At 38.1% G+C, this 64346-nt stretch overlaps 4 protein-coding genes, 1 non-coding gene and 2 pseudogenes across 12 annotated transcripts; 4 read left to right on the top strand and 3 right to left on the bottom strand.

The window, feature by feature from the left end:
• Positions 1-5622: 5622 nt before the first annotated feature.
• LOC149018214 (vacuolar iron transporter homolog 4 pseudogene) lies at positions 5623-6576 on the bottom strand (annotated as a pseudogene).
• A 3685-nt stretch (positions 6577-10261) lies between these two features.
• Positions 10262-10945, top strand: LOC149018215 (vacuolar iron transporter homolog 4 pseudogene; annotated as a pseudogene).
• Positions 10946-11880: 935 nt separating this feature from the next.
• On the top strand, positions 11881-12834 carry LOC149018216 (STOREKEEPER protein-like). The gene is given in 4 exon segments (XM_089153860.1): positions 11881-11954; positions 12079-12566; positions 12612-12719; positions 12722-12834. Coding segments are annotated over 4 exon segments (783 nt in total).
• Positions 12835-13208: 374 nt separating this feature from the next.
• TRNAS-UGA (transfer RNA serine (anticodon UGA)) lies at positions 13209-13290 on the bottom strand. Its single transcript has one exon. It is a non-coding gene; the product is annotated as a tRNA-Ser (tRNA).
• Positions 13291-14107: 817 nt separating this feature from the next.
• On the bottom strand, positions 14108-33043 carry LOC149018218 (uncharacterized). The gene is made up of 11 exons (XM_089154311.1): positions 32839-33043; positions 31878-32058; positions 31510-31682; positions 21588-22009; positions 21393-21474; positions 20681-21024; positions 20052-20494; positions 19776-19947; positions 19536-19694; positions 19355-19443; positions 14108-14703 (listed from the first exon to the last, which is right to left on the bottom strand). Exons 2-11 carry the CDS (start codon positions 31988-31990, stop codon positions 14553-14555), a joined length of 2148 nt encoding a protein of 715 aa, XP_089010437.1. The 5' UTR covers positions 31991-32058; positions 32839-33043; the 3' UTR covers positions 14108-14552.
• Positions 33044-33906: 863 nt separating this feature from the next.
• On the top strand, positions 33907-40938 carry LOC149018219 (F-box protein At5g03970-like). Of its 8 annotated transcripts, XR_016172901.1 has the most exons (5): positions 33907-34165; positions 34648-34771; positions 38360-38436; positions 38809-39005; positions 39368-40938. XR_016172901.1 is itself a non-coding variant. In XM_089152527.1 (4 exons), the coding sequence occupies exon 3, from the start codon at positions 35526-35528 to the stop codon at positions 36948-36950; it is 1425 nt and encodes a 474-aa protein (XP_089008653.1). In that variant the 5' UTR covers positions 33907-34165; positions 34648-34771; positions 35469-35525; the 3' UTR covers positions 36951-36997; positions 39368-40934. The 8 variants fall into 8 exon arrangements, 4 of the variants coding, with proteins under 4 accessions (XP_089008653.1, XP_089008656.1, XP_089008655.1 ...); XR_016172904.1 differs by lacking the exon at positions 38809-39005; XR_016172902.1 differs by lacking the exon at positions 38360-38436.
• A 3586-nt stretch (positions 40939-44524) lies between these two features.
• Positions 44525-62268, top strand: LOC149018220 (F-box protein At5g07610-like). The gene is made up of 4 exons (XM_089152531.1): positions 44525-45368; positions 46146-47630; positions 61121-61196; positions 62098-62268. Exons 2-3 carry the CDS (start codon positions 46299-46301, stop codon positions 61136-61138), a joined length of 1350 nt encoding a protein of 449 aa, XP_089008657.1. The 5' UTR covers positions 44525-45368; positions 46146-46298; the 3' UTR covers positions 61139-61196; positions 62098-62268.
• Positions 62269-64346: the final 2078 nt, after the last annotated feature.

A 64346-nucleotide genomic window follows, 5' to 3' on the forward strand; every position in this document is an offset into this window, starting at 1 on the left:
AATTAACTATGTTAAATCACTCCACTATTTGGCCTACTAAATGATATATCGATGAAAGTTCATTATAATTTTATTTTATTGCTATATAATAATTAAGTAATATATAAAAAATGAATTATGTTATTGTGCACTAGAGATGAATCTCACAAAAAAAAAAAAAGGTAAAACAATGTAATTTTTCCACTCATGTATATAGTTTACAATCTAAAACTAAAAAGGGGGATGTGCGATATGTGCTTCTTTTATGTTAATAGAACATAATAATTCAATTTCCCCTAATATGATGAGATTGCTTTCATTGTTTTGAAATCTTACCCCCTAATTAATGGTTGAGGTTTGTTCCATTCTATAGTTATTGTAACACAATTGCAGTTATCAACAATCTTACTATAATCAAAATGATAAATTAAAAAATTATAATTTTACGTTGTTACTTTTTTAAAATAAGGAAGTAATTTTTTATCTAAAAGCATGATTTATATTAGCAATTTTATGAGTTTATTTATCTATACTTAGCATTTTGAGAAATGAGAGAGATAGACTCATGAGAGTGTAGGTGTATAAGCCATATCCTGAAACAAAGTTATTCTCTTTTTTGTTTTCTTTTTTTTAATAGAAAAAAGTGTATCATATCTTTTAACATAAAAAAAAATGCATGAAATATATATTATTATTATTATTTAAAAAAAAAAACTAGTCATGTGCAATTTATGATAGATATAAGCTCCTAAATGACCACTCACCCTTTTACAAAATAAAAATTCCACTATTGATTTCATTACGCATATTCTCACTAGAGGGGTAGAGTTAGGATTTAACATTGGTTTTTTTTTTTTGGAGGGGCATAATGACATTGTCATTATCTTTATCATAATTTTTTTTTTCAATAGTAGAGAGGGCCAAGTGCTAATATTACACACTGGAGAGTGATTAAAAGAAAAAAAAATAGCAAACACAAATAAAATTTAATGAGTTTATTTTTAAAAAATTTTAAAAAGGCCCCCCCAACCCAAGAATAACTCCGCCTATGCCTATTGGACTCATACAAGACCAACAACCTTAAACCTACTTTCATTCTTTATTTTTTTTAAAATATATTATTATTATAACATATAATAATTAACTAACTGTTGAAAATATAATAAGGGAAACTAAAGGGAGTATTACTTGGATGTGCTTCTAGCACAGTAGTGGCAGCCATGGAACTATTTTTCACCAAATCTCGGTGATTTCGCCCCCTGGCCAACCGAAACCAGGGGGCGAAACGATATGGTTTAAAAATCGTTGAAAAATCGTTGATTTTCTGGTGAATCAGCGAAAATCGCCGGAAAAAGTCGATTTTCCGGTGAATAAGCGAAAATCGCAGGAAAATCGAGGCGAATCAGTGAAAATCTGGGTTGAAGGAGAAGAAGAAGAAAGAGAGAAAGAGAAAAAAACAGAAGAGAGAAACGAGTAGTAAGAAGAACTGCGGTCCTGCTCTGGCGAGTTGGCGGAAAAGCATGAACCTGCACAATAATGAAGAGAATAAGATGAAGTTTCAAAATTTAAAAAATCACGTTTTCAGGCAGGGGGCCATGGGATTAATAAAAAATATAGATAAAGGTGAACTGATTGGTGACTGGTGTGATGTTTTGAAGGCATTTTTAAATTTTATATTAATTATTAAACTGAGTGTGATGTATTAATTTAGTTGAGTGAGTGTGATGTTTTGCATTAATTTATTTAAAGTGGTTGACAGCTGGGTGGTTTAAACTTCAAACTTCACATTTTTTAAAATTTATAAAGCAACTTGGGGCGAAATATCGTCGAAATCATCGCGATATTTCGCCCTTTCGCCCAGTTCGCCAGGAGGCGAACCGAGCGAAACGAACGAATGTTCGTTTTTTGGTGCAGCCTTCTATATAGAGGCAATAAGTCCAAAGAGGTCATGGGTTCGAACCTTTGCCCCTATCACACATTTCCCTTCAAAGGCTTTCAAATGCATAGTAGCAATTGAAAATGAGTCCGGATCCTCTCCCCGTCGGGGGAGTGCTCCCCCATGCCTTCCTAACCACAAAAACCAGTGGGGCCTACGGTGAAAAACACTTTTTGGAAAAAAGTTAAAAAAAAAATTTCACCAGTGGGCCCCACTGGTTTTTGTGGTCAGGAAGACATGGGGGAGCACTCTATGCTCCCCCCGACGGGGAGATGATCCGGATTCGTTGAAAATACGCATGGAAGCACCATTTGTGGTTTGAGACATGTATATCTATATACAAGACAGTAATTTAAACACAGAAACTACTATTTTAAGTTTTTTTTTTTCCAATTTAAAATATCCCCTATAATTACAATTATAAAACTCTTTGTTGGGTTTCAAGTTTTCTTTTGTATGGAGAATGATCCATTATTGAAAAATGATCAATTTGGTCCAATCCATATGAAATGACAATTCTTCTATTTCTACAACTCTTAAAGATAGCTTATTTTTGCTTAGTTTTGAAGAAAAAAAGAAAATTTTAAATTGAAGAAGAAAAAATGAATAATTTTTATTTTTAAAGGGTTATGTTTGTTCTTGATGAAGTGCTTCATTTTTATTTTATTTTATTTTTTTGGTAAAAGTGCTTCACTGGATAATCATTGGTGCCTAATTAAGCTACTTCAGGAGAGCAAGTCCATGGCTTCTTGTTCCTCAATTTTCACAGTTTGATTGTGCATTTGAGGTATGTAACTCAATGTAATAAAACACCACTATTGTCTCTATTTTGGCAAGATATAAAAAAGAAATATTAGTTATTATTAATGATTGTTGGTGTTTTGCCTTTAGTTTTATTAAGAGAAGATTATTGTATTTCTATTAATTTGATGATAGTGGTTTTTTGTTGAACAATAGTTCTGTGATTTTTCTTTTAAGATTTAAAAGGTTTTCCACATAAAAAAAATCATTATAGTACATTTGATAGAAAATGTTTATGATGTGTTTTACAACAAAGTTGTGAACATAAACTTTGTCCACCTTATATTCGATATATTATATACGACAAAGAAAAATCTATTTATGTTTCTTTCCTAGTATGCTCGCTCAAGAGAAAAATATTTATTTTGTTTTCATTATTATTGTTAACCAAGTGTAATTTGACTTGTCATCATCCCCATTACTCTCACATAAAAAAAAAAAAAAAAAAAAAAAAAAAGCAAAAATGTTTTTGAGTTAATGGTAGTGTTGTGGATCCTCCTCATAAGAGGACACCACGAATTCACATGGGAGGTGTCTTCCCTCTCATGGGAGATGACTCCTTCGCATTTGAGGGATGGAGTTCACACATGGGAGGCACCACTAAAGAGACATTGATGCTCCTTTCCAGTTAGGTGCTCCATTAGGTTTAATGCACCACTTAGTAGTGCTCCACCATGTGTGGGTTGGTGCTCCACTTAGAATGTTAGTGGAGCACTTTGAAATAACTTAATACTTTGTTGCTCTCCCACTCACCCTTCTCTTGTGCTATAAATAGGTGCATCATTGAAGTGAAGAGAATCAAGAGATGCAAGCAAGCCAAGGGCAATCCAAGTGCAAGGCCAAGTGAAGGTAAGCCAAGTGAAGGCAAGCTAAGGTAAGGTGAGTGTGTGTATGTGCAAGTGTGAGTGCAAGTGAGTGTGAGGCAGGACTATAGGAATATCTGTGTAAGCAAGTCTGGGGAACACTCTTCTAGAGTTGAGAGGTCCATGTGATTATATTTTTTAGTGCAACAATAAGACCTTCATTCGGCGGTTAAAGCGGTTAAAGGCCGAACCTCCCTCCTAGGGGAGTTCTTGGGTTTGCACCCATTTGGCGTCATTAATTATATAAAAGCTCCATTGAGGATGTAATCGTGATGCGCTCAAGTTGGCCTGGATAAACCTCCTATCCACAAAAATCATTGTCGTTTTGTTCTTTTACGTAAATTCCAAGAATTATAACACACTCACACATTCATTTCTTTTTCTTTTTTTTTTTTTTGGTTACAACACACATTCATTTCTATTTTACCAAATCATTGCTCCTACTGTTTGAACTTAAATTCATACTGTGAAGTAGTTCGTCTTCACCACACTACACATTTTGATGGAACTAGGGATAATAACCAAAATCTCAAGAGGTAATTCATTCACAAATTTTCTTAATCTAAGTCTTCATCAAATTTTAAATGGAGACATTACTCTTTCAAATCCAAAATTAATTATAAAATATAAGATTTTAAAAATATAATTGACATTCAATATAGTTTCTATAAATGAAGGTAATGTCATCTTTTTTACTTCTTAATTTTAATGAAGGATAAGATAGACATTACATATTTAATGTTAACAACCACTTAATGCCGTTAGAGGCGAGGGGGCAATAGTAATTTCATAAAAAAATGAGGTTTGATTAGTAATAAAACCAAAGTATAGGGAGGCTATAGTAATTATCCCTTTTATTAATTGTTCTACATGTCCTTATTTATGATTTTTCATAATCCATTTTTGGTATGCTATATAAAGTAATTTTTATTGATGTAATAAATCCAAGCCCCAAAGGTATATATCTTTACACTATAATATAAATTAATAAAATTGCTTTGCCTCTAACAAGTTTCTCTCATGGTAATTTTAATTTACTGATTGGAATAAAAAGAAAGGAGAATTAAAGGATGTCCTTCATCCAATTATCTAGTTGGTCATGTTGAATCTCCGCGTAAATTTTCAACGAATTTTGTTAAGTTTTAAAAAATGACAATCTTTTGGCCCTGATGCTTTCATTGATATCCCTACCACTTTTCTAAATTTAAGGCCTGTTAGGCACAAGGATAAAAAATATTCATTAAGAAACAATTATAACGATACATGATGCATCAAAATTGGTCAAGATGGATTAGAAAGCCGAAAGAAAAATTGATCAACACGAATTAAAAAATATTAATTGTTGAATGCGAACCCTTGAAATAAAATATTCAGAAAAGGAAAAGAAATGAAAGAAAATCAATATCAACTTAGAAGGGGTTGAACTAAATTGTTCTAACTTGAGTTTGGTTGACCTAGGCTGACTAGACATTTGGGTGCCAAGCATGCACAATGGCTATCCTAATATCACCTGAGTAGAGTGTATACTTGGAAAAAAATATAGTTTTTTCTATTTAAAATTTATGAAAAATCAATATATCATATATCTCGAATTCCAGTGTCAATACTTATCCCTTCTGTTTTCAAAAAAAATTGTTTTAACTTTTAAAATAGAGTCTAGATCACATTCCCGTTAGGGGATAACAATGTGCTCTCCTTATCTTTCCCAACCACACATAGTGGTGGGACTACCCTTAAATATTGAAAAAAATTAGAAGTCAAATTTCAGTGGGTCTCACCCCTATTGTATGGTTCAAAAGCATCAAGGAAGCGCATTGATCCCCCTAACGAGAAGCTGATCCAAACTCTTAACATTATTGTTTTCTTAAATTTATATAATAGCAAGTATAAAAAGAGATACCTATAAACATGCACAAATAAATAGAGATGAGAGTGAGAAGCTGAAGTGGAAAACCCAACACACCCATATATTTTCAATTTTAAGAGTTAAAATAAAATAAAAATAAAAACCCAAACAAAGGGGAAAGGCACAGATAGGTGAGTAAGTACAATCCTCTATCTTGGCGGGTAGAGGATCCTAATCCAGAGAGTTCATTACATTTATAAAGGAAACACATAAAAAGAAATAGAAAGGGAAAAACAACATAGGAAATATGAGCAACTAGGGATATAGTCCTCCTAAACTCCAGTGAACCAAAACCTCAGACTTTGCTTATGTGGAAGCTTTTGGCATAGGGTTCATTTTAAACTCCGGCTAACCCAATCAACTTGGTCAAACCATAAGTTATGGCCATAGCCAGCCAACCCCCCACCAACACCCTCAAAGAAGATTTCATCAGAGGTGATTTCCCTAACACTGCACCTATACCTCCAAACACCAACAAAGCCAAGCTTGACAGTGCAATAACCACCCCTAACCTCACCTTATAATCATTTATAAAAGAAGCTGATAGCAGTGGCACCGCAGCTCCAACAACAAATGCAAGAGCTGATGCTCCAGCTGCTTTGAATGGGTTTGGCAAGTCTTCTTTCTCTTTCTCATCTAAACTTTCTTTCTCATCACCATCACCTGATGAAGCTTTATTTTGTCTCTTCATCTCAGAGACCTCTATGTCATACTGTGAGTAGACTGAGACAAACTCTCCAATAGCCATGCTACAAGCTCCAGCAACCATACCTGCAAAACCAGTAATTATCATTGATTTTACATCTTGTCTAACAGCACCTACTCCCGTCATCAAGGATGCTGTGGAAACCAAGCCATCGCTTGCTCCAAGGACAGCAGCTCTAAGCCACTGTGCCCTTTGGGAGTAGTTAACTTTGATTTCTTGGCCCATCTCTATCTGTTGCTCAACATCATCATTTGGGATTTCAAGTTTGGCTTCGTTTGAGCCTGCAGGGACATGGATTCCAGCTTCTAGTTCAAGAGGTGCCATGGAGAACATGAAGATGAAAGCAAACCAAGAAAGCTAGTAATTAGAAGAAAATTAAAAGCTGAAGTGGAGAAGATGAGGATGGATTGTGGAAGCCACACGCCTTGAAAGGGTATTTATGGAGGAGAGGATCAGGCTGTGGGGTCATGGAGATGACACCATTAAAGAGGTAGGCAATGTCTGGTACAGCCCATTATGCTAGTGCTCGTACAAGAAAAACCTGACAAATCAAGGTTTATTTTATAAAATTCTTAACTTCTTGTTATTATTAATCAGTTAATTTGAGAATACAGATGACAAGTTCAAACCTGTAACACGAGTCATGATCCATCAACTGCCATTTTGATTTGTAATGTTGTTATTCTATTTCTACCTGAGTGTGAAGGTAGATCTGCATTCATATATTTTGGTGGGTCGAATGACCCAATTTAAGAGATCTATGATGAAAGCAGAGGACATAACATGACCTAATAGATCCACCCATTTACGGGATTAAAACTATATATGTATGCTACATTATCGTATAAGGCCATATTGTCGGGTTTGGAATTTTTTGCCTCAGAGTTTTAGGTGAGAGTTTTGTAATGCCGGCAATTGATTGAGAGATTTACATTTCTTTCTTCTCCTACATAATCAAAAATAATTTTTTTTCGCATGTTAACCTAATTAACTATAATGATGTGTGAACCACATTAAATCTTTATTTTCTTTTCATTTTGATTTTTTTTTTCCATTTGTGATTTCTTGTTTCGTTTCTAAACATTAACATGGAATTATCATTTCGATCTAGGAGACGTTGCATGCATGTTTAGTGATGGTGTAGAAGCGAGGTTCTTCTAAAGCTCCCTGATATACAGATGAATCTAAGTAAGGTATAATATGTATGTGTAAGCAATTAACAGCTTTCAGCTTCTCTTTCTTGGTGCTCATGAGAATAAAATTTCTCTTACATCATAGTTGTTGAAAAAGTGGAATTAAAACATAATTAACAAACCAGCTAGCTAACAACAAGTATCCATGAACTGGTAGATGAACGTGTGGTGAACACAAGTGTATATAAATAATAGCATGGTGCAATCTAGCCAAAATCTCGCGAGATATCTCGTTTTTTTAAATACGTGAGACGAGATGGAGATCAAGAGTAGAAAGTTGGAATATCTCGCCATATCTCGTTATATCTTGCTTGGATCTCGCCATATTTCATTGGAACTCTCAATTTTTGCTCCCCTTTTTTATCGATTCAACTGAATTTTTACTTACAACTACTCTTAGTACATCTATAATATCGAAAAAAGATCAATCATTCTTTGTTTGTTTTATGAACTTATGATTTAATGACTTATATAGAATTTCTAATGGTTATATAATTTTATTATTCTATTATTAAATATTGAAATTGTTATATTCATGTGGATAGAATTTTGATTTCAATTAGATTATTTGATGCATTTGATACACTTGCTTTTCATTTATATGCCTTAAAAGTTCTATATTACATGTTGTTATAACCTTGCATTCCTTAATCTTACAACCTTTCGGTTTTACACTATAGATAGACTTAGAAACCATACTTAAGATTAATTTTTGACAAATCCAATACTACCAATATGTTTAAAAAACCTTAAATATGCTAAATATTAAGTTTCATCCCAATTGGGACCCTAAAACCCTGGACCACGAGTTGATGCAAAAAAATTACTTATCTTGATCGAGATCTCAATTTTTCAAGGTGACGAGCAAAAGCAAGATCTTCTACCATGACTAATAGTATTCTTGTGTTAAACACAACAAACCAGATAAAAACAATAATCATGTATCTTATTGGAAAAATTAAATAGATGAGCATATGATGAGGATGGATCTGAATAAAAATTCAATATCTCTTTAGGGTTTCAAGAAAAATTATCTGTGGAAGAGTAAACGTTCTGTCTACCCTCAATCCCCAATAAAAGTGGAAATCTTGTCCACCACCAAGTCTGTGTTCTCATTGACCTCTTGCTTGCAGAAGCCACGTTCACCCATAAAGAATAATACCTTAGCCTACGAAGAATGTTTATGTAATCTCATGCTTCTAACACAAAATCATATGAAATAATTATTTATGTAAATATATATAATAAATGATTTGGTTAAAAGTTATGAAAAATTTTGTTTAGGTCATCTTCAATGACAACCTTGTCTTAGATCTATTTACTTAGATCCCAAGGGGTACTCGAGTTGGCAACGATTCATCGCCAAAAACACTTAAACATAAAATCTTGATTCAACTCTTCATATTTTTAGATTCATTTAATCCGAATATTAAGTGTTTTTCATTCTTTCTAGTGAAAGTTGAATGATTTTCATTTAACTTTAGTATAAGTAATCCGATGTATATAAGTGTTGGATCGTATAGACTCACGATACTAGCCAAACTAAAAGATTAATAAATATCCATTATCAGAAGGAAAAAAAAATTCTTTAATTGTTGATATTTCAATCTATTCTCTAAGTCTTGAATATGATGTATTTAAAACTTTTTTGAGATTCAAATGTGTGAGATTATTGAAGAGACATTATTGCACATATTTTCTTTGATTTGATGCGTAAACCAATAATGTTATAGAAACTTTTGCCAGTTGATGGTTCACATTACTGGCCTGCCATTTGTTAGTTCCTACCTAAAAAAGTTTTCATGATATGATGTCTTCTTCAATGGGTTTCATTATCAAGAGAACTTAGAAAGATCATTTTACCCTTAGGGCAAAAAGTGAGGCACATCTCTTTCCTGTGTGAATTCTCCAAGGCTTTCTAAAGAAATTAAACAACCAATGACATCGTCTGTTACTGTACTTTTTTGATTGTTTAATGTTAAACATTTAATATGTTATCCTTTTTGCTTTGGAAGAGAAAGTCAAGAATCATACTACAAAAATTCCATATCATTGTAAGTGAATACAAATTGAAAGAGGACAACTCAACACCATAGAAATCTAAAAAACAAAAGAGAAGCAACGGGTATGATGAAGGTATGAAGAGTAGAGGAACTTTGTACTGGTTTTTCTTTCATTTGTTTTGTTATGTATTTGATGAGATAAATTCCGTGCTTACCACAGGCTCATTATCTTAATACAAAGAATTCGTGCTCGGCACACGCTCATTACTAATTCTATTAATAAGATATATGAATTTCGTTATCTAATTTGTTGTGTTTTGATTGTTTTACTCACTGCCCAGTTGCCTTATCATTTAGTTAATTGATTGCCAAGTGTTCTATAAGATATTGTTCCAAGTATCAGAATCCAAGAACCTTCTTGTAAATTTTGTATAAATGAATCTCCAATTCTTATTAAAAAAGTTATAAAAATAAAAATCTAACAATTCTGCTCCATCCAAATTAAATTTTAGGTTTAAGTGATGATCAATGCCAGAAATGTACACGACACTACTTAATATATCATGTTGCAGAAATGATCTTGTCATGTTATTGTCTGTTATTCCTGATTTCTACTCAAAATTTGGAATTAAAGCAACCCTCTAGTTGTCTGGGTTTAATTGTATGATATGAACGGTACTATTCTATGTGTGTTAGGCTTCCAATGGTCTGTGTCACCATGCATGGCATGATCCTCTCCACCATAAATACCCTTCCAAGGGCGTGTGGCTTCCACAGGTGTTCTTCGTCATCTTCACTTCACCTACTTTAGTGATACAGCCTTCTTAATCATCTCCCCTTAATTTCATCCATTTTCATCTACTCCTCTCATTCCATGGCATCACTTGTACTAGAAGCTAGCAACCAACCTGCAGGCTCCAATGAAGCCAGATTTGATATCCCAAACAATGATGTTGAGCAGCAGATGGAACTAGAAATCGAAGTTAATTACTCTCAGAGGGCACAGTGGCTTAGAGCTGCTGTTCTTGGAGCAAGTGATGGCTTGGTCTCCACAGCATCCTTAATATTGGGAGTAGGAGCTGTTAGGCAAGATGTAAAATCAATGATAGTTACTGGTTTTGCTGGTATGGTTGCAGGAGCATGTAGCATGGCGATTGGAGAGTTCGTGTCGGTCTATTCACAGTATGACATAGAGGTCTCTGAGATGAAGAGACAGAATAAAGCTTCATTAGGTGATGGTGATGAGAAAGAAAGTCTGGGTAAAAGCCAGAAAGAAGACTTGCCAAACCCATTCAAGGCAGCTGGAGCATCAGCTCTTGCATTTGTTGTTGGAGCTCTGGTGCCACTGCTATCAGCTTCTTTTATAAATGATTATAAGGTGAGGTTAGGGGTGGTTATTGCACTGTCAAGCTTAGCTTTGTTGGTGTTTGGAGGTGTGGGTGCAGTTTTGGGGAAGTCACCTTTGAAAAGGTCATCTTTGAGGGTGTTGGTTGGGGGTTGGCTGGCCATGGCTATCACTTATGGTTTGACCAAGTTGATAGGGCTTGCTGGACTTTAAAAAATACACCCATGCACGATAATTTCTCTTTTCTCCCAAAACAATGTAAGCATATGAAAAATAATGGTTCTCCGGTTAATTAAGGTTTTCTGTAAGCAATTAGGTTTCCTGTAGATCCATCAATCTTGATAAGAAGCAGGCAAGCATTGAATAATGGTATAGCCAACCTTGTAATAGCTCTTCTACATGTACTAGAGAAATTTAAATAGAAACGAAGCTTGGATTTTTATTTTTATCTTTATTTTTGATGAAAATGAAGGCTATATATAGATTTATTAAATCAAAGAATTACACCACCACGAACATGATCACATGCTGGAAGTGTACGTACACCAGCATTTCAATAAAAAAAAAATTAAAAAACGGTTGTAGAGTCTAGATTAATTCATTTATATCCTAAAGTCTTGTGTTTCTTGTGCTTTTGGTTATTGGACGAAGGCCATGTAGATTGTTTATATCTAGGTTTCATATATACATAAAGTCACAACTTAAAATCCAACAACTTAAGATTTAAAGAATTTAAAATTGTCGTTTTGTGTATGTTTGAAAATCCAATCATGTGGATTTAACATTCTATATATTCTTCAACCATTGAACAGCAAAGTCACTATTACAAAGAATGTCAAAGATCACAACCAAAGTCTCTCTTGAGTGTGTTTTTTTTTTTTTTTTTGCCTACTCAACTGATATAATACGTGATAGCTACCAAGCAAGTCGAATGCACAAAATGAGCACTAGTAATAACCAAGGCTGATAATTGGTACTGATTTCTAACCAATTTTGGGCCAAAGTGTCAATATTTTATTACTATGGATTGCAAACGATAAGAAGAAATAATATGCAGTCGTGTTTTTATAGAAATGTGAATCAATGAGTATCTAATTATAATGAAGTATTTGTTGTTGGAGCAAACTTGGTCGAGCCAAACCTTATAAATGACGGATTTTTATTTGTGGCAGCAGCAGCCGACGGCTGTGATTTGGCCACGTCCTCGCAATTTGAATGGACGGTTAAGATTTAACTAATCAGGGTTCTTGTTGTAATATTACTCTCTTTCTTTCACCTTTAAGGGATTAAATTTTATTAATTCACATTAGTAAGTCCCTCATTCACCCGACCTCTCCTCTGTTCAGCTCTGCGGATGACGAGGATGACGCCGGGATCTCTGAGGATATTGAGAAGAAACCTGGCGACGATAAGAAAAATCAGCTTTTTCAGAGGCTTTGGACAGATGATGATGAACTTGCCATTTTGAAGGGCATGCTCGATTACTACTCCAAGAAAGGGATGGACCCAGTTGCGGATATGAATATGTTTCATGATTTCGTTAAGAAATCCCTCCATTTCGATGTCTCCTGGAATCAATTGTATGATAAAATCAGAAGGCTAAAGAAGAAGTATATGAATAACATTGCTAGGGCTAGGGAAGGGGAGGACCCTCATTTCTCAAAACCTCATGAACATAACTCTTTCGAGTTGTTGAAGAAAATATGGGGTTCCGACGATGCGATCAACGATCATAGTGCTAGCAATGGAAATTTGGGTGTGTCTTGTTCAGCTAAAATTGCTGCTGGTTCGCCCCAATCAAAAGCTATTCAACTTTTGTCAGATGTTCCAAAGGGTTTTGCAAAGTTAAAGGTTTCAAAGGGTTCTGCAAAATCTGAAGTTTCAAAGGGTGCAATGAAGGAAGACGAGGAAATCGATTGGTCTATGCATCCACATTTCGTCGAGTCATTCCAGGCTCCCAAAGAGGCTTCGATTATGAGCATGCCAAGATAGGAGACAGTTTTGTGAAAGAAGGTTTCCGTCTGCTCAGCAGTTCACAGTTGAACGAACTGGAAAATAAATGGCGTGAGCTCCAAAAGGAAGAAATTGATCTTTTTCTTTAAGCGTATGGAGCTAATGGGGGGAGCAGACTAAGCTCTTTCATAAAACGTACATAAAACCCATAAAACCCATCACCTCTTTAACGCACAAATCGGAGTAGGTATCCACACTTTTAGAGATGGAGAACTGAACAGAGGAGAGGTTGGCTGAATGAGGGACTTACTAATGTAAATTAATCAAATTTAATCGCTTAAGGTGTGAAATTTTTTTTAACATTTACACAAAAATCCTGATTAGTTAAATTTCAACATTTCATTTAAATTGGGATGACGTGGCCAAATCAGGGCCGTCCGCAGCAGCTGCATAAAAATCCATAAATGACATGATCATGATGAGTTTGAAGAAAAAACGAAAAATAAGTAAAAATGAAAATTTTCGTCGACAGCAGGGTTCGAACCTGCGCGGGCGAAGCCCAACAGATTTCAAGTCTGTCTCCTTAACCACTCGGACATATCGACGTTATTATTGGTATTCGAACTTATATAATTTTCATATGTAGCACTGCTCATATTGACACACCTTCTACTCTCTAAGGTTTATAATTTAATTTATTATTTTTATTTTAAGGTACAAAGCTGTTTTTTACATATACGGGATGTGCATGTGCCAACAAAATTATTAACTTAAACGAGTGAACATGATTTTTTTTTTGAGAATTGGTGTTTTTTTAATATTGAAAATGTCCGTTGGTGTCGAACCCACAACTTCTCCACTGAGAAATATGAATCTTACCAACTCAATTAACCCTGCATTGGCATGAACATAGTTTTCATCCACCTTCAACCGTGGTTACTCCATCATGACATCAAAAGCATTTGGAAGTGGGTGCAAATAATGATTGAAGAATCCAATCGTCACTTTAGATGTGCATTGGGATTTCTTCCTTCTAACAGGTGAGGGAACTTTACATATATTCCACTTTAACACTAAGCTGCACAAAGTGGATCAGGATAGGTTTTAGATTCACCTATTCATAATAGAATTACTGGGTTCATCTCCAGAATCTAATTGAATTTGAAGATTTACCTGAAACTTTGGAGCTCTAAGCTAATTGGCAAACCAACCAATAATGTGGACTGTGGAAGAAGGGATTGCGGTCCTCAAGTTTTCATCACAGAGATTATCAGATCCGTTTCCCCAGACTAATTTGAGCAGGCCCATAGGCTTCCACTCTTTGGTTTCAGCCTTTTTCGATTTAGCAGAACTTCAGAGAGTCAAATTGAAATTTATTCTAAATCATTAACCATCACACACACATACAACACTAACTGGGAAAAGGAGCAGTTCCAAGATATGATAATAGGAATTTGTATATACATAATGATAATGCAAGTTTCTATACATAGTTCATGTATAATCTATTGTATTAACTGGATTAACAGTTCTGCACCAGTTTAACCTACAAATGGGATATCATCAGAACAAAAGTTGACTAGTATAACCTGCAAAATACTAGAAAGCAAGAGCTTTCACCAACTCCATTCTATCTGGGTCCTGGGATGAAGTATGGCAGACCAGATGCCCTTGGCTGTATGCTGTAACAAATATTCTTCCATACAGATGCCAATCAAATGCAGTTCATCATGATGGTGCTGGAACATGAAACCCCACAGAAAATAGCACTGCCCAAGAAGATAATGAGGATGTAAGTTAAAAGCATCCAATGCCTTGCTTCCACTTAATCTAGCAGAAACAACCCAGTTTCCAAATGCACCAGTCGTCAGTCCTTCCATTTATTGACATACTGGAGGAATGCCAAAGCTGGACCATCCCTCCTCGCCGGGGCACGGATGCGCATTGACCTTCGAAGCACAGCCTCGTCCAATGCAATCTTTTGAGCAAGATCCCTTGATCTCTTCTGCAATGCAGGGCTGTGAAATTGCAAATGCATGAATTAACAGTCAGTATGATCATGGAAATTGTAGAGGGAACAAAAATATCTTGACATACAAATGTGCACAGACACACACAAAAGGAGCTGGGAACAAAGGCAAGGACGATGGTCTCATTCTGTACCCCACTTCTTCCTCACCGGACATGTTGTAAAGAAACTTGTAAGTGTGAATGGAGTACTCAGATAGTGATGATATTTGAATAGGCATTCGAGTAACCAATATTAATACGATCTAATGTAAGAAACTTACATTGTCAAATTGAAAATTCTGAACTTTTGGACACCTACAAATGGCTTACAGGAGATTCTGAACAGAAATCCTCTACCGACGTCAAACTGTTATACTGACTAAATTGAAAATTCTGAACTTTTGGACACCTATAAATGGCTTACAGGAGCTTCTGAAACAGAAATCCTGTACCAATGTCAAACCATTATACTGACCCGAATCCTTCCTACATGCCCAATTCAGTGGACATGCATGTTGTGTTGTCCACATTATCAGTGTCAAATTCTAGAGCAATAACTTTTTAATGTGTCAAATCGCAGAGCAATCTAGCCTTTCAATGTGTCATAAAATGATCTGAGAGACATCCAATAGTGGAACTGTTTTGAAAAAAAATCAGGATAAGTGCCACATACAGGTGGGAGAAATGAATCATAACATTAACATGCCACCTTTATAGGAGATCCCTCTATATCAAGCAGTCAAAATGCCAAGTAATATTGTCCACATAACAAAAAGTAACAATGTAGGAAATAGAAATACATATGCTCTAGAACAGGTGTAGGAAACCATTCCCCAAAAATTTAGGGTGCAGGGTGGACTGCGGTTTAAAAATAACAAAATCCCTGAGTGCTGCCAAAATATTCTACCCTCCATATGTTGTTTTCTATCAACATTATCTTCGTCCTTTTTCCTCAAATAATGACAAGAAGAATGGACATTCACATTATAATGATATTCAACTAGGAAAATCAAGTGTCTCCAATGTAGAAAAATACATAACCTCTTGAAGACTATATATGGCTAACTGATGTTGATAATAACTTCTTGTGTCTTTCACCCTCCAAAATAAGGGATCACATAAAAAAAGACGCAGTAGAATAGCAGCCATCACTTTCACTTCACAGTCAGAACTAAAATAAAATACTTGTCTTAACATAGCAAACTATGCAGTGGCCACAGCAATGGCACAATGAGGTTGAAGATTGCATGTTCTAATTAGAGGACAACCATCTCAAATATAGCTAACACCTCATCCAGAGATGTCAAGGCACCCCCTCCTAGGCATCAAAGTAGATTTTTTCAGGGTCTGGGCAATAGTCACCATAGAGGTATTGATCGCCAGGGCTATTGGGAATGGTTTTCGTACATGGCAATGTATTTACACAACCATACTTTCAACCATTGGATGTATATGACCATGTACAGTACATCGCTTTCCATTACCATCCAACAATCCTAAACATGATAATGTACCAAACACGACTCTGTTCAAAACCTTCTGCCTATTCATTTCATCTGCTTTAGATCATGGTTTAAAGTATCAGTCAGTATTGTATTGGTTGACACAATACACCTAGGTATTTGTCGTTCTATATGAAATGGTATGTACTATTACATCAAAGGGTTCGGAAAGAGTATTAGTACTTACAGGTATGTAAGCTCATACACTAGATAAAGTCCAATACATGGATATCATCTTACTTATCTATATGTAGACTCATATGGATGCCCATGTGATTATCAAACTGATTTTGTTTTCATATCACAGATAGAAGGAGATATGACAAAAAACTTGATCTTCATGCAATATGCTATCTCTGATACAAAATATCTATTAAAATCAACCTTTGATACAATACCTGATTTTGATACTTTAAACCTTAATAACATTAATAAGCAACCCCCTATTTGAATCCAATAAAAAAAGAAGTTTAAGAAAAAGAAATCAAAAGATACAAGTCAATATCCCCACCTCCAGTTCAAGAACAAAAGCTAGATCGGCAATAGATCAAATTTTCAACTTTCTAATGCTGGGTTTGTCAACCCCCTCAAATCTAAAAATTCCATATATCTTAATACAGAAGAACACTGCTAGAAACTAAAAAGTGGAACATAAATCATTCAAACTGATTTTCAACAAGATTTGCACATACCAAAGAAGGTTTGAACAGAATATAACTCATTCAATAAAAATCAGATTTAAGAAACTTTGGATTCCTTAAGAGGGATGTTTTTGTGTTCTACCAAATACAAAATGTCTACGTAAAAAATAAAAACATTTGAGAAGTTAAATTTCTTAGAAAAGAAGAGTGTTTGTCTTAATCAACAGCAATTTAGTTACATATATATAAGATCAAATTTCCTAAAAACCATATTAATCAAATATGAGACTAGGCATACCATGCATGGTTCTAAATCACATATCAGATTGGCTAATTTTGGCAGAAATTGGATCCAAAGACCAATCCCACCCTCACATATGGGGAAGGAATATACACAAAGAGAGGAAAGACAAGAGGGAGAGAGGAGGGGGGAGATTACTATCTACTAAAAGGCACTAAAGTGGCGCCAAGATCCCAAGAGACCACAACACCCCAGTTCCTTGGGTGTCCAAGACTAAGGGATGGGAAGAGATTGCAATCTAGCGGACACATCAAAGGAGATGGCTCTCCAAACCGAGTCAATAGTCCTGAATTTGGTGGTCCATCTTCTAAGGTTCTTCTCCCACCAAATGTGAGAAATCAAAGCATTGGACACCAATTTTCCAGCCGTGTCACAAATAAGGAGCCTATGAAGTGTCTCAAGAACCAAGACCAATCACTAGGAAAGCCATAGGACCATTTGGAGCTAGGCAAAATAGTGATGATGGTTTTTGCCCATAGGAGCAAGAGGAGAAGAGTTGGTCCACATCTTAGGGGCAGTTCCAACAAAGGGTGCAATTGGGGTTGATGTTAAGATGCCAAAGGTCGAGGAAGGCTTGGGTGGGAAGGCAAAGGTTACAAAGCTAGCTCCCCAAGATGTAAAGGAGTGGCGGGCGATGTAACCTCTAAATCAAACCAAGGGGTGCCAGGTAACCTGGTGGGAGGGAGAACGAACCAAATTCCACGCAGTGGAGGTGGAGAAGGATCCCTAAGGAGAGGGCAGCCATGGTCTAGAGGGTAGGGGGGAGGTTAGGTAGAACTTGAGTGAGACTTGAAATAAAGGGGAAGCGGGGAGACCAAGAGTTAGAGATGAAGACCAAAGGGGGGCAAGCTTAGGGTTATAGGAAGCGTAGACATGACAGGGGCCAAGGAGATTGTAGAGGATACCCTAGACTTAGGTTTTTGTCTCCTTAGAACTCAATGATACAGAAGGGAAAAATCTCTTGGTTGGCCCAAGTATGGGTGATCCTGATCTGATCCCAATACCAAGATTATGAACCTGCATACCACAACAATGACCAATTATGAGAACATGATAAATCAACTGTACAGTTTTAAATGTTCCAGACTTCCAATAGCTTGGTTCTTCAAGTATGCTGCTTTTAGTTCTTGATGATTTGAAGTGGCTTCTTTTCCTCTTTCTTTCTTCTTCTTCTCTCTTTTTTTTTTTTTTTTTTTTTGGGGGGGGGGGGGGGGTTTAAAGAAGTGGCATCATTTTTTATTTTTATGACTTGATGTGTCTTAATGTTGACTTTGATTACACATGATGATCCTTGATGTTAATTTTTTATTATATGAAGTATATATTACATAACATACTAAATAATGTTAGGAAAGAGGGAGAGAGAGAAAACTTGGGCACATTAGTCACCTCGGTGAGCATCACATTGGTGGCTGGGTGTCCAACACCTAAGACACTTCAACATGGCCTTGGACAGCTTGGCCCCCCCTCATGACCTGGGCTGGCAGCTTATTACAATTCTTCAAAATTATAGGAAATATTGGTTTATGTATGGATTATGAAGGATCCCAATACACAAGAAAATGCTTAATGCACAGTGCATTCTTCTTAATATTGTAATTGAGTAACATGCTCTACCCTACTGTATATTAGTTATACGCTACGATTTAATTTGTCGTTTAATTTTTGATGAATATGTACCAACTTATATCTTATAGTTTGCTTATTATAGGTTCATCATATTATACCTTATGCTCTGCTTATTATAAGTTGGTTTTATCATACTGATTCATTGCTAGCATAATTATATCATATTGCACTGATCAGGCTTCTTCTATGTTGATTCTTGATGTGGCTCAAATGTTGATCATTTATTGGTGCATGCCATGGGTCACCTGGTCACCCTAACAACTTAAACTGCTTTAAATCGATCTTCCATTCGAAATGTGAAAATTATTATGTAAATTACAAGCCATGGGACTGGTTTGTCACAGAAGGTCGCAGAAGGCTAACTTGTATCTAGCAATAAGTTAAGTTGATTTGAATAATGTAAAAAAGCATTGTTCAGCAATTAAAACAAGACTTCAGCAGAACTGTGAGAAGAAGAAGCCATTCCAGCAACTATTTCCCTTTTAGTTTCAAATGTATTAAACCATAAAAAGACAATGATCAACAGAAACTTTCATCAGTGGATGACAGAAATCTCTACCCTACGGATTCAGGGCCAGTAACTCACCATATCCTGTTATAGTACTTCTCAAGCTGGTTTTTAAGAGCCCTCTCCCGCTCTCCTTTACAATTCAGTGAACCCATCAATGCATCAAGCTGCTTAATAAAGAGAGTTTGTAATCATCAAAATTTTGAAAATGTACATTAACTGGCTTTGTCATGTTTGCATAAGTGAATGATATGATTACCTCTTCCTTTGCACTGTAATATCCCCACAGCTTGGAGTCAGAACTCTCAACAAAGACCCTTCCATCATGCTGGAAAAACCAATACCTGTTATAATTTCTATCTTTCCCCAAAGGACTGGTACGAACAAAACATTTCTCCACCTCTCGTATAAGATGCTCCTGTGGAGTCTACAAAGTCAATGGAGAAAGAGAGAGAGAAGAGAGAATAGGAGAAAAGAATGACAAAAAAGTTGAACTCACCCTTTTCTCTCTACTTTGCTTCTGCTGAGGTTCCTTATTTTGATCTTTCTTCCTTTGCAGTTTTTTTATGTAATCTTCCATGTTAGATGACACCAGCATATCCTCTGGAGCGACCTTCAAATTCTTCTGTTGCTTGACTTTCCTTGAGGCCATGTTCACATGATGGCTTTCACTGCAAAGTCCAAAGCCATGACATAAATAAAAATTTTGTCAAGTACATCAGATCATTTGCAACTCAAATCATCATAGTATTCGCTAAAATAGAGGAACTTATGCCTGTTTTCTGATGTATGGTTCCCATCCTTCTGATCCTCTCTGTCTGGAATGTCTCCAATGTTCCCATTGCTATCGCGATTCTCATATATGTTAAGAATGTGTCTCCCATTTTCCAGGGTATGATCCTGTAGTACTCCTTTGGTGTCAGAGTTCAATTTGAAAAGTTCCTTCTCCTCTCTCCGCTGTCTAGCTTCCTCCAAGGCCTCTCCCCGCCTGGTGGCTGCAAGTGCCTGATGTTGTTCAACATATTTAGCCAACTGCTCCCTGAAAGCATTGGTTGCAAGGGCCTGATCTACCAGTTCCCGCAAGATGCCCAATTTAGCTTGAGGGTCAAGAAGGCCATAATGACCCCGTTTTATTGTTCCTATATGAGTGGATAATTCTGACCTCTTTACCATCTCTAAGAAGTCACACAAATAATCTGTCCAATTCACTAGAGAAATCTTCAACCCAAAAATTTTAAAAAAAGAGAAAGGAATTTCATTAGAAATATCCGAAACAAGAAGGAAAAGCATTGTGGAAATAATCAAATATCAGGAAAGGAAAAAAATGAGTCAAACTATTACAGAACAAGGTTATGCATGAGATTTGAATACCCATGCACTTCCATAACTAACTGGGTTTTATACCTTTTGTTTCCGCTTTTTTCCCTGTATGACCATGAAGTAGCCACCTTGGTCTTTCATTAGCAAATTAAGAACTACCAAATGTGATTCCACTATGAGAGGATTCCTATCCTTGTGGCAGATCGCATTTTCAAAATCTTCAAGGGAGAATGGCCAGAGTTTCAACAACCTGGCGAATGAAGTGAAGAAGTTCCAAACCATTAAAAGGTCGCCAACACAGTCCATCGGAATAACAAAATCCCTTGATGGAGAAGGTCGACCAGTAAAAACCGGATCATCAGCTCCAGGTTGGACTAGACAATCATCTATAGGGTATCTTACTGGTTCATCCTTTGGTTCCTCACTTTCTGCATATTGAGATGTCAAAAGGTAAAGACAGTCAACTGAAGATATATTTAGGCAAATTAATCAAGAAGGAAAACATATACTAGGTTGTTTGTGTGTGCGCACATGTGTGTGTGGGTGGGTGTGTGTGTGTGTGTGTGTGTGTGTTTGTGTGTTTTTTTGGGGTGGGGGGAGGGCATGGGGTAGAGGGGAGAGAAAAGACATCTTGTCCATTGAGCACAATGAATACTGTACACAATCTCCAACAGAGGTTAATAAATAAATCAAAGGCAATGCTGTTAGTTATGCCATTTGAGCTGGTATCGGTATTGTATACAAGTCATTCAAGATTAAGATACAGTTCACAAGGACTATATAACCATAAAATTACCTTTCCTTGCCTTCTTTCTCATGGTAAAGCCTTCAGATTTCTCAGCTCCCAGCTTTTTCCCTTTATTGGTACCCTCATTTTTCTGAATAACAGAACATGAGAAATTTAGAGCAAACAAGATATTATAATTTCCACCAAAATTATAGCAGAAAAAAATAAGTCCAACTAGAAAACTAATGGGAAGGGTTTACTAGCCTCTTTGCTTTTTCTTCTGTGTCCATTGTTTCCCATAAATCCATCCTGAGTGCTAAGCTTCTCTAGCAGTTCTTCTGGAGGTTCAGTGGAAATTCCATGCTTCTTTGCCAGTTTATCATGAACCACCCATGGAAAGCTTCTTGAAGAGGATTCTCTAATAAATGATTTAAGTACATCTCTAGTGAAAGGCAACTTCTTCCATATCAGGTCACTTGCATTTACTACTGAACTACCAGTCATTTTCTTATCATTGTCAAGCCATCCTACTTCATACTGAACTTTTTCATCATCCTCCAGAACCCTAAGAATTTTGCATGGGTAAACACAATTATCTTTCTTCCCATTTACCTCCAAGCCTTCCATAAAGCGTTCTTGCAACTTTGTGCAGATTGATTTTACAAGATCGCTCAACTTGAGCATACCTGCAATTTTTTTTGAAATATATGAAGCAGAACAAAAGCATAAAACTGTGTCTCTACATTATCAAATACGTTAATTCGTGGCACCATATCATATAACCATGATAACGAGTCCCTATCATGGACTCTAATTTTCCTTCTTTCTTTCTTTCCATTCCCCTAGTTGTATTGGGAGTTTTATTCAGCCTGTCCTAGATTAGCCCTTTTTCTCTCTTTTTTTTTCCTAGTCAATATATTATGGCTTCCAGCTACAAATGAGATTGGAAGAAGAGGAGAAAGGAAGAAGAAAAAAAAAGGGGGGGGGGGGTGCTGTTAGACTCTCTGGCAGCCTCCCCACTCAGTTTTCTTCTTCAGCTGGTTTTATTATCTGACCTTGTTACATAGTATGAGAGCTATACACTAACACTTCCTGATGTTAAGACCAGCACCAAATCAGACTATTTTCCTTTAAAACCAACCTATGGCTGATAGATATGGGTGCTGGGTATCCTGTAGGTTTATGTGGTCATGGGCCTGCTTTATGGACGTTAAAGCATGACTGCATGAGTATTGGACTTGAGTACAGAAAATAGATTAGTACTAATAAAAATGGTTCAATTGGTTTAGTTATTATAAACCTGGTCCAATAACTCATTAAGACAGATGGGTAATGTTCCTAGTGACATTTAGGGTTTCCAACAGGCCTTGAGATTAGCTTGAGGAAACCATCGGAGTTGTAAGTAGATTAGTCATTCTAGGAGTTGGTTGGGCTGATAAGCCTTTGCTTGTCAATATACACTCCGATGCATGAGTGGTCACTGGTCAAGTATAGTATGACGTATTTTTGTGGGTGGGTGCCGGGCAGAATGCATAAAAATATATATAATGACCCCAATAGAGGAGAAAAAAGAGGGAAGGGAAGATATGGGGGCCAGGAGCACATGAGGGGGTGGGGGGAGAAAGAAGGGCCCCAATGATGTAGAATCTGGGCAGAACCAAACCAACTACAATTGGACCAACTAGAACAGGTCAAATCAGCCAAACTGGTAATCTTGAAGGGCCATAAAGAGGTTAAACCGTTAAAGGCTGTTCACAAGAACAGTAACATGAACAGTCTCTGTCTCACAGACTTTATTTTTCTATTGTATGAATGATAATTGAAGATCTTGCGGGGCCCAAGACCAGATCATATGAAGATTTTTAGAAGGGTCAATTTTGTCTGTGTAAGGGAGTAGAGAATTTATTTGCTCCAATTTTTTACTGAGCCCTAGTTGCTATAAAGTTGTATCCACTTTAGAGCTGAGAATTAATTTGATTCTCAGCAGAGTCAGTTTCTCTTTTAGTATTCAGGTATGTGGCTGAATTATAATGCCTGGTAGTTTATAAAAGTTAATTTTAGGACAGGAGTTTCTATATTCTATGCAACTTGGAGAGTAAGTATTACAGCTCTATAAATATGTAAGGCTGTACTCAGCCCCGACACCTTATGAATTATTGACTAATGAACAATACTTAGAAAATAGAACACCAACAGCAGTGCTATATTTGGAGGACAAAACCATGAAAGGAAACAAAGACAAAAAAGAAGGGTAACAGCATCTGTATTCAAACAGGAGTCCTAACCCATATCATCCAGGGCCAGAATCTGCCTAGATTAAGCAGCCAACAGGGCCCACAACTGCTAACCATTTCTTCCTTTGTCTTGCTCTTAAAATGGAATTAAATCTCAGATCGCTACCAAATCTGGCACTTCCACTAAGAGGGTTCATGTTTTACCTTGTGATTATTTTAACTAACAGGTGGTGTTCCAAAACTCTCTCTTCTCCTGCTAACGCTTCCAGTGATAGAAGTAATTCTTTTTTTTCTTGGTAGAACCAACAGAAGTAATTCAAGGAAAGAGAAACTACTCATCTTAACCAAAATAAGAAGACCTAGTTGCTGAGGTCAATTATGGCTGCAAATTCCTATTAACAAGAGCAAAACCAAGCAGAAAACTTCTCATCTGTTGCGATTCTTTCTCGGAATTACTATTTGAGTAAATCGAGAGGTAAAGAAGAATCATCAGAAGCAATAATGACAAGAAATTACTCGGAATTACTATTTGAGTAAATCGAGAGGCAAAGAAGAATCATCGGAAGCAATAATGAAGCATTGTTGGCCTCCATGTTGACGATTCTTTCAACCTAAACCCGTTTTTTAATAAAAAGTTCTAATGTTCAACCAAATCATAAATTAGTACCATAATCTTGAACAATGGACTCATAACCAATGATCATGACCATCTAACGATCAATGACTCAATCAATTTAATAATCATGTAAAATATTGATTATGATCTTGTATGGAAATGGCTCTGATGCCAATTGTTGAGAAAAACCTTGGGTTAATCAAGCTGTAGACCAATCCCATACAAGAATAGAATACAACATAAAATTGATTGGAATGATAAACATCTCATACCTCAACCTTCCATTTGTATTCAGTCCATATACTACCCTCTACCTTCACACTAGTCTCTGTCTCTTGAATCTTCCATAACCTCTTACTCTCTTAAAGAAATCAAACCCAAGTAGGCGTAATGGCTACGGGAACCCAAGATGTTATTTATAACATAAAACCCTAACCCTAATCACTTCCACAATGGGTAAAGTCAGTATTACCCCTAGCCTAGAAACCCTAAGGGCCTGTTTGGTTACATGAATCCAGAGATTTCAAATCTCTGGATTCATGAATCTGAGAATTATACCCGTTTGGTTGTAAAAATCTCCAGATTCATGAAATCTAGAGATTCACCTTTTTACACTAAAAACGTGAATCTGTAGATTTATGGGTAAGGGGTGAAATCCAGAGATTTCAAAAAAGCTATACATTTGCACATTCACAAAAATCACGTCGATCAAATAGTTGTTTAGGATAAATCCACACATTTCATTCCACAACCAAACATCTAATTTTATAAATTATAACTCCATAGATTTGAAATCTCTAGATATTTGAAATCTCTAGACTCATGTAACCAAACAGGCCCTAAGTGAATATGGACTAAGTAATAGGCCGGTGTTAGTCAAGCCCAAAACCCATAAGAGGTCAAGGGTAACCAAACACCCAAGCATCACTTTGTTTTTGGAATAATTAATCAAATAAAGCGACTAAAGTAATCCAAAGGACAGGATCAAGGGAGAATGGTTTGGGAGTTGATGCCCAAGCAACAACAATAAGAAGGTCAACAACCGGGGGGTTGTGATAGCTAGCTAAGGACACCTCAATTGCATTCCAATTTGTTTTTCGGGATCCGAATAATTAATCAAATAAAGACGAAAAACAAATACAAAGGAGGATCCAAAGGACAAGGATCAAGGAGGAGAATGGATTTGGGAGTTGATGCCCCCCCGGATTTTTCAAAATTTTGATTAATTCCCTTAATTTGGATTTTTTATATTAATCTTCTTCATTTTCCACTTTTTTCTCTTGTCAACATGTGAAATGTCACTATTTGCCCCCCCCCCAAGATATTGAGAATAACTTTAAATGTAAAATAATGGGTATAAAAGTCATCTCTAGTTAAAAACTAACTCCTCAATTCCTATTTATTCTCCCCACTTCTCTCTCACATATTTTCTTCCTATTTATTCTCATCTCTTTCTATAAATGTGGACTAAAAGAAATTTTTGAAAAAAAATTCTTATTAGATATTCAAAATATCATTTATAATTAGAAATTAACTCCTCAATTCCTATATTCTCTCATATCTCCTCTCTCCTCTTTTTTTCCTATTTATTTTCTTATGTTTCTTTCTTCCTATTTATTCTTCCTATTTATTCTTCCCTTTTTATAAGAGTGGGTTAAAGAAAATTTGGGGAAAAAATCTTACCCACAATTAGGTTCTCCTTTTATTTATCAATTTATTTATTGTTTTTTTTTTATTTTATATTCTTTGTTACTTTATTTTGTCTACAATTTTTGCTATTTGATTTTATATTATAAATAAAATGTCTATAGTTAGTAAGGTAACTAAGTACCATTGGTTGCATTTCTTACCTTCAAATTTTTTTTTTGTTTACATCTGACATTTTAGGGTTGAAGACAGGTTTTGTGCTTTTGTCCGATGTTAATTTATCTACATCTTGTTGAAAAAAACTATCATTATCAATAATTTACCTATTTTTATCAAATATGTGTAGGCCCCACAAAATATATGTGAGTTTATTCTTTAATATAATAAAATAATTCATACGTGGGACCCTCAATAGGTCTTAAGGACCCATAAAAAAATGGCGAAAAACCATTGGAATGCCCCCCCCCCCCCCCCAATATTCCCCGATATCCTCGGTGCCCCACCCTCCCTCGGTGCCATTCCAGCAAAGAATGCAATTTAGGTTCACAGGGATGTGGTGGGAAACAAGGAATGATTGGGTTGGTAGGGCTGTGTTTAGGGCTCTCCAAAGGGTAAGAGAATGACGAGGGATATGACCCTTGAACCAAACCAAGGGGGGGAGGGGAGGGGGTACGGAACAGGTTCCAAGCAAAATGAGTGGTGAATATTTTGGAAGTGGAGGGGAGCCAAATAACTCTATCATGGGGTAGGGAAAGGATAGGGAGGAGAGAGTTCCAAAATTGCGTGAGACTATGGTGAGGAGGAGGGACCCACGAACCACTGGAGATAAAATGTGAGAGGCAGGTATATTTGGGGAATGCGGGTCTCATAAACAATGCGGGAAGTGAAATGATTGAGAAGAATACCCATCGAATGCCGTGGATCTAGCCAAAAGGAAGTAGAGGAACCAAAGGAGATCTGGATGGTAATGACAGGGAGAGCATGGGGTCTCAGGAGAAGTAGTTTCCTCCAGGTCCAGGAAGGATTAGGAGGGATAGGGGCAGTCCAGAAAGAGTCAGATTTGAGAAGGTAAGAGTGAACCCATTTAACCCAGATGGAGTCATGATTGGAGACAATTTTTCAAATGAGTTTGAGTAAAGCAGCGGAATTGACTTCTTGGATTCTGTGGATTCCAAGGCCCCCTTCAGATTTGGGCCGACAAATGTTGGCCCAATTGATGGGGCGGAGGAATCACATTGATTCCTGACCCTTCAAAAGAAAAGCACAGAAGAGAGATTCCATTGCGGACGAGATGGCCTTAGGGATCGGGAAGATGCCACACCAATAAAGGTAGGAAGATTGTAGCACAGACCAAATGATCTAACATGGGGGAACAATGATGGCTGGAGAGTCTACCCGGGATAAGAGGGAGACCAAGGTAGACCACAGGGAAGGAGCCAGACTTGAAACCCGAAAGATTTAGGAGATTTGAACACAAAGGCTCAGACAAACCTAAGCATCACTTGTTTGTGAATTTGAAGTGGGATAGGAAAAAGTAATCTTTTCCATAAAATCCCAAAGCATGATTTGTTTGGTTCAATCGGGTGGGAATATGGACAATAAAAAATCTTGGTTGTTGATGTGGCATGCCACTTTTCCCACCCCATCTTTTTTAAAAAGTCTCACATATTTAGTGGGACTTTATGGGAAAGTGAGGGATATAATAAAGGTGGGACTCACAGTTGCAACGTTTCCACAAAATCCTTTGCTTTCCAATTCCCCCGCCCCACTGCAAGTGGGTCCCACATGTGTATTTTACCACCCCGTTTTATCTGGCAAACAAATGATGCCATAGAACCTTGCTATTGACTGCTGAGCCTTAGGGGCTTGGGCTGAAGGACCTTAATATTGAGAGCCAAATCAACCTATCCTAGCTTTTTTTTTTAAATCTTGTCCTAATCTGCTATTACTGCCCGCGTTGCTGCTGCTGCTTGAATAAAATCAACAATTATTTTGATCATCTAAACACCGTCTGCTGTGTTAAACTGCTGCAGGGACATTGTCTCTGAACAGGAGTGTGACAGAATAAGTTGGTTGATTGGATACTTTTCTTCCCACTCTATCTAACAAACCCCGCTGGATTCATTGCTCAATTCATTCAACCCATCATCATCAATTCCATAACCTTATTCCAGTATTAAATTATAACATTCTATTTCCAGTCGATCTCCACATCTCTCAATCCAACTGTCGGAATCAAGTAAAACATCCAGCAGTTTATCACCACCATACCAGGTTCATTCTAGACCAGGTTGATCATACTTTAATTGACTGGTTTGTTTCAAACACTTCCTTACTAATTTCTATCGCTGACCCTAGCTTACACTTCTCAGCTTAAGTTAAGAGAGGCAGAGACAAAACAGAAACATGAAGACCCAACAAATGCCTGTTCCTTGGGCTATCCACAGGAGGTTTAGGAAAAAACAGGGATGACTCAGAACTGACATCCTCGTGGATGAGCTATAGAAGGGATTTGGTAGTCCATCTGGGAGAGAGAGTAGCCAAATACCAGCATGTTAATAACATGACTTTCTCAGTTCACTCCTCCTCCATTAAGTCTCTCTAGCATTAACATTTGAAGTTTGAGGAATGTAAGTATTGTTCCCTTTAGGCTGGGTAGGGCACCAGCCATTACATGACTCTAACTAAATGACACTTTTTTGTTTGCCATAAAAGAGAGAAACAAAAAAAAGAGGGGGGGGGGGAAAGACACAAACAAACAAACAAAAGCAATATCTCAATGCTGGAACTAGGAAGTGACCTCTGACCTCTACTCCATAGACCTCATCCATTATAAAATTTTCATTTGCCTTTAGAATTTCAAACTCAGTATCATTGAGAATGAAAAATCAACAAGTTCCTCTAACCCTTCATTAAATTTTCTTCCTCTTTTATACAAACACCCCTCCCCCAAAAAAAAATAATAAATAAAATAACAAAGATAAATTCAAGGTGATGGCTGTTCTCTGCCGCCTGTATCCCTTCCTCTCCATAGGAGGAAGAGAGAATGTACAAGGGTGGGGTGGGGGGGGGGGGAAGGAGACTACAACCTACTAGTCGACAAAAAAAAAGAATCAAGACCCCAAGAGACAAGAAAGGTCCTATTCCTTGGGGTGTCCAAAACTGGGGGGGGGTGAGGAAGAGACTACAATCTATTAGAAACATCAAAAAGATGGCTCGCCAAATCAAGTCAATAGATCTAGAGTTGGAGGTCCATCTTCTCAAATTCCGCTCCCACCACAAGAGAGAGATGAAGGCATTGAACACCAATTTGTCCACCGTATCACAAATAGAAGTGCCAAAATGCCTCAAGAACCAGACCTAGTCTAGAGAGAAACCAAAGGAGCGTCTAGAGTGAGGCCAAATGACAATAATGGCTTTCGCCCACAAGGAGCAAGAGAAGGTATTAAGGAAGAAGAGGTTGTCAACATCTTTAGTGCCATTCCAACAAAGGATACAGTTGGGGTTGACATTTAAGTGCCGAAGGGAGAGGAAGACCTGGGAGGGAAGGCAAAGGTTAAAGGTTCTCCACGCAGAGAAGGCATCGCAGGGGATGTAGCCTCTAAACCAAACCAGGAGATGCCAGGCAACTACACGAGAGGACGATTGGACAAGGTTCCACATAGAGGAGGCGGAAAGGAATGTGCTAAAACATTTATCATCATACTGTCAGAAGCAAAATGTACACTTTTGTGTTGAACAAAGTTAGGGACTTTCTTGTCAATGAGAGTTGGAAACATGGATAAATATAATTAGATTTCAGAAGCATTAGGCTTTCACATGTGACAATCTTTGAAGCTTTAGCCGTCTTAGCATATAAAATACCATCTCTAGGGCTCCCGCTTTCTAGTGTGACTAAATCAATGAAATAAACAAGAAATCTTCAGACATTCATCCTTCTTTCCACAATCACGCTCTTCCTAACCCAAGGACAAAGGCAAGTAGTTGAGATGAATCCTCGATTAAGATTGACATGTTAATCTACAACTAGTTGTTTCATATTACCAAGCACCAAGAACATGGCTCAAGAACTCACTCTCAACACCCATCTCGCCCACTCAGAAAAGGGAAATATCGAGCGAGATCTTGCATTTTTGGATGGGCCAACTCAACAAAACTCAAGGGCCCATCTGAGGGGATTTTAAGGCCCAAGTCGGGCTCAAACTTGGTAGTTAGCCTAATTTAGGCCTTTTGAACTCACTGATGGCCCTAGATTTGTGAGAAGACAACCTCAAGTATGAGTTCTAACTCGAGCCTAAGTTTGAACTGAAATGCTACAGGAATGAATATGCAAGGTTATAAAACATGAAATATAGAATAATTAAGACATATAAATGAAAAGCAAGTGATAAGATATAACGAATAACTTAAATAGCACTAGAATTCCATCCATATAAGTATGATACAACATTACATTCTCGACGTTCGAAGTACAATAATACAACCATCTTAAGTTCAATATAATTTATAAGTTCACAATAAAAGTGTTGGGTATGGCTCATGCTTCACATTCTGCTGCTGACGATCTTCCCCCCAATGCACATGGGCCTATAGAGGGGTTATATGATTTTGGGCCTCAAGGTTTCTTTTGCGGTTTGAGCTTGGTCCCATGAATAGCTTATGTGGCCTTGGTTGAAGAACTCCTTCAATGGCCGTGTTTGATATTCTTTCTTGATGTAGATGTGATAATCCTTGCTACAGGTCAAGATCCGACATCAATCCGACAAAAAATAAAGCAAAAATGGAGGTTTGGAAGGTCTCGGCAAGTTGGGAGGCGAGAGAGAGTGAGAGAGGACAAGATCTCGACCTATCTCGCTCGAGAGATGGCATTTAAAGTGGCTGAGTTGACCATGATCTCAATCCAAACCGAGATCGTAGTCAAGACTTACCATTCTTCAAATCTTGTCTCGAGATCTCAAAAAAGCGAGATCTCATACCATGATCAAGAATATGAAGTGCCAACTGTCAAGAATAGCATAGTGTCGTAAATGGTTGCCACCAATGAAGAAGAGAGAGATGAGGGAGCGCTCAATGGGAATTCAGCAGATGAGGACAGAGAAAATGGAAGAGTTGGAGGTGCAATTCTGCGGTTAAGGCTTCTCATTACTAGTCAAATAAGTAATAGTTTATTTGTCTAATGTTTAGCACCATATAAATATGAAGTCTTCTTAATGAAGGCAGCACTATATTCCCCTGAAGTCTTTTCAAGAGCTTTTGGCAAAAGAGATCCAAGAATATCCTTGAAAATCTATTTCACATCAACAACCCAAACATGAAAATAAAATAAAATACAAAAAAGAAGAAGAAGGAAGAACTCATTAACTTCAAGTGGCCCACCATTACTCAAAAACATCTCCACCTTTGTCACCACCCCAAAAGCATGGGGAACTAGAAGAAAAGCACCAGTAATGGGATGGGTAGATGAACCTTTTGTTTTATGGTGTTTTTTTTCCATTTTTTCTCTTTCTTCTTATTCTTTTCTTTTCTTTATTTATTTATTTATTTATTTTTTTTTTTTTTTTTGTTTGGGGGGGGGGATGCGTAGACATTATACATGAACTGCACAGATAGTTGAAAAGTAAACAAGTAAATAACAACAATTGTATTAAAAAGAACAAAAATATTCCTTCTCCAAGTAAGGGGTTCATACTGAATTGGATCATATGCAATACAGGTTCCATCAGTTGTTCTGGGAACTGTTGAACCTTCTCTGTAGCACGTTGCTCTGATACTAAAGCTTCTTCATAAGTTAAGTTTGTTTTCCCAGTGAATTTACATGTCCAGACTCGCTGACGATATAGATTTATCTTTTGCAGATATGTTCTGTTCTAGGTCAAGGAAACTTCTAAAGAGAAAAAAATAAAAGCAGTCATACATAAAATGCATTTTAAAACGCCAGAGTTGTGAGAGCCTTAAACTAAAAGAGTACTACATAAGTTGAACCCAGCAAAGCCGGCATATGTACAAATTCTTGAGAACACACTGTGACTGAGTGAGCTATACTAGAAGTGAGGATACAGATAATCACGAAATATCTCCTTTGTGAAACGAACATGGAAAACGTGTTCATCAGGCTCCAGATCATTGGGTGGTTCCACCAGTGAAAAAGGCTTTCTTTTGAAAAGAGGCATTTGAATTCGGTTCAACACCGATTGCAAACGGAACAGAGAGAGGACAGACCTGATTTTGGAGTTCAGTCCTTTGAACACAAAAAGAATCAATGTCAGGACATCACACATTCTGCAACGGATAGACTCAAGTTCCAATATTCAGAGTCTATGTCTACAATAACTTACACAGTATTATAAGACTATGAGGCAAAAATGTTAATAACCATAAGATAGACAAATGTCAACCCAGCTATCATAATTCATAATTTTTAGTCACCATAGTGTGGAACAGTAGAAATTCCTCGCAGTGACCAAAAAGAGAGGCATAATAAAGACCAATATTGAAGCACGGAAAGTCATAATCCAAATTCTACTTGTCATTTATAGGGAAGTTCCAAAATCCAGAAATGACAACGAAAACAGATTAAAAAAATTAACAGCATTTTCGTGATTTGCACCGGAAAGATATTCTAACCAAAATAAAACTCCATTGAAGCTGCAAAAACGAAACCCTAGTTGATTTTGAAAAAGCAAAAATATAAAAATTCTTCCCGCCTCAATCCCAGTTTCACGGGGAAGACCTCAAATTCCCGCCAAAAAACAAGATTTAAGTGAAAAGGCAAGGAACAACCCAAAACCAAAGAAAAACATTGGGTTTTGATATGACTTCCAGAATCCCGACCATTTTCGCCGCCACAAACATCAGATGAGAGCTCAACCGACAGGTCTATTTGAACAAAAAACTTACTTAAGAATGCAGGAAACAGTCACTTACAGCAGAGAAGAAGAATAAAACAAGAAAAGCGAAACTAAGACAACGAAGCATCAATGCTGAACAATTGAAAAGTTTAACTCGCTGAAACACGCACCGTTTTCAGCTCGGAGGCATTCAAACGAGACCCCACCAATCGGATATTTATCAACAAACACAACATAAACAAGACTAATATTGGAACCTACGAAACTAGGAATCTGCAAGCTTATAAAATCAATGCTAGAGAGGGATGAACCGCTCTTCTTTCTGAGTCTCTCTTTCTTTATGTCTCCCAAGACAACAGAAGTTTCCTCTGCGGGTCTTTGTTTCCCTCCTTTCTTGCAGGCGAAAAATAAAAAATGACGTTAATATAGCATCGTTAGTTTAGCATTAATCTCCTACTCCTTCACCCTATCCGACACGTGACATTAATATCAACAGTCCAAAATGTTAACACGTGCACAATCCATGGAGCCCACTTGTGATCAAATCCATAGAATCTGTTCATTTAATCAGATACGACTTGAAGGGCCCACATGCACAGAATCAATAGTTTGAACGACCCAGATTACTAGTCTTGCGCCAAGAACCGAAGAGAATCAATTTGAAGTCGGTGTGTTCGGTAGTTGGGTATTTTACGTGATTTCAAATGGAATGGGCCAGAATCTTAAAATAGGTCTGGTAACATTTTATCCCGAGGTGGGCTTGATTTGACAAATTCAACCGTTGTTTGGCTCAGTTTTCATTGGATTGGAAGAAGAATGCGAGGGAAGTGAAGGAAAATTTCATACTTAAAATAGAATTTTTGGTCACTTGTCGCTGTAGATGTCCCACGTAATTTTATATTGAAACTTTTCAGGTAAATCAATATATCTCAGGAATTATATTTTGGTTATATTTTAAAGTTTTTCTTTTTTCTTTTTTCAGAGCAAGGTAAGATGAATTTTGGTAAGATGAATTTTATTAAGGCAGAGAAAATTCTCTTTTTTTGCTAATGCAAGGTTGATTGAAGGGTAAATATCCTACTTCTCAGTTGAGAGGTTTTGGATTCGATTCTTTACACTGGAATTCATTTTCAAAATAAAAAAAAAAAACACTAGTACCCAAAAAAACAGAAAAAAAAAGAAAAATTCTCGCCCTTAGAACATCTGGATGGGGGAACCCCACCACGCGATAAACAATTTCAGTCTAGAGACCCCTGAGGTTGAAAAATCAGTTATGTGTGTTTGCTAATCTACGAATATGTCAGAAGATCACAGAATTTAAATTTTGAAGATCACTTCCTAGTTCTCTTCATTTTTGGGATAAAGGTTCTCTTTCAAGTTTCAGCGTAAAGCGAAAAACATCTATATTTTGGTCATAAATGCTATCCATGGGACAACTGGTGCCGCTTGAGAGCTGGAAGCTTGCCGTTGGCAAATATTTGGGTATCTCAGATTCAGGTAAACCTCATCAATCCCCGATTCTTTTTCTTTACATAGACTGAAATACGCAGAATTCCTCTTCTTCATTCCGGTTTTCCTTTCAGATTGATTGATATGCGTTCTCTTTCTCAAAGTCCAGTTTTCCCTTTATCCTTCACAGTGATACCTCCAACCGTCTCCCGCTAGATGGATTCTTGTTTCCTTGAGCCGTTTGGGATGGGTTTCTTTGGTAGTTACTCGCTGATTTAACGAATTTCTCAATTTGGTGCGTTAATCTTATGAGTTTTCGTATCCTTGCTTTTGTTTTGATCAATGGATGAAATCCGTTGGATGGTTCATGTAAGTTATTTTGCTAAACTTAAAGGGCGTGGGATGAGTGAATGAACATTAATCCACATGCTTTTCTGTAACTAATCAGCTCTGTTTTTAACATTTTGTATCAGAAGATGATACACTTTGAACAAAAACACCCCTTTTACATCTCTTCATTGACAACGCAGAATTTCGCTGGAAATTGGAGCTACTAGTCTGTCAAATTTAAGATCTTTTATGGGAGCTCCATCTGCCCATGCTTTTATGGATCTGTCTCTCTAAGACTCTCCCCTCTTTGCGTTACTACTTCAGGTTTTTTATATGCTTCCATTTTATGTCTACCTTTTTCAAAAAGAATTCTTGGCATTACCTGTTGAATTTATTTAAATTAACTCCATCACTTTTGGGTTTCTAACCAATTTAGTTGTTGGTTCTACTGCAAGAGTACTGTGATGGTATTGTCGTTTAGGACTCTGAATTTCTGCATTGGAAATTGCTCATTACACTACTCTTCATATTGATTTTATTTGACTCTTAAAAAGGTATTATCAGATGATTTGACTGAAGAATTAGTAAAGATCTTAGCATAAGGAAGTATGTTATCTCTAAGGTATCTGTAAGAACACTGGTGGATTTGATCCGACTTCTATGCAATCATTTTATACGAACTTCATGTCCAGGGAAATAGGTATCTTCATAAGGTATCTACACCAACACTGCAGTCTGTCACTGACAAGTAATTGCAGACCATATAGGGTTCTTCATGATTAATTATGAAAGAAATTTTGTACGGGATGTGCTTTTGTCTAGGCACTCATAGTTTCTTTTTGCTTGTTAGCCCATTAAGTAACTAGACTCTACAGTCTTGTAGTTCTATGTTTGTGGTTAATGTGGGTTGCTTAGTTTTCTTTTTAATGGTTACTGATAGTGGGGTTTCTTCGACCCACTTATGGTGCCTCCTGTCTTGTTGAGATATTCATCTCTTTTATTGGTTTCTCCCTTGCTTTAGTTGTAGCAGCTTTTGCATTTTATTTCTTGCAATTGCTTGAAGCGTCTGGAGGAGAAAATGGAGAACCAGGGGATGGAAAGAATCAACAATAAAGCTGACACTGAAGATATGGATCTGCTGCTGGCTATGGGATATGAATTGGCAACTGATATACTCATTCGGCTCCCTTTGAAGACGCTTTTCAGATCTAAGTGTGTCTCCGTTCGCTGGAACCGCTTGATCTCAGATCCTTTTTTTGCCAATATGTATGTTGGTAGACAAGGAAGTGGATCACATACCCATACAACCAACCCCGTCAGCTTCTTTTGCCAGTTGGATCCTTTTGCACATGATTTTAGAGATTGCCCTCCAGAGGACAAGAGACTTCACTTTCTTCGGCTTAACAATGGTGTTAAGGATGAAAGTGATGACAATCATGTCGTCATGCAACACAGAGTGAGGTCTTTAAAACGTAATGTTTCCATTGTTGATTCTTGCAATGGCTTACTACTATTTACTCGGATTGGAAACCTGTACTACTATGTGTCTAACTTGTTGGCTAAGCAATGGGTTGCCCTGCCTCTGCCTAAAGGGTTGTATCAGTGTCAATGTGCTAAGTTAGTCCACAATTATGATGACAGTTATAAACCTTCTCACACCCAGATGAAATTTGAAGTTTTACTTTTCTCACGCTATATGCATATGAGTTCACTATCTCTGGAAATCTTTTCTTCAGAGACTGGAAATTGGAGAATGGTTGTACTGCATAATTATCCTTCTTATTTTAGTGCCCTTCGCTGTCATACCTTGTTGAATGGGGCTGCCTACTGGTTGGATATACATGCTGGTGGTTCTAGCATTGCTGCCCTTGATTTCAGCCATCTTAAGGCATCTAGGCCATCACATTCAGTTCCAAACGATGATCTTGATGTAATGCCAGGGGATTGTATTCAGTCCATCCCACTGCCTACAAGCAGTGATAATCCCAGCAATGGATTCCTGGGATTCTCAGGTGGTCTATTGCACTATGCTGAGAGCAACCTGACAAATCTCCACATCTGGGCTCTTTCTGGTGGAGGACCCTCACAGTCTTCTCAGGTTGAATGGTCTCTGAAGCACAGTGTCACTCTACAGTTCATGATTGATGAACATCCAGATATATTTCAGTCTATTCATACCTATACGGTAGAGTTTCCTAAACAGCATAAGTTTCATTTCACTCCGTTGGCTCTCCATCCATCAGGTCTCGACCTTGTTTTGTTGGGATTGCCAGGGATGATAGTCTCATATCACATTGAGAAGGGAAAGTTGGAGGTCGTGCACCGTTATGATGTCCGCAAGTTTTATCGCTTTACGGTGCTATCTTACAACCATCCAGCATGGCCTACTCGACTTCCCTTGGTAAGAAATGAGTTTCCTTTTTGTGACACACTAGTTGGGTGGTGCCCTACTTCCAATTCTTTATTAGTTTATTCTAACAATATTTTATTTTGGCTTTGTTAGGACTCCTGTGAGAGAGATGACTGGTTGAATCAAGATATTGAGGATTAGTAAGTTAGAAATATTTTAAAATAAATCATTAATTTCCAATAATTTTGAAGGCTTGTTCCATTACATTGGTTCATTTTAATGAAATTATTATTTTATTCATTGTGTAAGTTTAGAGGTAAGACCCATTGATATGGGTTAAGCCTAGTTCTATTTGTCCTATGATTTGGTTAATCGATTAAAGAAATAGTTTAATTGTTGGTCTAATTAGAGGATTAATCACAATTGGTTCATTACATTAATTATGGCTTTGGTGGTTAATTATCTGGTTCATGGGTTGGTTTTGGTTTGAGATTGAATGGGTTCATTTGGAATTGATTATGGTTTGGCTCAAATGGTTCATTGAGCTATAAGAAATGATTATGTTTTGGTTCAGTTGGGTTTGTTGAGGTTAATCTCATCTATTTGGCTTGAGGATTGGTTTGACATAGGAATTTGGTTTAGGGTGGTTTGGTTTAACTGAACCAAATATATATAGAGGCAAGGTTTCGCTTGGTTTTGATTTACTTTCATAACCTAGCCTAAGGAAAGGGAGACAGGAGAGAGGAGAGAGGAGATCAATTGAAGAGGAGAGCTGAAGTAGAAGAAGGCAGGGGATATGCATGTAGTCTTCCCAATTTGGATTGATTTCAGTTGGTAGAGGGCCAGAGGCTTCTTGTCAAGGCTGATTCATGAAAGGATTGAAGAAAAAAAAAGATTGAAGAGCATTTTTGTAACTAAAGTCCAATTACTTCTAGATAGGTTGGGATTTTCATTTTCGGGTGTTATTGAATAATTTGGAAGTCTTGGATTCATGTATGAACCGTGTCAAATTGAAAATTTAATGGGATGAATCCATGAAAAGATGATTTCCAAGGGTTACCATGAACTTTAACGTAAAAGTGATGTATATAATTTGATCTTCTTATCTATCATGCGCTGTCACTGTTTTAGTATGTTATGAATGATGCTAATGGGCAATTTTAGGCTCTGAGTTCACATTGATTGTGTTGGGATCAAATATCCCAAGTTCCCAACATTGTCATCTCCCCCCTCCCCCCCCCCCCCCCCCCCCCAAAAAAAAAAAAAAAAAAAAAAAGGTGAACCTAAATTTGCCTCATCTATCCAGTGAGTCCAGTTTGGCCAAATCTGGTCCAGATGGAACTGAACTAACTGGATAGGAACTGGCAATTTTGGTTGGCTTCCAGGGTATATGTCTGAGAACACTGCTAGTCTGGTTTGCTTTTAGTTTTCAACTGGTGATCCAGTTGGCCCAGGAATGGTGTTTTGATGAATTTCTATCTTTTTCTGGAAATTTGATGTACCTACCAGTACATCCTAAATAAATTATATGGGCCTTATGATTTCAACTATTGCACTTGTAGGAAGGGAGCTTTAGTTAAAGGAACACATGTTTTTGGATTGATTTAGGAATGGGGGGAAAAGCTGCCAGTAAGAATGGGTGAGTAACATAACTGTAACTGTTGGTTAGTACTTAGTATCTGATTGACAATGGGTGTACTATTCTTGTTAATGCTAGAGTGGTACACTGTATACTAGTATATAAGATGATTGCTTATGAAGGCTAATATCTATGGCTATGGAATGTAAACATTGCAGTTAAATGATAATTGCTTGTATGTCTTGGCATTTCCATATCGGATGATACTTATTCTTTGTATGTGACATGTAAATGAGACTGGTGGGTGGATTATTATGCCTTGTCCACATTGATTTAAGCTTATGAATGAAACTAAAGGAATAATGAATGAAAGACAAGAATAAAACGGAATAAAAGACATTTTGCTGATGAGCATGGGTTCTGTAAGTGCAGGTATCTGGAGTGTCCAAATGGGAAGGCTTAAAGCGCAAACTCGGAGGTTGAAAGATCTAGTCTAGGCCAATGATAGCAGCACCCTATTAGGTTGACCCACCTCTGTAGCAGCATATGAGGAATACTGCCTTGAGACTGGGATGGGAATCCAATATCGGGAACACTTGAGGCTGAAACACTTTGGTGGTACAGATAAGGTGCATCCTCTATAGGTTATGCTTAGTTTTGCTTGGGCCCACAAGAGCTCTACTGAAACGAAATCTACTGAAAAATGAATATGAATATGCTTAAGATGAAAAAATAAGGTGTATCTTCTATAGATTATGCTTGGGCCCTAAACTAGGAAAGAAATGAACTCAAACTGAAATGAAATTCAAAATGAAAAGAAAAATGAATGAGTATGCTTGAAATGTAAGACTCATGGAATTATACTGTTTTTCCTCTACCTTGAAATACGAAAGTTGCTGCTGACAGGGATATATGTTACTTTTGCTTGTAGCATAGTTGTTTTATGTTGCTTACTGGACTTCTGATGCTCATTCCATCTTATTACCTACAGATAACCAGTTTAAAGAAAGAAGCAATGGCACTATAATTCAGGACCAGAGTTTATGATGAGGAGTCATTAGCATTTTGTTATCTATTGACCAGTCATACCAAGTATTTTGAGGTTTAAGATTGAGATTATAAATGTCCAGTCCAGATCTTGTACAGTGTTCCTTGATAATAGTTCATGTTTCTGCATTACATTATATGGACTCTGATAATTGGCAAGGAGGTAAGGTTTAACTGCCATGTACCTAGTAGGGTTTACATGTTATCAGCCCCACCTGATCCATGGTTTTGGAGTCGTGACGTGCACTGTTGAATGAATTGTTATGATATATTTTGAATGTAAAGTTGTTATGGCCTAAGAGTAGTAATTATGAATGTTATAGTACAGAGTAGTAATTATGAATGTTATCGTACAGTTCTATTGAGTTGTTTTACGTTGTGTTGTTTATGTGCTTATAGAATGACATTAGAATGTCCCTTACTTATGAGTCATTGAACATGATCTAATGTAAGGTTTTACAGACCATTTGAACTTCTATTTGTTCTTATCTCATTCCTATGTCAAGTTTTTCCTAATGATTCAAGATATGATTATGAACATGCAAATGTATGTTTTACCTTAAATGGTCCCAACCATATCTGACAGCTTGGGTTTGTCCACCTTGTCTCAGGGGGCCTTTACAAGTCTAGCATTCATTCTGGGTGTGTGGATGGGTGGGAAGAAAACATTGGGAGGGCATTTCAGGGACATATTAAACCCTTTAGGGGTTTAGGGAAACCCTAGGACAGTATGTGAATCTTCCCCACCAGTGGAGGAAAACTCTCTTCTATTACATTTGTTTGGTTTAGACTTCTGTAAGTCTGTCTCTTTCTCCTCCCCATATGAAAGGAACAAAGGACACTTCTTCCCCCTGTTGCAAAGAGGGGAGATAGAGTTCACACTCGGCTGTAGGACAGAAAACCACTCTCCATATTTGTTGCCATTTGGTTAGCAGAAATATCATATGTTTTTGTGAGATTTCCTTGAAACAGGTAACCTGTTGTCAAACCAGTTGAGTACTGTGTTCAGAGAATCCAATCCTCCTGGGATGGTTTTTTCCCTTCCAATAAGAATTACCACTCTTTGTTTCATTTCCATGTGAGAAGCTCATAGTCTTGTCAGTCTTCAGTGTGGAAGCAGTTCATTGATGGAGTTTGAAAAGTTCCAACAGGTAGTCTCTCTTCATGGTGCCACCGAAGGCATCAGTTTGTTTTAACATCTATAATATGATCTTGCATCTTGTATTGCCAGTCACAGCTAAAATGGATGAAATAACTGAACACAATTTCAAGTGCAGAGGCAAATTCTTGTTACAAGTCAAATAACTGATCTTTGAACTATCACATTAAGATGGATTTTAATTTGATGCTCCTTTCAAACCTCAAGTAACTTGTTATGTCTTCAAGAACAGCTCAACTTGTACTGTTGTAGAGGAAAGAAAAAGCTAAGAAGGAACAAATTCAAAGTTGACAATTTTTTGGAGGGAAGGTGCTGTTGGAAATTTGGATATTAGTACACTTATCTCTCTGTAGAGGAGGAAATTATCCTAGGAAGGGCATTTGCTTGAGTGCCTTGGTCAAGCATTCAGAATCCAATGAAACTTGGATTGGTATTTTTCTCTTCTGCTTTTTGGGTAATTTTTATTTGGACCCTGAAGCCCTAGGTTCGACTTAAGTTAAGTCATTTTAATGAAATTATAAGGACAGTTTGCATTTATCTTCCTGTGTATTCGGAAAAACCATTTAAGAACATACAATTGCAAAATGCACTTATGTCCTTTAGAGTGGATATTTTTTGTGGTATGTATGAAAAAATAGTCATTAGGATGGCATCATATATGCTCGCCTCGATCCAAAGGTTTATATTAAAAAGACACAGAGTATATTTGTAAATATAATCTTTTATTAAAATAATTATTGTTGTCATCTGGTATTATAATTTAATTAATAAAAAGGCTTTGTTTTTTGTAAAACTATTGTTGTTTAATAGAGTTAAGAAATTGTTACAGTTAAATATTTAATGTCTATTTTATCATTTTAAAATTAAGAAGTCAAAATACAATACTATCCGCTTTTGGAAAAAAATTAAATCACACCAAGTACCAACTTCACACTTGTATTTTTATTATTTTGAATTCCAAAAAAAAAAAAAAAAAACTATTTCTAAGAAAATTAACTTCCTAAATTTGATTACACCAAATTAGATAATAAATAAATGAAAATCTAATGGAACTAGGAACTTCAAAAAATTGATAACATCAAATTGAAAAGTAAATAATAAAAACTAAAAAAATAACACTAAATTGAAAAGTAAATATAAAAAAGTTCTAAAAATAAGGAGCTACCAAATTATAGTTAATTTTTTCTTAATTATTATCATAATTTTTCTTAATTATTATAATAATAATGTAATTTAATATAAAATATAAATAAGTAGAATAAAACCTTAAATTTATTTTGGAATTTTTAGATAAATACAAATTGCCACGTCATCATTTAATTAATGTAGTTTAAAGGTAGAGACTAGATTAGTAATTTCAAAAAATATAGGAAATGAAATAATAATTAAGATAATAGTATAGAAGACAACAATAATTATTCTTTTTTTATTTAATATTTAAGGATTTTAAAATCTCAATTTTAAAAAAGAGCCTTTTTATTGGTGGCTCTTGGTGAAAGGTTTCAAGTGGGTTGTCAACGAGATTGAATCTTGACCGTTCGTTGTAGGTGCTGTGTATTAATTGTAAGTCAAGCACAATCCCTTTTATTATTGATTATTCACACTTATCATAATTATTTGAGCAAATTGCAATAACACCCCAAAATTGAGGCTTTAAAGCACTGACACCCCACTTTATTTTAAAACCAACACCCCATTCATTACCCTGTCCTTGTTGTACGTTGTCTTTTTGTTTTTCCCCTCCCTTCTTATGTCTTGACATATAATTATCAAAAACCCTGTCTTTCACTGGGTGGTTCTCTTCTCTTCTGCGGTCCGTGTCTTCTTGGGTTTTCCCGGCTTTGCGCACTCTGGTCTGGGGCGGGCTTTCTCTTCTCTCCGTTGCTCCGTGGTCCTTTGGGTTTTTTTGGTCTCTGTTCGTTTCTCGTCTGGTCCACTGTCTGTCCCGGTCCGTGGGGGTGCCCCCCGGGCTCCGGGCTTTTGTTTTTGGTCACTCATCGGATCAATTTTTGGCCCTTTGCCAACATGTTCAGACTTCTGAGCCATTGGAGAGAATCCTGTCGCCCTTCTTGCCACTCCGCTCAGTCGGTTGCTTTGGCCTGCTAGGTCTCCCCGCATCGATTCTGAATCATCGGTGTCTTCCATCCTTGCGCGTGTTGTCGCCCCGCGTCGGCGTTGCCATTCGCGTCGCCGGTGCCCGGGGGGTGCGTGCCTGCTGGACCTGCCTTCGCTGGTGTTGCCGTTTTACCTTTGGCCTCTTCTCGTGTGCTCCGCCGTGTCTCCGCCGCTGTCGTTGTTCGGCGGTCTCTGGCCCATGGGGGTTTCCCCTTGGTTCCAGTTAGGGGGCGTCGTGTCGGTTTTTGGTGGGGATATTGGCTCCGGTTGCAGGCTTGGCCCTTTGGATGCGTATCTCATACAATTCAGGGGGTCATCTGTTGCATTTCCATTCTATTCAATGTCCATGCTTGCTGCTAACAGTGATGTTCTCATCCTTTCTTGTGCATTGACCAGGAAACATATCACCTGATTGATAGGGATATTGTTAGCATTGGGAGAGGGAATCATTATTAATGTTGGACGTGGGGCTCTCGTTGATGAGAGGAGCTGGTTCGGTGTTTGGTGCAGTGGAATTATGGTGCCGGTTTGGATGTGTTGAAAATGACCAGGTGCCCCAGGAGCTAGACCTGGGTGTCGAACGGTGGAGAATGGGGCGGCTGTGGTTGCCGCGGGGGGGGTCTGTCGTTGCTGGCGTGGCGATTTTTGTGGCGGTGACTATTTTCTGGTGTGGGATGGGAGAGTGGGTGACAGGAGATCCCTTCACCCACCTTGGTTGGGTGAATATTTTAATGCTCTAAATATAGGAAATTTTTGTCATTTTATTTTTCATGAATTTTTCTTTTATTTTTGATAAATGAAAATAAGATTGATTAGAGAATAAGTTTGATAGAGAAGGGTATAATAGTCTTTGTAATAATATAACTAACCACTCTACGTGGACCTTGTGTTTTTCAACGTAGTCGGGTGTTGTGCTTTGGTCTCTATTTTGGGGTGCCAGTGCAATTTGCTATAATTATTTAGGTTTATACAAAAAAAAAACTATTGTTAGTTAGGACTTGTTAAGTCCCAAGATAAAATGACTAAAATGCTTTCCAATATTAATTGACTAAACTATCTTCTCATCTCCAACCCTTGGGTGAATAAATGTATTCACATTTCACCTGTCATCTTCCCACACCTTTGCTAGTAACCACCCACCACCACTAGAACCATCGCCCCCACCCTCTGCCGCCCTTACCCCGACCTTTACCCTGCCGAAAATCATCCACCATTGAAGGCGCCAGTGCTGTTGTTGTTGTTGGATTCTAGCGAATTGTTCCAGGGAGTTGCTTGGGTCCGGCGCATTAAATGTGTAGAACCGTCAAGCCACACACTATGGGCTGTCGGATCAAAATTTCGACTCAACCTTTGAAATTCAACGGTTGAGATTCAATTTCGACCAAAATTTTGTATCTGACGGTTCGAAATCTTAGCTTGATGGTTAATGCGCATGACCCAAGCAATTTCGATTGTTCCATGTGTGCTTCTTCGACATGTATCACATGAAACGATTTCACATCCCAAGAATCCCTAGATAACCTTCGAATAGTGATCGTGACAAGCTCTGAAACTCACTCGAAACCTTAAGGCTGCGTTTGTTTGCAAAAGTGGGATGGAAAAAAGTAGTAGGAAAAAAAAATGGGTTTCATGTGTAGTGGCGTGAGGGAGAATGAAAGTAAATGAAGAAATTTTGTGGAAAAATGTTAATTATGAGTCAAATATTTTACTTTTTCACATTTTTTCACATTTTTTCACAAAATTTCACACCGGGGATTTGAAAAGACTACGGATGATAAAGTTGGGTTGCCGCGAGACAATGTCTCTAACTTTCCTACTTTCCAAGCAAACAATCTATATTTTTAATCGAAATTTATTACAAATGCGCCATGTATACTTCGTTCTCCATTGCTTTCCAAAACTCAAAATCACAAGATAATCACCACCAATAACAACCTTCTACTTCCACCATCAAAGACAGAACTTGATCTGAGAAGCCATTAAAGAACAAATGACTCAAAAGCTCCCTGCAAAATTATCTCAAAACTAAGACTCCAGGTATAATAGTTCAAAACCTGGGGTTTTCGTTTCTTGGCGAACAAAAAAATCGAGACCGGAGAAGCCATCAACGAGTTCAGACTTATAAGTTCAACTTTGAGAGAGATTTTGAAACCGATTGATTTGGAAACCAAGTCTTTTGGGTCTTCCAACAGATGGTTGATTTTCGAAAGTAGATGGTGGTGGGGTGATTTCCGGCAATGGGAAGGTAGAGACGGTGGTGAGTGATTCCCGGAAAATTGTAGGAGGAAGATAGATGAAGGGGCCTAAGAATTCGATTGGGAAGCCAGGAAGGGTAGTTTACTCAATTGATATCGAAGGATATTTTAGTTATTTTATTTTGGAATTTAACAGAATTCAACTAACCCTGTTAAGTGTAAGTAACTGGCACTTAAAAGGCGGTGCTTTCTGTTGTACTCTCACTTAAGAGATCCACACCTTAAAAACTCTTTACAGAGTCATAAATTGTCTAAAACTGATCAACTGATGAAACCCTAATTTAAATATTATGGAAAAAAGAAAGAAAAAGAAAGCAAAAGCAAGCCTGGAGACGGTTGGTGCCACAGCCATTAGAGAGCTGGAGAGGGGATTTGATCAAAGCACGCCGAAACATGCCGATGTATTTCAGATTCGGGTAAAGTTTCTTACCCCCAAAAAAAGGAAAAAGGAAAAATAGCAAGGTAAATCCGTTTTCTCTTTCAGATTGATGTATCTCTCTGTCAAACTCCAGTTTTCCTTTTCTCCTTCTCAGTGATACCTCAACCGTTTTCCGCTAAATGGATTCTTTCTTGCTTCCTTTTTAAGTTTGCCTTTGAAAAATTGTTTGGGGGGCATTGCATGTTGAATTTATTTAAATTAACTTGATAACTTGTCGGGTTCTAAATTCTAATCACGTTAGTTGTTGGTACTGCTCAAAATGCAAGACTACTATGATGGTGGTGTTGTTTAGGACTCTGAATTTCTGCATTGGAAGTTTGCTCATAACATTAAATTTTTTTTTATTGATTTTAGTTGACTGTTAAAAAGGTATTATGAGATTATTTGACTAAAGAATTATTAAATATTTTAGCTTAAGGAAATATCTAGGTATCTGTAAGAACAGTGTTGGATTTGATCCCACTTCTACGCAATCATTTTATACGAACTTCATGACCAGGGAAATACTATCTTCATAAGGTATCTGTACAAAACACTACAGTCTTGTCACTGACAAGTAGTCGCAGACCATATGGTTCTTCATGTTTATTTGTGAAAGAAATTTTGCATGGGATGTGCTTTTGTCTTGGCACTGATTGTTTCTTTTTGCTTGTTAGCCCATTATGTAACTAGACTCTACAGTCTTGTAGCTCTATGTTTGTGGTTAATGTGAATTGAATGTTTTTGTCTTTTTTGTCATGATTAATCATTGCAGGATTTCTTCAACCAACCTCTGCTGCCTGACTGAGTTCATTATGTGAGATTTTGTGGTCCAGTTTTGTTGAGCTATTCATCTCTTTTATTGGTTTGTCCTTTGCTTTAGTTGTAGCAACTTTTGCATTTTATTTCTTGCAATTGCTTGAAGAGTATGGAGGACAAAATGGTGAACCCCGGGATGGAGAGAATCAGCAATAAAGCTGACACTGAAGATATAGATCCACTGCTGGCTATTGGAGATGAATTAGCAATTGATATACTCATTAGGCTCCCTTTAAAGACGCTTTTCAGATCCAAGTGTGTCTCCACTCGCTGGAAGCACTTGATCTCAGATCCATATTTTGCCTATGTGTATGTTAATAGACAAGCAGGAGGATCACATACACATACAACCACCCCCGTCAGTTTCTTTTGTCAGTTGGATCCTTTTGCTCATGCTTATGGATATGGTCCTCTAGAGGACAAGAGTCTTCACTTTCTTCGGCTTGACAATGGTGTTAAAGATGAAAATGATGACAATCATGTCGTCATGCAACACAGAGTGAGGGCCTTAAAACTTAATTTTTCCATTGTTGATTCTTGCAACGGCTTACTACTATTTACTGGGACTGGGAAGCTGTACTACTATGTGTCTAACTTGATATCTAAGCAGTGGGTTGCCCTGCCTCAGCCAAAAGGACGGCATCCATATCAAAGTGCTAAGTTAGTCCACAATTATGATGACAGTTATAAACCCTCTCTCACGCAGATGAAATTTGAAGTTTTACTTTTTTCACACTATATGAGTTTATTATCTGTGGAAATATTTTCTTCAGAGACTGGAAAATGGAAAATGGTACGACTCCCTTATTATCCTTCCTATTTGAGTACCCTTCGCTGTCATTCCTTGTTCAATGGGGTTGCCTACTGGTTGGTCACACATGCTGGTCATGGTTTTAATATTGCTGCCCTTGATTTTAGCCATCTTAAGGCATCCAGGCCATTGCATTTAGTTCCACGCAATGATTTTGTTGTATTGCCAGGGGGTTATGTTCAGTCCATCCCACTGCCTGCAAGCAGTGATTATCCCTGCAATGGATTCTTGGGATTCTCAGGTGGTTTGTTGCACTATGCTGAGAGCAACCTAACGAATCTCCGCATATGGGCTCTTTCCAGTGGAGGACCCTCGCAATCTTCTCAGGTTGAATGGTCTCTGAAGCTGAGAGTCAGTCTGCAATTCATGATTGATGAACATCCAGATATATTTCAGTCTATTACTACCGGTATACGACAGTTAGCTAAACGGCATAAGTTTCACTTCACTCCGTTGGCTTTCCATCCATCAGGTCTCCACCTTGTTTTGTTGAGATTGCCAGGGATGATAGTCTCATATCACATTGAGAAAGGAAAGTTGGAGGTTGTGCATCATTACAATGTCCGCAAGTTTCAGCGCTTTGCAGTCCTATCTTTCAACCATTCGGCATGGCCTACTCGACTTCCCTTGGTAAGAAATGACTTTCCTTTTTGGGATACACATCATACACTAGTTGGGTAATGCCGCACTCCCAATTCTTTATGCTAACAATATTATATTCTGGCTTTGTTAGTGTAATGTCCTGTATCTATAGAGTAATATTTCAATAATATTGAATGTGGTATTGTTAAGTTTGAGAGGAGAAGAGGACTGAATAAGCCAAAGGTAGGGGAAAAAAAGAGAGAAAGGAAAGAAGGCAACTTGGAGACTTTTGAGTCCAGTCCTAAGCCAAGTGACAAGAGCCAAAAGGGTGCCCCCAAATGTGTGAAGAGGCATTGGGAAGTGCTTTTCTGGCACTTTCACTTATAAATGTGGGGAAGAAGGCAATATAGCAAGGGACTACCCCACTTTGAAGGACCAGAGATAGCAAGGACAAAAGTGGAATGTGGGAACTGGAAAGGTAAAGGAGATTGATGATTCTGAGAAGGCCAAGAACCTTGGTGTTCCAGGCAGTAGTTGCACGTATAACCGTTTTTTTAGTGGGATTATAATTAATACTTACGTTGATAGAAAAGGATGATAAATGAAATCATGTCTGAAATGTATGAGTGATTGTAAATTGATTTATGTTTGTTCAATGTGATGCTAGGAATGCTTAAAATTTGTGATGTGACTGCATATACTTTGTTCGGTTCTAAATTGACCCATTCCTTCGTATCATGTGAATTTGTTATGAAATTGGGGTTGAAACCCACATTGATGGATTGTTCGTGGTTTATTACTATGCTATCCAGTAGTGTGGTAGAGGCAACTGAAATAGTTAAGTCGTGTGAACTAGATGTCAAAAAAAGAAAGTTAACCATAGATTTGATAGCCCTAGACTTGAAGGATTATGATGTGATCTTAGGGATGGATTGACTAGCTGTAAATATGCTAGTGTCTTGTGTTATGAGAAGATGGATCATGGTGGTGTGGAGACCTTTGGAGGAACTCGAGATCAAGTTCTCAGGAGTGAAAATATGGTCTCTTGCATTAAGAATGATCTCAAATATGCATGTTAAGCAATTGCTCTGGGATGGATGCAATGGGTACCTAGCTTTTGTGCAGGATTTGGAAGCATAAAGGGTGGCCTTATCAGAGGTACCAATGGAGAAGAAATTTCCTGATGTCTTCCTTGAAGACTTGTTAGGATTGGCTTCAGAAAGAGAAGTGGAATTTGACATTGAGCCTATTCTTAGTACAACCCCAATATCTAAAGCCACGTGCTCAATGGCTCCACAAGAATTAAAAGAGTTAAAGGAGCAGTTGCAAGGCTTTTTGGATGAAGGCTTCATTTTCACTTTGAGGAGTCCCGGTCCCTTTTGTGAGGAGGAAAGATGGGGTTTCGAGGATGTGTTTTGATAATAGAAAATTGAACGAAGTCACTATAAAGTGCAAATATCCTTTACGTAGAATCGATGATTTGTTTGACCAACTACTAGGAGTTGAGATTCAGGTATCATCAGTTGATAGTAAAGGAAGAAGATGTGCCAAAAAAATTGCATTTAGGACCAGGTATGAACACCATGAGTTCTTTGACATGCCCTTTGGGTTGACCATTGCACTTGTGGAATTTATGGAATTAATGAATAGAGTGTTCCTTGATGTCCTGGATCATTATGTGATTGCTTTTATCCATGATATATTGGTATATTCAAAAAGTAAGGAAGATCATGAAAAGCATCTAAGAACACTTTTGTAAACCTTGAGGAAAGAATCTTTATGCTAAATTTAAGAAGTGTGACTTTTGGCTTGATAGAGTGGTGTTCTTGGGTTATGTAATCTCGAGTGAAGGTATTAGAGTGGTAGCTAGTAAAGTCTAAGCTATGATGGGATGGGCTATACCAACAAATGTGACTAAAATAAGAAGTTTTCTTGCTTCGGTTGGTCACTATAGGAGGTTTATTAAGGGATTTGCTAAAATTGCTCTTTTATTGACTAGGAAAGGAGTTAAATGTGTTTGGACCGAGGAGTGTGAGCAAAGCTTCTAAGAGCTTAAGTAGAGATTGATAACTGCATCTATTTTGATTTACCATATGTAACTGGAGGATTTGTCATTTATAGTGACACATCTACAAGCGGTTTAGGATGTTTACTCATGCAACATGGAAAAGTAAAGGCCTATGCATCAAGGCAATTGAAGCCCCATAAATAAAACTATCCAACCCATCTTTTGGAGTTGGTAGCAGTTTCTTTGGATTGAAGATATGGAGGCACTACTTGTATGGAGAGAAATTTGAAATATATACTAATCACAAGTGCCTCACGTTTATCATCACCCAAACATAATTGAATTTTGAGACAAAGGAGATGGTTAGAGCTGTTGATGAGTGATAAGAACCCACGAATCGAATGCAAAACTAATATTATTTAATTGATAGAATAATGAAGAACAATAATGAACTAGTTACAATGGTGCTAGTCACCCCCACAACACATTGCTGCCCCTGTGATCCTAAGGCCCTATCATTACCAGCCCCTTTAAAATCACCTTGCCCTCAAGGTGATGGAAAAGTAGAAGCTTGGTCTTTACATGTTTGCTGCACAACCATGCTAGCTTAGTATCTTTAAGATAATCCTCCTTGGAATCCAACTGATGCAGTAACCTAGAAGTCCAAGCAGTCCATATGAATGAAAGCCTCAAAATCTCCAGCTGCAGACCTAACGACAGAGCGAAGCGGAAGCACAACAGTCGTCGCCTTTTGGAAGCTGTCCACCACTGCAGTTGGCTTCCGGTGTCGCTGACTTTCCCCTGTTGGCCATCGTTGGATGGTGTTTGAGTGCCTGGCCTCCGCCTCCTTCAATTGTCGCTCTGGTGCGGAAGACCAGTAGAGGGGCTGAAGGTAGAAGAAAAAGGAACAATATTGTTCCAGAAATGCCCCTGTGTATGGTGTATGGCTAATGGGCTATTTGGTTTGTGGACCCTTATTTGCTTGGGTGCTAAAGCAACTACTAGGCTGGGCCTGAAAATATAACACCTGATGGGCTGCTGCCTAGCATCTTGACCCTTGGGTCCATAAAATAAGTGAGTGGGCCACTATTCATTTGAATTAATTTGGCTCCTTGAGGCCCACACTTTGGATTTTGAATATTGGGTACGTTGCTCGGTTTGACCCAGCTTAGTAGGCCCTAGTGCTTCCTTTTTAACCTTTGGTCCACAGCCCATGGATTTGGGCCTTTGGGTAGGCAGATCTATTTGGGTTCTCAAGGCCCATTCCATGGGTTTATTACACAAAAATAAATAGCCCAAACGGCCTAGGGGTCTAAAACACTTGAACCACACTTGGACTTGAACCGCCAGTTCAATCCCTTTCTTCCTCTTTACTTCACCTGCGATCCACACCCTAACCATCGCCCAGATTTTCGCTGTTGGATCTGGAAAGAACAATTCCAGCTCTCCCTCAACGAGATTTCCGGCGATCAATTCCTCACTTTCCTTCTCAAAGCTTGCCGCCAGATCTTCAACCACCAATTCTCTGCGATCTTGGATAAAACAACATTGCAAATCACGCGGTAACCACCTCCAATGTCGGCGTTGCAAATCGGCAAGTGCTGCTATTGACGCTTCTGCCTTCATCCAAGGTGGCTTTGCCGGAGACCTCCTCGCCCAACCTTTTTCCACTCTATCCCGGTGTTGTTCCTCCCATTCTAAATTACCTTTGGCCTCTTTTTCACCCTCTTTCAAAATCTCTACCAATGTTTCATCACCATGGTTACTATCTGCGATACCTTCACCCCTTGTCTGGATGGCTTCGAAATTTTTCAGAACATTCTCTGCGATTTCAGCCTTTGCTGCTTCTATTTGTTCCATTATTGATGTTTCATACACTATGATGCCATTAACTTGCTCGAACCTAGTATTTTTTGGTTCCCCTGCTACTTCAGTCGCTTGCTCAACATTGAAATCCAATTTCAGGCCTTCCGTGAAGATTGACCAATTGAAGTTCGACCAGTTCTTCTGGTAAAGCCATGCTAACGCCTCTCCTTCTAAATGTTGGAGTGCCACTCCCAATCTATGCTCATCATCAATCTAGTGTTCCCAACAAAATAACATAACTTCAAGAAGCCATTCCTGCACATCCCCTTCCCGAAAAAACATGGATAATCCGGTTTCCATTGCTTCCTGCAGATCAAAATGTGCTCTGATACCAATTTGATACGAACCCACGAATCAAATGCAAAACTAATATTATTTAATTAATAGAATAGCGAACTGGTTACAATGGTGCCAGTCGCCCCCACAACACATTGCTGCCCCTCAGCCTACGGCTGCCCAAACATGTACATAAATAATCCTTAACTACTACTCACATCCTACCCCTATTTATAACCCCTAATCAACCCTAATCTCCCCTCTCTCTCCTCAGTGTAGCATACTGTGATCCTAAGGCCCTATCAAAGAGTTATGATTGTAATATTAATTACCATCCTTGTTAAGCGAACAAGGTGGCTGATGTGTTAAGTAGGAAATCTTAGGGATATTCTGCAGCTTTAATAAATAATCAACCTCATCTTCTTAAGGATGTAGGAAAGATGGGCATAGAGTTTGTAATTGGAAGTGAAGCTACACCTTATGTATCTATCTTAATTGTGAAACCTTTTATTATTGAGAAGGATGACATTTTCTTATAGAAAATTAAGGAAAAGGTAACAAATATATTTTAGTATTGATTCAGCAATAGTAATCAAATATAAATTAAGATCATGTGTGCCTTGAGATGAGAAGTTGAAACAAGAATTGATGAACAAAACACATAGCAACCTATACTCAGTGCATCCTGGTAGTGCTAAGAAGTACTAGGATTTAAAAGAACCCTTTTGGTGGAACCTTGGAATGAAATGAAGCATAGTTTTCATGGCGACAAGACGATGCAAGCCGGTTTAGGCTAGTTGAGGTGATGAGTCGAAGAGGGGCTCCAAGGCGCTTTTGAGGCGTTTTTAAGTGAAATTTTTAGTGTCCATCTCATACACTCTTGTTCATTATAAATCTATCATATCTTATACAATAAAGAAACTAATATTACCCTACCCCAAGTTGTCCAACATACTACAAACCACACATAGTAAGTCCTAAACATACTCCAAGTATCATACTATCATTAACAATTGAATTCAAGAATCAAGATACGATAAAATGGGCCTAAATAGTAAACACATAGATGCATAAACAAGTAGACAACATACCTTCGTTGAATGTCACCAGCACCAACACCACCTACAACTCCACCTCCACCAGCACCTACAGGCTAAAACTCTACCTCTACATTGTTGAGCTCTAGCCAAATATCCTCATAAGTGGAAGTAGAAAATGAAACAAAACATATAGCCAAATATCCAAATGCAAAGTTTTAAATATTTAAGCAAACAATCCCACTTATAATCTAAAATCTAAAGTCCAAATCCCAAAGATAGCAATGCAAACATATCCAAAATTCCCAATAAAAATCCACAATAAATATCCAAAATTCCCGATAGAAAAGTGTAAATCTACTAGTCATAATCATCATCAAGCAAATTGGTAGTAAGTGGGAGATCTTCTCGAAGTTGTTGCTCCGAAGAGGTTCTTCTCCTAGACCTCAAACCTTAATCATCTACAATATTCTCATCATCATTCAAATCTTCCACTTGTTTCATGTCTCCATCAGACTTAGAGTTATGTTCCTCAACCACCCTCTCCAAAGATCTGTAACATGAGTAACATAAATTAACTCCAACATATGTTGATTCAGATGGTTGACCTCTCCTCGGTCTGTTCTGGCTCTCAAGTGATGCAGATGCCCTATAGCTTTATCAATAGTGCTCCAAGTAAGATCACCCTTAGGATGGACTAAATCATCAAGATGACTAACCATCCACTCATTGCTCCCTCAAGCTCATTAAGGAGTAGTGGATCATAATTTCTACCTTGTAATTGCCTTTCATTGAACCTTTCTTGTAGATGGCGATTGTATTGAATAAAAACTAGATCATTCAACTGCTCATGTTCCAGCCTATTCCTCTTTTTGGTGTGAATCTAAATTCATAAGCAATTGAAGAGAATCTCAAGTCATTCTTCCAAAATTCGAACTTAAAAAGTATTTTAAATACTTAAATCACTTAATACTTACAAACTCAAATGTGCTCCAATTCCATTCACAACCAGAGGAGGAACAACAAAGGCTTAGTATCCTCTATGCAATCCTTGTAAGCTCAAAAGCATTTCCTCCATGTGTATCCCACCAAATAACTATAACATAAAAAAAATATATTAACATAAAAACTAGAGTTACGAACCAAATAAGTATAACTAAAAATAAAAAGCATACAACTAAAAACTTACGAGGACTCATGGTTGTACGCTGTCTGATAGCCATACTTGTGGAGAAAGGACTTTTGCCTTGCTTGTATTCACATGCCTGGTGCAATACCTTATCTTGTAGACTTACATTAGGCACTATTCTTGTAACAACTTCATTGAAAGAAGTTTGGAGAGAACTAATCAACTGACAATCATCCGCAACATTTAATTTGTAGAACTTCCCAAGATTCAAAAATAAGGCTGCACCATATAGAGGTCTCTCCATCTGACACTCCCGTCACCTATCAATTATTTGTATGACTTTTTTCAAAAGTCGTTCTTTGCCTCCAAAATTGTCCTTTATTCTTCTCTTAGCTTCTTGCATGGCTACAAACACTTCAGGCAATGCGGGTCTTTTATCAGCTTCTACAATCCTCAATACAATCATAAGAAGTTGTGATGCTCTAATGCAATCCTCCACACCATGCCAAAATGCTGTAGTAAATGTTGTTTCAGCTACTCTCTTCCCTGCTTTGGTCTTGGATAAAATGGAGTTTGTCCACTCCTCAGAAATGAATAAGTGCCTTAAGTCATCCTTATGTTTTAATAAGCTTTGGAGTGTCAAAAATGAAGTGGCAAACAAGGTCTAAGTTCCCCGATACCATGCGAACCCCCCCCCCCCCCCCCCCCCCCCCCCCCCCCCCCCCCCCCCCGCGCCCCCCCGCCCCCGGCCCCCCCCCCCCCCCCCCCCCCCCCCCCCCGGCCCCCCCCCCCGCCCTTTTTCCCCGGGGGGCACTCCCCCTCACAAGTCACAAGATTCCTTCCATTTGTCTTTTGTCTCAAGGCCTCCAACACTCTTGTGTGTCTTTAAATGAAAGTGGTTATTCTTTTCGCTTGAATTGTCACCCTTTTATATCGTTTCAAATTCCTAATGTCTTCTAGCATTAGATCAAGACAATGGGCTGCACAGGGAGTCCAATGTAATTTAGTTATCTTTCCATTAATAATGCCCCTACTGCTCTGTAATTTGAGGCATTATTAGTCACCACTTGAACTACATGTTCTTCCCCAATTTCTTCAACTTTACTATCGAATAATTCAAAGAGTAAGAAGTTTCAGCTCTGGAAGGGCAAACTTCTTTCTTTTGCTGGCAGGGTGGTTCTCATCCGCTCAATCTTCCAATCTTCCTACCTCTACTGGTGCGGAGTTCTTTCCATCCCCAAATCAACAATCCAAGCAATGGAGTCCCTGTTTTGTGCCTTCCTTTGGAAAGGGCAAGAATCCTCTCGCTTCATTCATCTGATTAGTTGGTTAAACCTTTGTTGCCCCACCTCTGAAGGAGGCCTGGGTATTTGTCGGATCGGATGTTAACATGGCCTGCCTTCTCCAGCTCATCTGGAAAATTGCCTCAAAGAAAGATTCCATTTGGGTTAAGTGGGTTTATTCTTACCTCCTCCGATCCGACTCCTTCTGGCTAGACCCGTGGCATCCGATGGGAATTCTCTTCAATCATTTTGGCCCCCGTGCTGTTTATGACACCCGTATCCCCAAATTCGTGCCCCTTTCTTCTTTCATCTTGAATGGCACTTGGTCCCCATCACCCCTCCTCATTCTCACATAGGTTTGGGAGTCTCTTCCCCCTATTTCTAGCTCCCCGCATGATACCACTGTTTGGTTGCCTTCCCCCACCAAAGCCTTCTCCACTTCCTTTGCTTGGAACCTCCTTCGCCCCCACAGCCCTAAGCCCCCTTTGGTCTAGTTCAAAAGCTTTATCCCCCGTCACTCCCTAACCCTTTGGAGAGCCCTCAACCTTGCTCTCCCCACCCAATCCTTCCTTATTAGCCATCATATCCCATTAAGCCCCAATTGTACCCTTTGTTGGAATGGTTTGGAAGATCTGGATCACCTCTTTTTTTCTTGCCCTTTCTCCAAATTGCTCTGGGAAAAGCCTTAGCCTCCATTTGGCCCCGTTCGAGGCGCTCCTTTGGATTTTCCCTGGATTGGCCTTGGGTTTTGAGAAACTTTGCTGGAAACTCCATCTGCGATCGGAATGGTAAACTTGTGTATTGTGCCTCTATCCACCACCTTTGGTGGGAGCGCAATCTTAGGATAATATGGACTTTCAAATCCCGCTCCATAGATAGGATTTGAAATGCCATCTATTTTGAAGTCTCTTCTAGGCTGTTAGCCATTCCCCATCCCTCTATTGATGATTCCTCGAGGAACAGGCTTATTGTTGTCTCCTAGGGCCTTAGCTCTTCTCTTCAGTCTTCTGCTTAAAGACCTTGTATTTGTTTCCTTGTCTTTAATATATTATTTATTCATTCAAAAAAAAAAATTCAAAGAGCATTTTTGCATCTTTCACATGGCTAGATTCATCCACAGAACCAAGGAAGAATGTTCCCTCTGGACAATTCACAAGAAAATTGATGAGGTGCCTACCCTTCTTATCGGTCCACCTATCAGACATGAGTGTGCATCCATAAATCTTCCAATATCTTTCATAATTTTTCCTCATCTCCATCGTTCTTTCTTTCATATTCCTCAATAAAGACACCTTGATTTAATGAAAGTTGGGGGTTTATACCTAGAACCATATTGTGCAACAGACTCCAGCATCACCTAAAAACTTTTAGTTTTAACTGTATTGAATGGAATGCCACACTGATGCACCCAATCAACGATGTGGTTATCCACTTACTTCTTTTCTTCCTCGGATCTCATTCTATTATTCCCAGGTTGACATTGAGAGGGGGGGTGAATCAGTGTCTTCTAAAATTCTCTTTGATGTGATGCTTCTTTAAATTCAAGACAAGGTTGGTCAAGATAATCCTGTAATTATCAATTACACAAGGGCACGTCCACCACACACCACAATGTGGCTGGGTCTATCAAACAGTGCACCACCACTTTGCAATCAAAGCACTCCAATATATGCAATGAAAAATAAACTAGAAACATAAGACACCACATTTACGTGGTTCAGCCAAATTGCCTACATCCACGGAGTAATGCCCTAAATGGAGCTTCATATTTACTCAGTACTTTCCAACTACAATGATCAGAGAATGTAGCCACTCTCAATTAATTCAAATCATAGAGCACCCAGCCACCCACTCCATTATTAACTCTTGCACTCACAAAAGTATAAGGCTAAAACCTCAAACAACTCAACCTTAACAAGCAACTACTTGAAAGGTGAAACTTTTCACTACAATGATCAGAGAGCACCCATTCTTAATTAATTCAAAACATAGAGCACCCACTCCAGTATTAACTCTTGCACCCACAAAAGTGTAAGGCCATAACCTCAAACAACTCAACCCTAACAAGCAACTACTTGAAAGGTGAACTTTTCAAATTAAAGGAGATTACAATAGATTACTCACCTTTTTCTTCAACGTTTTCACCAAAATACGCATCCAAGCTTGTTCTCCATAACCATATTGCTTCTTGGCTTCTCCTCCACATTTTTCTTAGTCTCCACAGGCCAAAAAACTCAAAAAACCTCTTATGTTTCGCTCAAATTCGAGCTTTCAAAGAGAATGATCGTTGATGCACAAGAACCATTGAATTTCATCTTCTAGATGAGTCCCAAAGAGAATCTAATCCCACAGCCATTGGATATCCTCTTTAAAAAGGCGGGTGAGATCTGGGCCGTCAGATCCTTTAAGTGATGTAAGATTAGAGTACCCTTCACCAGATTATTTCAAATGGAATCTTTTCTAATCTTACCTTTAAGCTGCAATACACAGGATCATGTTGATCATTATACTTTGCAGTGCACCATACGACCAACCAAAAGGCACGGGATGGAATCTTTTCCATCTTGGGCACTTGAAAACCAAGCGCATCAGTCTCAACCCTCAAAATTGGATCTTCATCCACGTCCTTCTAATGACCATTAAATTGTATGATTCAATCTTTCAAAATTACACTTTCCTCCTTGAGATGTAAAACTTATTTCACAAAGACCCCCGAACTCTTAAAAATTATTTTCGAACCCTTGAGAGTAGATTACATCACAGTAGCCAAATTTGATATTTCTTCTACAATGCCCAGATTTGCTTCCATATCGCACTCTCACGAGAAACCTCATAACTCCCTTGTTTGATATTGAAATCACAATCCGAAAAGTGCGTTGGAAAGAAGACTTCATGAACTACATTTCTTTAATTTAAGTCGGACCCAGAAAACAACTGGATGACTACTCAAAAATTCATCCAATGTGACCTTTGTGCAGTGACCTGTGAAATCCACTATTCTAAGTAATCTTCGCTTCACCCAAAACACTTAAAGCTTCTCACAAACACTCAAAACTGTTGTAATAGTGTTAATCACCCTCTAAAATATATAAAAAATGCCCAAAGTCTTCTTTGGGAGCTTCACTTCAGTAAAAGTTATGTACTCTTAGAACACACTGTATTTTAGTTGCCAACAATGACAACATATGCAATCTCAGCCAATGGAACAACACATTCTATTCAAGATTGTTGTTTGAGTTGTACCCTTTGCCCACCTATCATCAACAACTTTTTTAGGAGTGCGTCTAACATGCATATCCATAGGACCCCTTACTAGAGCCTTATTGAGGGCACTTTTCAATCTCTTTGATGCAGTCCCAGAGCTTGGTTTCTTGGAGCACACCTCAGACCCAACACTAGGAAATGTCCCTCCTTTAGTAGAGGTAGGAGTAGGATGTTCTTCTCTAGTATCTTGATGAACGTTATTATACTCATTATCCAAATCAGTAACAATTGCCCTCTTTTTATTTTTCGACAACACTGCATTCATCTCATGGGCAATTGCTATAGTGGTCTTGGTGCACTTTACAACATCCCCATATACACCCACTAGATGTGCTTCAATCTTCTAATTCCTCCTTTAAGGTCTTTGTTGCACAAAGTGCACCTGACTGTATTCTTGTCAGCCACATCTGGCCAATACCCATACTTCCACCTTGGGTCATTTGACTTGGCCTTTCTTTTTAGGTCAGGGATCAAAACTAGCTTCACCCCCACTAGCAGCTGCCGCGATATCGAGGCCATAAGAATAACTAGGAAATACTACAAAAAAAAATGAAACACCATATAGTAGCATATTCCCAATGTTATATTTGAGGAAATATATTGCCTGTTATGTCTTTTCGCTTCTTATCGCCTGTTTTTGTATGCCTTTCTGCCGTCCCTTGTTTTTGCTCAAAGGCGGGTTTCCCTTGTTGCTATATCGCTTATGTTTTTCCCTTCGGGGCTCGCTTTCTCTTGTCTGTTCTCTTTGCGGTGTTCCTGTTGTTTCTGCCGTCCGGGCTGTTCCCCCGTCGTTGGTTTTTTGCTGGGTTTTTGTTGTTGTTTGCCTTCTTTTGAGGGGCCTCGGTGTGCCCCTTCGTGGCTTCTCCGGTGTGTCCCGCCTTTTGTTCCTCGGGGTCTGTCTTGCCGAGCTGGGGGGCTCGTTGGGCGACTCTTCTTGAGAGAGGAGGAGGGGCACTTCCCCGCGGTTGCGGTGCCGGGCGGGGTGAGTGCCGGGGTTAGGCTCCTCGGTCGCTGTTCTTTCTTTTTGGGGTTGCGTTGTTTAGTCGCTTTTTGTGTTTTTTCTTTAACCAAATGGCAATGGATATGATTCCATGTATAATCATGCACAATATCTTTTAATTGATGTGTAATCTAACCAATGAAGACCTTTAGATTAGCATCAGATGTCTTTATATTATAGGCCATTGATTTTGCATCTTTTTTACGAAATAAATAAAAAAAACCAATAAGTCGGTTGCCTTGGGGTCCTAGGCATCTGAGGCACCTGAGGCGACGCCTCAGACACCCAGGCGACCACCTTATGGGATTCCAACGAGGCGATGTTTGCCTTATAGCGCTCGAGGGCACCCGGATGCCTAGGCGAAGCCTTAACAACTATGATATGAAGAGAGAAATAGTGAATTATGTCCATTTAAGTGTATGACTTGCCAATTGGTAAGGTAGAACATCGACGACTGTCGGGGTTGTTGCAACCTCTTGATGTGCTTGAATGGAAATGGGAACATATCACCATGGACTTTGTAGCTGCTTTAGCAAAGACTTCTTGAGGGTGTAGGGTGTACTTGTTTCAATAATTTCCGACCATGATTCAAGGTTTACTTTAAGGTTTTGGAAGAGTCTACAAAAGGCTTTAGGTAGTCATTTAGGGATGCTGAGTGAAGAAATACCGGAGATGACCTTAATGGTAGGAAGCTGTAATTGCATTAGTTGTGAAGGGCTAATCAGAGACTTGGCAGTGGTGCCTTCATCCTGTTCCATCTCAATTGGTCCTTATGCTCTTCCACTATCCGGCACTGATATGGTGTCAGGGGTTTAATGGCTTGCTGTGCTGGTACTAGTGATGTATTATTACTTGCAGTTAATGTTTACGTTCACCATTGCCGGCAAACAGGTGACCCTATACAGCGAGACCGCAGCTAAACCAGCTGAATTGCAGTTCAAAGAAGTATGGCACATGGCCAACGCCGACCTGGTGGCTGCTTTTCGGTTGTTATTGAATAATTTGGGAGGTCGTGTGATCTTAGATCATGTATGAACCATGTCAAATTGAAAATTTAATGGGATTAATCCATGAAAGGGTGGTTTTGAAAGGTTACAATGAAGTTTAATGTGAAATGGTATGTCGTGTGATCTTATATTCATGTCTGAACCATGTCAAATTGAAAATTTAATGGGATTAATCAATGAAAAGGTGATTTTGAAGGGTTACAATGAAGTTTAACGTGAAATTGTATGTTGACAATTTGATCTTCTTATATATCATGTTCTGTTGTTGTTTTAACATGTTCTGAATGGTGCAAATGGTCAATTCTAGGCTCTGAATGCACATAGATTGTGTTCACTCCCATGTCACCCCCCCCCCAAAAAAAAAAAGTAACTAAACTAGCCATAAACAGGGTTTTCCTCGCACCACCCGGCAAGTCCAGTTGGACCAAGTCTGGTCCAGATGGAACTGAACTAACCGGGTAGGAATTGGTCAGTTTGGTTGGTACCAGGATATGTCTGTGAACACTGCTAGTCCGGTTCCTCTCAGTTTTCACAACCTGCAGTCCAGTTAGCCCAGAAATGGTTATTCAGTGGATTTCTTTTATTTTTCCCCAGAAATTTGATGTACTTACCAGTATATCCTAAATGAATGATATTGGCCTTACAATTTCAATGAATTGCACTTGTAGAAATGGAGCTTTTGTTAAAGGAATACACATTTTTGGATTGACTTTGGATGACGGGAAACGCTGCCAGTAAGAATGGGTGAGTAATCTAACTTAATTGTTGGTTGATATCTGCTTGCATTCCTTGCAATGGGTGTACCATTCTTGTTAATGCTAGAGTACTATATGAGATGATTGCTTATGAAGGCTAATCTATGGCTATGGAATGTGGAGTAAAACGATAATTGCTTGTATGTCTTAGCATTTCCATATCAGATGATACTTATTTTTTGTATGTGACATCTAAAGGAAACTGGTGTGTGTGGATTATTATACTATGTCCACATTAATTTAAATTCATGAATGAAACTAAAGGAATAACAAATGAAAGACAAGAATAAAACGGAATAAAAGACATTTTGCTGATGAGCATGGCTTCTGTTAGTGCTGGAACCTGGAGCGTCCAAATGGGAAGGCCTAAAGCACAAACTCGGAGGTTGAAAGATCTAGTCTAGGCCAATGATAGCAGCAGCCTATTAGGTTGACTGGCCTCTGTTGTAGCCTATGAGGAATACCGCCTTGAGACTGGGGGATGGGAATCCAATATCGGGAACACTTAAAGGCTGGAACCACTTTGGTGGTACAGATAAGGTGTATCCTCTATCGATTATGCCTACTTTTGCTTAGGCCCAAGACTATGATAGAATTCAACTGAAAATGGAAAGAAAAATGAAATGGATATACAGATAAGGTGTATCTTTTATAGATTATGCTTAGGCCCAAGACTTCGAAAGAAATAAACTCAAAGCTGAAATGAAATTTTAAATGAAAAGAATAATGAATGAATATGCTTGAAATGAAAGGCTTATGGAATTAGACTATTTTCATGAACCTTGGAATACGAAAGTTGCTACTAAAAGGGATATATCTTTTGCTTTTTGCATTGTTGTTATATTTTGCTTCCTGGGCTTCTGAAGCTCATTCCATCTTATTACCTACAGATGACCAGTTTAAAGAAAGAAGCAACGGCACTATGATTCAGGACCTGGGTTTAAGATGAGGAGCCATTAGTATTTTGTTGTCTTTTATCCAGTCATACATAGTATTTTGAGGTTTAGGATTGTCCAGTGCAGATCTTGTACAGTGTTCTATTTGGAGATCCATTAGCAATATTTCAATATATATATATTTTTTTCAATAATAAAAATAATATTTCAATATCTCCCCCCCCCCCCCCCCCCCGATAATAATTCATGTTTCTGCATTATTTGTTCTCATCTCATTCCTATGTCAAGCCTTCCCTAATGATTTTAGATATGTTTTACCTTGAGTGGTCCCAACCATATCTGACAGCTTGGGTGTCTCATGGGGCCTTCACAAGGCTAGCTTTCATTCTAGGCTTGTGGTGGGCGGGAGAAAACATCTGGAGGCCATTTTGGGGAACTGTAGGATATTATGTGAATCATCCCCACCAGTGGAGGAAAACTCTCTTCTATTGCATTTGTCTGGTTTCATGATTTCATGACTTTTTTCAGATAAACTAAACAAACTTCTAAAATATCTTCTGCTATTATAAGATCACGTTCTAATCTTAGACCACCCTTTAATTTGTTCTGGTGAGTACTGTGTTTATCCTCCTGGAATGGTTTTTTCCCCTTTGTATCCGAAAGCCGGCTTTCGTGCTTATCATTTCCACCAAAAAAGCTCCTAGTCTGAAATCCAAGCAGGGACGATAACCCGAATGATGAGCATCACTCTCAGTTAGCACTCTCTTCTGATCTGCTGTTGAAAAGATCCAGAGCAAAGTAATGGATGAAAACGAAGGTCCCCTTTTAAGGACAAATCCAATGTCTCACAGAAAGAAGACACTGCCGAAAACTTCAATACCCCACAATGCCCATTAGGTGGTATAGATCTTTCCTCGAATGAACAAAAATTTGCTGTGGTCAACAAAATGTAGGGTATGAAATTGCAATATATGTCACATTTGTGAGGTGGAAATATCAACAGCACATATGGAAGACCACTGAATAAACTGTGATATTGCTGATAGATGTGATCTAAAAGGTTTAACAGTGAATGAACGGCTTGAAATAGATGTTGTAATTCCAGAGAAGAGCTGCACTCCTACAGTCAAAAAGTTGTGGTACTGCAAGAATTCTGTATGCATCAACTATAGCTGATGTCTTTGATTTACCATCTCCGAAGCAAAATAGCATGTCCTGTCAATCTATCGTGTGGAAGCAGCAGTTCATTGACAGCGTTTGAAAACTTTCTACAGGTAGTCTGTTTTCATGGTGCCACCGAAGGCATCAGTTTTTTTTTTTTTTTTGCACCTATATTATCACATTGCCACTTATGCAGGCACGGTTCAAATGGATAAAATGAATGACCACAATTTCAGATGCAAAGCCAAATTGTTGCCTCGTACCTCTTCATTACATATTAGGAGTAGGGTTTATCTCTGATTCATTTTATTAGTATTCAAAGATGGGCTTTACTCTTATTATGTAGTTGAGAAGTGTGAGGAGAGTGTAGACCTCTATCTTAACTATAGAGGTTTTGGACTTTTTTTAGTTTTAGGAAATTTTATTGCCGCCCCTGAGTCATCCCTAATATTAGTGCCATCTTTTGAGTTATCCAATTTATTAGTCCCCATTTATCAATTAGTTTTTATTTATCCATTTCCAATATTACCGTCACATCTTAAGTTTAACAATACCATCCACGGACCATATCACTCAAACTTTGTGAGGATTTATGATTAGCGAGGAAGAAGTATAGATAGTAGAAGGAGACAAAGAAACAAGTCGAGTGTAAAGTACTTCGTTTAAAGTTAAATTCTTTTTTTTTTAGTTTTGGTAGAACATTTAAGGTTATTCTTGCCATTTTGAAATAATTAAACTTGCTTACATTAGCATTTAACTATATATTGGTAAGTCTGATATAGATTTTCACCTTAGGAGAGTTAAAAGAGCATATATAGTTACAATCTAGGAATTTCTAGTGAATTCCTAAACTGGGAAAGTAAGTAATGTTGTTCCAAAATCTTCCGGTTCTGGTTTAGCTAGAGAACGTGTTGAACCAATGATCTGTAAGAAAAGAAACACGTGAGAGTTGGCCATCTCAAGGGGACGGGAAGTTGCCTTCGATGACGAAGTTAGATTCAAGAGAACATAGTTCCTCTTGGAGTGGAGGAAATGCTCGAGGAGATCAAGCTCTTGGGTAGTTAATTCTATCCTACCAAACG

The sequence above is a fragment of the Hakea prostrata genome, chromosome 4, assembly GCF_041222555.1.
Source record: "Hakea prostrata isolate BN-2017 chromosome 4, UWA_Hpros_2, whole genome shotgun sequence".
NCBI lineage: Eukaryota > Viridiplantae > Streptophyta > Magnoliopsida > Proteales > Proteaceae > Hakea > Hakea prostrata.

What these genes read in the sequence shown, in the direction of transcription:
- LOC149018220 (XM_089152531.1), top strand. Translation starts at nt 46,299, where the DNA reads ATGGAGGACAAAATGGTGAACCCCGGGATGGAGAGAATCAGCAATAAA.
- LOC149018219 (XM_089152527.1), top strand. Translation starts at nt 35,526, where the DNA reads ATGGAGAACCAGGGGATGGAAAGAATCAACAATAAAGCTGACACTGAA.
- LOC149018218 (XM_089154311.1), bottom strand. Translation starts at nt 31,990, where the DNA reads ATGCCTCTTTTCAAAAGAAAGCCTTTTTCACTGGTGGAACCACCCAAT. An exon ending in GAGATATTTCGTGATTATCT is followed by an intron (nt 31,683 to 31,877) that starts GTATCCTCACTT and finishes GACCTAGAACAG; the next exon opens with AACATATCTGCAAAAGATAA. An exon ending in AAGTACTATAACAGGATATG is followed by an intron (nt 14,704 to 19,354) that starts GTGAGTTACTGG and finishes GCAATTTCACAG; the next exon opens with CCCTGCATTGCAGAAGAGAT.